This window comes from Eutrigla gurnardus, assembly GCF_963514095.1.
Source record: "Eutrigla gurnardus genome assembly, chromosome: 22".
Classification (NCBI taxonomy): domain Eukaryota; kingdom Metazoa; phylum Chordata; class Actinopteri; order Perciformes; family Triglidae; genus Eutrigla; species Eutrigla gurnardus.
The window spans coordinates 16,271,617-16,340,577 of NC_139933.1; the positions used below are offsets into that span (position 1 = coordinate 16,271,617).

The 68,961-nt window shown below is 42.9% G+C and overlaps 2 protein-coding genes across 2 annotated transcripts; one reads left to right on the plus strand and one right to left on the minus strand.

Annotated features, from left to right (window-relative positions):
* Positions 1 to 1,319: 1,319 nt before the first annotated feature.
* tbkbp1 (TBK1 binding protein 1) lies at positions 1,320 to 48,458 on the minus strand. Its single transcript, XM_084040260.1, has 10 exons — positions 48,114 to 48,458; positions 28,064 to 28,325; positions 22,429 to 22,554; positions 19,195 to 19,299; positions 16,694 to 16,841; positions 13,819 to 14,021; positions 12,099 to 12,160; positions 7,426 to 7,541; positions 4,356 to 5,143; positions 1,320 to 3,188 (listed from the first exon to the last, which is right to left on the minus strand). The coding sequence occupies exons 2-10, from the start codon at positions 28,307 to 28,309 to the stop codon at positions 3,060 to 3,062; spliced, it is 1,923 nt and encodes a 640-aa protein (XP_083896386.1). The 5' UTR covers positions 28,310 to 28,325; positions 48,114 to 48,458; the 3' UTR covers positions 1,320 to 3,059.
* Positions 48,459 to 56,177: 7,719 nt separating this feature from the next.
* Positions 56,178 to 64,320, plus strand: pdk2a (pyruvate dehydrogenase kinase 2a). The gene is made up of 11 exons (XM_084001841.1): positions 56,178 to 56,377; positions 57,141 to 57,282; positions 57,689 to 57,760; positions 58,574 to 58,758; positions 59,605 to 59,694; positions 59,843 to 59,920; positions 60,283 to 60,359; positions 60,455 to 60,553; positions 61,726 to 61,836; positions 62,749 to 62,862; positions 62,999 to 64,320. Exons 1-11 carry the CDS (start codon positions 56,260 to 56,262, stop codon positions 63,140 to 63,142), a joined length of 1,230 nt encoding a protein of 409 aa, XP_083857967.1. The 5' UTR covers positions 56,178 to 56,259; the 3' UTR covers positions 63,143 to 64,320.
* The last annotated feature ends 4,641 nt before the right edge of the window (positions 64,321 to 68,961 follow it).

Consider the following 68,961-nt stretch of genomic DNA (forward strand, 5'->3'; position numbering starts at 1 on the left):
CTTTGGTTGTGAGCCAACGTAGGTCCTCTGACTGGGAGGGGGGGGTTGTTTCTGCAGGCTGTAGTTGGATATTAGTTTACTACCACTACTTCGTGAGTACTTGTGTATAATTCATACGTAGTGTGTGGTGGCGGCTAGGATTATATATATTGATTTACAGACACTCCAATTTGAAGTCGTTGAATAAGAGAGTACACGTTGCATTAGCCTTACACTTGCAAAATACCTGTCTGTACACAACTGTAAATATCCTTTTTTTTTTTTTTTTTTTTTTACACAGAGTGATATAGGAACATACATACAGTATAGAATAATCCAAGCCCTCTTCAATTTAATGGTCAAGTATCTCTGTACCGCTTTTGTAAATGATCTTTTAAAGGACCATTTCAGTTTTATTCTAGTTTGGTTCCATCGATAACAATAAACACCAAGTTAATTGCTCGGATCTCAGAGAGTCAGGTGATCAGACCGTCTGCGACCGAGCCATCGGTTTAATCCGTATGAAGGGGTGACGAAGACGATTAATGGGGCGGGACAAACAGATGATGCTGTGTGAAATGTGTTGTTGTTTTTCAGGCTGCATTTGAACTTCGCCTCATTTCTTGTGAAATAGTTCTCAGGGTTTTCCCCCAGGACGTGGTTTTGTGGAGGTGGTAGCTGCATTTCCTATTTGTAAAAACTCAGGTTTATATTTTTATTTGTTTATTTAATTTGTCAACATTGTGACATTCTGCAACGCTGAGCTGGTTTTTTTTGGAGGGGGGGGGGGGGGGGGGGGGGGATTTTTAAAATGTTTTCAAAATGCTAGTTTCTCAAGATTACCAACTGCCACTTTAATCTCTGCAAAGCAAACATAAGGGATCAATCAATCGACTGCATCCAACAATCCTGACTCACCTCGTCTTGTGGTCAGTTACAAAGATAAACAATACGAAGCTCAATTCTTGAATATGTAATAACTTGTTTAGGGCCTCTAAAATGTAAATTGTCTAAAGGATTTCAAATGGCAACTTTTGTTGCATCAAATTCAACTTGGGTAAACTTTTGTCCTGCAAATTTCCAGCACTGACCAAAAGCAAGCCGTCTTGGCATTTTGAGGGAACTGGAAGCCGAAACCCCCCCAAAATGGAGGAAGCTATCGTAGCCATTCACCCTTCACTTTAATTATTTAAAATAAAATCTGTTGTCCTGTTATTCACCAAGCTAAGCAAATTAGCTAACAAGTTTGCTAACGGGGGGGGGGGGGGAGGGGGGAGGAGTGTAAACGGATGAGCTAGCTATTAGCTCGCTAGTGACAACGATTCAGCAACTCGTCTGGCTTCGTTTTCAGTAATGCTAGCGCTCTCGCAGATCTCAGCAATCAACCAGGTGAGTACGATGTTTCCATTAACTGTCCGAACCCACTGAAATAAACCAGCTAGCCTTTAATCTGAGATTCCTTGACCTCCGTTGAAGAACTCTTTCTTTCAACGTTCAGGGGGAAAGTCGTCTTGATTGCTCAAGAGTACTTCAGTGGGGGGCAGGGCCTTGAAGCCGTGGTCCTACACCATCCTACTGCCACAATCGCTGTCCTGTGTGCTGTAATCTACCACATTATACCTCTCGGCAACCTCCAACCAGTTTAAATGCATGAGTGTGTGCGTAGGGACGCCCCCCCTACGCTACGTTAGAAACTGCACATGGAACTGAAAGCCTCAGATAAGCTGACATCAGTGTAACTTTGTTGTGTTTTTTTTTCCTTTTTTTCTCAAAAAAACAAGAAGTTCAAGTCCCACAAGTAGATTCTCGAGTTAAGATTCCACTTGTGATAAAAACGAAACCCATGTATCAAAAGAAGAGTGTTATCGTTGCTGAAACCCTGCAGAGAGAACTTTTGCTGATATTTTGGAGATAGAAATACAGTCCACGAAAAAAGTCTGCCGCTTTTCATCCTTGAAGCAGGTCCAAAGTCTCGATCTCATGCATCTGTTTGTCTTCTTTGTTTTTTTTTGTTGGGTGGTCTGGGCAGATGTGACATCAAACTGTTGTTTTTGTTCAGATCTTTAGGAAGACCGGGCAGAATCCCAGTTTCAAAATCTTTTTGTACAGAAAAAGTATCCGACACAGTGGGATTTTGACCTTCGACCCCCTGCTATGTACAGCAGAGTGCAAGCGCATGGGAGAAACGCCAACTTGAGACGTATGACGCATTAACATTTGGAAAAATAGATATTTTTTTTTTGCCGTACAGATAGACAATATAAATAGTAAATTATAAGTGAAAAATATACAGTATGTGGGGACTGAGAGCGGATACGCCAACTTAAAGTGCGAAGATACTTTAGATTGTTGAACGAGCCGCAAGCATAAAGATATATTCCTCATGGTTACTTAAACTTTCACATTCATGTTCTCTAGCTTGTTTTGTGAGCAGATTAAATGTGAGACTGGGATGTTTTACACTTTTCTTAAACTGCCACGGAGTGAAATCGAACCTGCATCAAAACCCCGATCAATCAGTCAGAAACGACTAATCCTGAATCTTTCAGATCGTTTTCAATAATCCAGCTTCCACCAGACCACCGTCCTCGACGCAGCTTCCTCTGCAACATAATCTCCAAGCAGGTGTACCTTGTTTTAAAGCTAAGGGGTGAGAAACGAACACCGAAACAAACCGTTGGACATGCAGCCCCCCTGCACCTCACACACCTCGTCTTTGGCTTTACTTACTTTGCTAAATCAAAGTGCACGACACTGTGAAGCTTAAAAAACGGCACGATACCTGAAACTGCCGGAAACCACGCAACAAGACTCAAAAACTAAACGGCGGCAACCAGAGAGAGCCGGGGGGATTATAGGGCAGAGCTGTCTGCAGGGGCGATCTGGAATAGGACTCTGCATGCGGACTCCAGAGTCCAGGAGAGACCCGTGTTTTAAATTCTTCCGAAATATGCATCCCAGATTATCGCGCGTAGCTAAACCGACAAATCGACTTCCCACTTGGCAAACTCCCTGACAATCCTGTTACATAATCTATAAGAGGAGCTGCGCTGATGTGTGCGGGCTTGTTGCCATGGCAATCAGATCTTGCTGTTCTCCAGGTGGGAGTCGATGTGCTTGATGAGGGCATCGTCAGGGTAACCGATGGGGAATATCAGCTGGCAGAGCGGGCAGCTCCGCATGTCGCTCTCCTCGGTCTCCATCCAGAGCTGCAGGGCAACACGCACACACACACACACACACACACACACACACACACACACTGGAGTTAGACGTCAGGATAAATCACACGCACTCATCGACTTAACTGGATTGCATCAGTCGATCTGTGGGAGGCGACAAAGTCCCATTCGTGAGTGATTATCACGTCTGGATTTTTGCTGTGAAATCGAGCAAATCCAGGTGGAAATGCTCACTCGACCTCTGATTCACTGTTGAGTTTAGAGAGAAGACTAAAAGAAAGGTGTCTGTCTCTTTTGGAATGACTGAAATAAACGCTAGGTAATAAATTAAAACTAACAGTGACTGTGTAGAAGAACATTACGATGGAATGGACCCATCCTCTGTTATATCTCAACACTATTTATTACTCAGATTTGGTGCAATTTTTACCACTGTAGAAATGACAGGAGGAACTTCAGGATCACCATAGGAAAAAAAGTCATGCTGTCATTCGGAATCAAACCATTTCACATTTGCAGGAATTGCAAATGTGAAATGCCGCCCAAGCACATCTGTTGGAACTACTACTCAGAAATCCCCTTATTGTCAGTTTACCCAGGGATACCCACACATCCTCTGAAGGCCCTCGGCCTCTAGTTCCTAGATCCTGGGCTTCCTTTTTTTTGTTGTTTTTTGTTGTTTTGCCTTCTCTGGATGTAGCGTGGGTTGCCAGATTTGGTCAGTGAGTGGTTCTGGTGAAACCGTGACACCAAACCTCCCTTTGAGGAAGCTGTGCACAGCATTTTCACCGGCTGCAAGTAGTTCACTAACTCACTCTAAAACCACAATTATTGTTGCTGCAGTTCCTCCTTTTATGAGATGGAATGCGTTAATAAGCCGTCGAGGTGTTGACATTTTTGTTATCTTTGGACAGAGCCAGGCTAAGCATACCGGACTGATATCAACCTTCTCATCTCACTCTCAGAAAGGAAGTATTTCTGTTTAGTAATTACTTTAAAGGAACTAGCGACATGATAAAGGCGGAGGCCTTTAGATGACTGTGACATGCAGTGTTAAAAAGACTGGAAAGAGTCTTAGTGTGAAAAACAAGTCATTTTCGGTGAACCAGCTCAGCACTTCCACAGTAACTACAGTTGTGACACTCAACTCATTTACATAGATGTAATCCAGATTTACACTTTGTCTGAACTCACGTTGATGGAAGGCCAGGACTGTGCGTGCTCCGCCAGCATGTAGCCCGGCTGTGGGTGGCAGCTGAGGGTGTTGGACCTCTGGGGGATGGGGAAGACTGAGCAGGACGCCGGGCCCCTCATGGCGCCACCAGGCGCCGCAGAAGAAAGCACGCCCAGCGTCCGCGGTGGACTGATGGGATGTGGGCAGGTCCACTCCTCCTCGTCTTCGGAGGACTGCGGGGGCTGGGGGGCCGGTGTGGAAGGCGGCGGCGGCTCAAAACGCAGGTGGGCCACTTCAGACAGCGGGAACGGCATCTCCCTTGAGTGGCGCATGGAGCTCTCCCCGAGACCCCCGTCTCCTCCTGCACCACCCTGATGTGGTGACGGTGAGCCTCTGTGCTGCAGTCCGCCACGAGGAGAGCCCCCATGCTGGGGCTGCTGTTTGGCGTAGCTTTCTATGTAGGGCCGAGGCTTGGGCAGGGTGGAGACGGGGTCCAGGGAGAAGCGTGGAGGGCACTGGTAGGCGGAGGGGTCGGTAACCTCGGAGTAGCTGCGGCGGCCCTGGAAGCTGGCCCTCAGGTGCTGGCTCGGCGGCCGACAGGAATAAGAGGCCGGCCCGTCGTTGACGTCCAGCAGGGGGGAGCGGCGGTGCATGTCTGGGGAGAGGCGCTGCAGCACCGGGGAGCGCCTCTGCTGGATCGGGGAGTGGTGCGGCAGGGGGGGGACCGGAGAATGGCGCTGGGAGATGGGCGAGTGGCGTTGAGGTACCGGAGAGTGGCGCTGGTGGTGGATGGGAGAGTGGCGCTGGACTGGAGGGAGAAAAACAAATGCATGAAAAAAGACGGATGGAGGATTTGGGGGATGTATACATCATGTGTCATTCATGGCACAATTCAAACTGGATCAAAGAGACTTGCCTCTCTTTAGTTTGTGTTTTGTCTTTGTCACGAAACGCCCCTAAAACAAGGCCAGCTCCATAAAGAACTGCTGTCCCCAGTTTGGAGTGATCCAAACTCCATCCAAGGCCTTTCAGGTGTCTACATAATTTAGCGTGCCATGTGGTGTAACAGCAGGGGAAACATCTGCAACACTTTTGTACCAAATCACTCAGTTAATATGCATTTTATCTGCAGTATTTTACAAAAATAAACCTTTTTACAGTACAATCTTCACATTTTGACCCTCTGTGCATTCATTTAAAAAAATAGCTCTGCACAGTTTGGTGTAATTAGAAGATGATGATGAGTCAGTCACCTCTGTAGAGCTCCACTACCCATACTAAAGAGGAAACATCATTTATGGCTGTTTAGTAGAGGTGTTAAAGGGGGAGGGGGTGTTTGTGCTTCGAAACACTCACTCTTACAGTAAAACACCCAGGAGAAATTTTTATGGCTCCACATGAATTCCCACTTCTCTGATTATTTCAACAACTCACAAAAAAAAATATTTGTTTTGTGTCGTTGGGGATAGCCGAGAGGCAATCGTGTTACTCTTTGCATCCTGTAACTAATTAGAAGAAGTGCCACTCCAGATGCATTTTTCTATATTAATGTGACCAAACACGACTTTGGGGGGAAGTTAGGTGTGTCGGTTTGGGGTTTTCTGTGTTTTCCCCACTTTTTAAAAAATGAAAAGTTATTCATTTCTGAGTGCAACATCATTTTCCAGTTGTACCATCTACAGGTCGGTGATGCCGTGCCATGTGCTTCTGGTCTGCGGTCATAGATGCACAGTTGAGACGTTGTTTGCGTGCAGGAAGGGAAGAGGCGTTGCTGCTGTTTAGCACTTGTGATTTGGACTCAACAACGTGTCCGTGTTAGTTTCTAGCTTGCACTTAAATCGCATCTAATTTCATCATAAAGTGCCAGCGTCGGCCTAATAAGGAATTTTGTTAAATTTACAAAATATTACGAACACATTTGGTTGTTAACTAATGTTAATCCACATCCAAATATGACTTGGAAATGTCGCGGAGTATTTCCACTCCGCGACATTTTGGTAGGTAATATTGTTTTTTTATTAAGTTTTACATAATGAGGGCTGATAAAATATGTTGCACTTAGGAGCTTGATATTTATTTTTAGATAACATTTTGATTTCATGTTAATAATACATGTATTATTAACTCTGTGTGATTTGTTTGACTTGTACAGCACTTTGGTCAACTTTGTTGTTTTTAAATGTGCTCTATAAATAAAAGTGGATTGGATTGGATTATAATGCTTATGTAAATAATCCAGTATCTCTTAAATCATTTCTCTTTCTTTCTGTGAGAGACAAACCACAGAATAAACCAAGTTTAAGCATTATTCACATTTGTTTATGTAGACATAGCAATATTGTTCTCATGAGTTGTTAATTCTTATTCGATACTGGAATAGTGAACATCTGAGAATGTGACAAACCAAGTTGCAATGTTATTTTTAGAAGAATATAATATAATATGGTCATCCAAAAAAAAATGTTTGAATAGTCTTTAATCTAACATTTAATATCTGCAGTCAAGCCACATGGGGGCGCTCGAGTGTACGTATTCTTCTGATAACTGTAGCTACTTATAACGTCTAATATGAAAGGCTAGCATGCGTTCCGTTCGTTTTGCTAATAAGAGGAAATGCCAAGAATGAACATCTTAAATTAATTTATTTAACATGTGAATGTTTTAAATAATGATGCGGAAAACAAAGTTGCAATGTAAATATATATTATTAATATAGATTAAATATAGCTTCTAAATGGCTGGTTAACCTCTTCAAGATAATTTTAGTTGATGCGTAAATGGCAGTAAAAAAGGAACCTTTCATAAATGCACAAACTCACTCTTGTCATGATTTATAGATTAGGCCAACTGTGAATTAGGTCACTACAGTTTTTTTTGTCTGGTTTCCAGAAAAAGTTTGGGACTATCAACAGTATACAAACCGCTCCTGCAGTACAAAGAAACAAGTACAAACAAACTTGATACCATCAATAATTAAATCATAAAGTCATACTCATCAACTTTTACACGTAGTAATCTTGTGTACTACTCTGTTTTAATCCAGCCAGGATATATTACATATATTAGATATATTTTTCCCACCACGCTAACCTGGACTAGCCTGCTCCTGCGACGCTTTCCTCAGGATCTCCGTTTGCTTGCAGCTCAGCGCCTGGAGGCGTCCCAGCTCCTCCGTCAACTCCGTGTAGGCCAGAGCCAGGTTCACCCTGCAGGCAGAGGACGCAACAATAAACACACAATCACAGACACACGACAATCACAGACACACGACAATCACAGACACACAACGCCGCCCTGGCAGTGGAGCTTACTACGAATATTTAAAATTGGACGTCAATCAGATGTATGAAACTCATTGAGAGGCTCATCAGCTCATATTTTTAGAGCAAGTCACGGTGCATAATGTTTGAAGTGCATAATATCACACGGTTTCGTGCAAGATGTGTCACGACTGTCTCGGGGGCCGCGCCGACGGAGCCACTCTATTTCAAGACGCAGTACACGAGGACGGTGGGCTTTCCGTGCTTCTGTGCCTTTCAGCCATGGCAACGAGCTGACTTTGAGTCAAGTCATTAGCTAGGAAAACTGATCTGAGCATCACGACGCAAAGTACACCTCCATGCAGGCGTTACACAGGCCGACCTAAGGAACCATCAGATATTTACTGTTAGTGGTTGAAAGTACAGACACTTTGAGGATTCTACTCAGATAGAAACCACTAAAGCCGTCACTGCCAGCTGCCCTCAGATCTGATAACGCGCTGCTTATCTCAAATGTCTAACCAGTTATCATCAACTCCCCCAGTCTTGACCTGAAATTCATTCACCCCAGCACTGATGGCAGGAGATTACAACGTTCACTGCAATAGTGGTGAGACGAGAAACCCTGAAATCCAACCCTGAAGTCATTTTCTTCTCTTCTTCTATCAACAGCAGCGTTTCAAAGGTTTCATTCTTTTCATGAATGCAAATAACAAATGTGAAGCTAAAGGGTAACTTTCACAGGATATTAAGACTTTTTGATAACATCCAGGTTACAAACTTCTATGTTCTTCAGAATTAATAGTTTTGCACATCTGCAAAACCTACATGCTCACCACCAACCATCTCATACGTTTTCATTCTTTATTAGGTAAATTAGGATTTTAGCAATTTCATGCTTTTTCTTTAAAATAATTAAAGAATAATCATTAAAATACTGTGGATTGTCTTTTTGTGTATGTACACAAACATCTACCCCTGAAAGTTTTCATCCATATTTAAATGTTTAAATGAAGACTAAAGGAGCAGAAAAGACATGAAACACGGATGTTTTTGTAACCGAGTGCCAGTCTCAGATCTGGTAAAGATGAACCAATTTTAAACCCTTTTTTGTTGATCTTAATTTGACTCAACCTCCGTAGAGATTGTGGCAGATAAAAACACACATCCTGGATGATTTCTGCAGCATGAACAGGAACAAATGTGAATTTCCACTGCAGCAACAAAACAAAGAAGAAGAAACAAGACAAGAAAAGAAAACCACTTGCCTACACAGCAAATAAAAACTTGAATTAAGTGTCTTCCCCGGCGCGCCCACGCACCAGCTTAATCAAGTCTTCCCACTTGTGTGTCAAGCCTGTTGCTTGGTACATCAGAGGAACACGTCTTTTTGTACTAATAAACAGCAGATTATGGAACTACCATCTTATTCTGCACCTCTTCACATTTTATCTGCAAAGCTCTGAAAAACATGCATGTTGCTTCTTCACACCCCCTTTTTGTTTTTTTAAACCCACCTCGCAGCTGCTATGGGTTCATCACCCCAACATCTCAAATAAAAGAGAACACACATTTCAAGGAGGCTAAAAAAAACAACAACTCACAACTTCCACTGGTTAGTTGGCTTTCGCGAGTGGCCCACCTACTTTTCCCTGCTATGACTCACAACCCATCCCCCCACCCTTGTGGTCGGTGGAACCTGTTGCTGACATTGACATGGTTCTGGGGTCTTCTGAACTCTGCAAACATAAAGACCTTGAATGCATCAGTAGGAAAATAACACTGAGTAGGTGACTTACTGGCATGGGGGGTGGAATATAATCTCCTCTCAGGTGACTCTCCACTTTCACGACTTCTTTTCTACTCTGTCGTACAACGATTGTCTCTGTTTACATTGATGCACCTTCCCCCCCCCCTTTTTCACACTCGTATTGTCTCACTTCTCAATTTTGCTGCTTGCTTTTTGGTGTTTTGACAATCAGTGTCAGGCCGTGACGCCTCTCGCTCACGGTAGTAAAGCAGGCGTGTGAACAAATAAAAAACGTCTTTGAAATCAGGCCTTTTGGTTTTGTCCCCACGTGTCTAAAAATACTCGTAGACGTTTTTTCTAGCAAGCGTGTGTTCTTGTGCATTTATTTTGTTTTTCTCTCCTTGTAACCCTGTGAACACACTGTACAGTAGAGTGGGTAGGTGGGGCGTGAAACATGCAGATGCAGCATTGATGAAAGATCTGCACCACTGAATCAATCAGATTCAAAAGTGTGTGTGTGTGTGTGTGTGTGTGTGGGAGATGAAGTGAACTGTGTGGGCAGAAAACTGACCTCTGATCTGATCAGACGTTTCAAAGACAGAGCTGCTGCCTGTGAGATCTGAGTAATAATAAATGTTCTTTTTCAAAACCTGCCGGAGCTCAGTCACTCACACTGAGTGTGTGTGTGTGGGGGGGGGGGCTTACATGCTGATGTGGTGCTAACATATTCTTATACATTTGTAACTGTGGTTGTGTTTTAAGATATTCCTCTGGCCTGGTTAGAGAGTGGCAGCTTTTCAAAATATTTCTTATCGAGGTGAAAACGATACCAATGGAAAGTTTTTTTTTTTTTGTCATGACACACAAATTAAATGAATCCATTCAGAGCTGTTGATGATAGTGTTAAATAATGACAAATACAGCTCATGATGGGCGGGTGGGGTGGTGGATGGGTCCAAACAACACAGGGCGGGTGTTCTGGACCGCCCGACCCAAAGTGAACCTAAAAACTGTCTGTTGCTTAACCCTAACTTTACGTAGTTATTTTAATCCTGACCAAGCGGTTTTCCCTAAACTATGCGGTTTTCTTGCCTTAACGGTTGAATAGGTAATTTGGAAAAAACACAGAGATTTTGACTTTGAATGCACCTCTGAATTGAAAAAGTCCCGCCCCCTTCAACCAGACCTCAGGTCAAAGCCACTCCCAGAACGCCCAACGAATGCTCAAGATCGGCAATCAGGAAGTAAACATTGACAGACAGGCAGGCCGTCCAATTATTTTCTCCGACCTGACGTTTTTGATTGGACGGGGTTTTTACAGTCCTGCTTTTTTATTTTTTTTTATGTCAGAGCTTTTCATTTATTCATTGCTATTGTTATGTTGCGAGGATGTCAAGTAATATAACACAGTGTTTCTGTATAGAATCAGCTACTCTGTCTTTAAGCTAACTTAGGGCAACTTTAGGCTTTTATTGGCCTAAAAACGCTACGTATTTATTTTAATCCTGACCAAGACGTTTTTCCTAAACCTAACTAAGTGGTTTTCTTGCTTTAAGCTAACATTAGTTTTACTGCCGAAACCGAACTAAACATCGATTTCTAAAGTGATTTATAGGAAACAGCTCTTGTTTTCTGAAAGCTGAAGAGGGATTAGTCGGGGGGGTATTTCGACACAAATCTGGTCATGAAAGATGTGACTGGTACAAAACAGACAGAGAAGAGAGGAAAACATTACACAAACTTGCACTAATATAAGATAAAACATCAGTTTATTAATCTTTAGGTGAAGGTTTCATTAGTCCATCGATTCAGTTGATTCCAGCGAACCAGAGTAGCTTTTAAGCTTCACGGTGGAGGCGTGCAAGGAACAAACACGGGCTGAATAATACACCTACAGATCGTCACGTTGTCCCTGAATATTATCATTATTATGGCAAAGGTGGTGCGTTAATATGCTCCACAGCAAACCTTTCTATATCAATCAGTGCAGTTTACACTAAACCAGCCCAATTACGAGAAAAAGGCGCAGGCACTGTAGGTTTTCAGTGGGAGTTAAGTGATATTGTTGAGTAAAACCAGAAGGTGACTGAGGTCTGGAAAAAGCAGTGGGTTTCCACCACACCGAGCATCGAGCTCAGCCTCACCTCGCCGCTTTGCTTTCAGTTTGCTCCCCATCGAAACACCTCTGGGGTTTCACTGTGTGGGAGACATCTGCCCAACCTGCTGTGGTTTTTTTACTTTTTATTTCACCTGTTAGCACCTTCTTAGCAGCCGTGCGATGCTCGGGGGGGATACCTGACGAAGGCATGAGGTCGAGCTGCTTTCTTTCCTCTTTGTTTCTTGTTAGCGACGGAGAAATGAGCAGAAACAGCAGCTTGTTGCTCGCTGCTGGTCTGAGTGGCTTCGGGCGAAAGAGAAGAGACCTAAAGTCTCACAGAGATGAGGACACAGGACAGGGAGGCGTGCTACACTGTGCTTACGCTGCCCCCTACTGCTCACTGGAGCCTCCTGCCAAAACGAGCACATGTTTAACACAGAAACAATGGTGTTGCAGCTGAATGCACACGTCTACAGTAAACAGGAAGAATAACACCCTCACTTATTAGTGATGAAGCCAGTTAGCTGGTCATGTTTCAAATGAGGGTTGTCACAGCAGGACAATATCTCTCTCCAGCCTGACATAACTAGCTTTCCTCCCATCCCGGTTGTATTTCTTCCCCTCCCTCCCCCAGAGATCGGCCGTGGTCACTTACTGCTCATCTCCCACCTTCTTTATCCACTCCACATCACACTGCTTGCACGGAGAAGTCATTTCCTGCCGAAGTAGAGCGTGAAATTAGATTAGCATGCAGGTGCTGGTAGTATATTGGACAAAATCTGACAGCACAAGCCCATCGAGGCGACATGTTTGAAAGGTAACGTCGTCAGAAATAAAGTGGACGCGACTGAAAGTGGGTTCCTGGTCATTATTATTACTCAAGCACTGTGCGTGTTTAAGTGCAACTGTTTTTATGACTATACAGTATGTGTGCAGGTGAAGTCATCCAAGCATTGCTGCCAATTTTGTTATTTTTTAGCAAACAAAAAGTGAAAGAACTTAATTTGGAAAGTTGAGATTTTGTCCTACTTTTAGAGGCTAATGAGAAGCTGTGACGTGGCGTTTAATATATATATTAGCACGAAGACAGCTAGCCTTGCCCTCTGAAGGTAATAAAACCCACCGAACAGAACCAGGCGGCATCCTGCCGTTCTGACAAGTGAAGCAAAAGCTGAAGTGCCTTAAACATGCAATCTCGCTGCTGGCCATCAGGGGGCGACTCCTCTGTCTGCAAAAAGCAGTCTGATTGCATGGGACCTCTGCAGACACCATTACATTAATGGTATACATTTTGTATACAATCTTTTTTTAATGTTGTATATTATACTTTTAACCCTTTTCACAGAGTGCGTTCTGTTCATTTAAGTTAAATGTTAACTTAAAAATGTCTTATACAGCGTTTGGTTCTTCTTAGCTCCGCTCTCTCACGTCTAAGTGAAGCTTCACATTTAATGTACAGCGTGGTATCGATCTTCCCGTCTAACTCGCAAACAATTCCTGTATGGACATTATTGACTGCAGCACTAATGGGGGGAAACTGTAGATGCATATGCAGTCCTCTGTCAGGTCCTGGCTGGAGTCCAGATCCACTGCTGTGTCGGGATCATTAGTCCCTTCACAGCTCAATGCCTACAGCTTGACACTAAACTGGCAAGGTCAGGGTTTGTGTCCCACCGGAGCCAGAAATATATGTCGCCGTCTGGTGCTTTTTAAAGCTCTTTGACTAACGGTGCTCATCATTTTTGGATGTTATTGGATGACCACCGCTGTATATGTATATGTGTTAACCTAATCTGGGGTTTTGCAGTATCACTTCTCTTAACTCTTAAGAGAGTTTTCACAAACACTTTAAATATCTTGCAAAGTTGCTTTTCAGCTTTCTGCACCCTTGACTTTAACTCACAAAGTCCCAAAGTGACACCTACATGCACACTTCACAGACGGAGCTCATTTCTAGCTCACTTGTTTTTGTTTCTAAACGGAGCTTCATATATAAAGCAAGTTATGAAAATACTTTTAATTAAGATGATTAAATTATTTTTGATGTAATAGATGTTCTGTTGAGTTTAATGCACATTTAAACAAACGTAGGAATCTAAATGATGTCAGATTAATCAAATTATTAATAAAATGTGTTTGCCCTTTTGAAGAAAACTGTGAGAGAAAGAAAGGGTCTGTTTGAATAACACTACTCCTCATCTTGTATATAGTTTTGTTATTGGATGACCACCGTTGCATATGTTTTAACCCAGAGTGCAGCAGACAGATTACATAATAACGTAATCTGTTGGGCTTTTTTTGCACAATGGCCCGTTCCTCCTGCTGCAGTGCATCCCACCTCCCCCCGTGTTGCTTGAAAACGAGCGAGCGCTGACCCTGTCCCTCTGGCTGTTCTGCAGCATCCTCATGTCCTCCTTCAGTCTCTCGCACTCCCCCTTCAGCTCGTCCTCCCTCTGACACGCCCCCTGGGCCTCGCGGCGCGCCCCCTCCAGCTCCGCCTCCAGCCGCTGCAGCTTCAGGTCGGACAGGGTGTCCAGGCTGCGGGAGCTCTGCAGGGTCAAAGCCGGGCAGTCCAGCACTGTGGAGGAAGGAGAGACCAACATTTTCACCAGTTCTCATCGTCATGTTGTTGCACAATAGATTAGCGTGAAAGAGTCGACTACTTCCAAGGCCAGGCAGCTTTTCAGCTTGTACCTGGTGATGTGATCTGCGTGGGCATGTTGGTGATTCAGCTCCGCTCACACAGACTCCAGTCCTTGAGCCAGAAGACACTGTGTATATCAGCACATCGGCTTTTATATCCTCCCGCCTCCTTGTGACTGCAGTCGCACACTTATTACACTCATCAGCAGTACTACCTTCCAAACTCTGACTCCTCACGCAAATTAAGGCGAGGAACTACAGGAGAAAGCAGCGTTCATCATTGATTTGTCCATTTTTACGATTTTTTAGAGATTTGGCTCGTCTTATTTTTAGACTAGTGGAATCAAAGCATCCAAAATACACATTCAGGTGTTTGTATTGCTCAAAACTTGGACTGCAAAGGATAGTTGGAAGTTTCATGGTGATGTTGTTGTTGTTGTTGTTTTATTATTATATAACTGTAATGACTTCAAAATGTATAGAATTTTACTAAAGTTTCCTGTTTCATATCATATTCTGAAGGTTTTTTATGTTGTATATCATTCATAGCCTCATTTATACAACATTTTATACCTAAAAACTCTTTAGCGGTTGTTGACAGTATTTTTGGATTTATGGTGTAATACATAGAGATTTCCCTTTTATACGTGTTTTACTTTAATATGTCAACAAAATAAAACAAGAATTTTCGTCCAATGTTGAGATTTCTGTTGTGGAATTGTGTGTAAATTAGCAGATATTTCATAAGATGATTACGTTTTTTGTATATTCAAACTAACAATTTCATGAAACTTTCAATAAAAAAATGAATAATTGGCTTTATGTCAGTTTCAAATGGGGAAGTTTAGAAACAAGCACCTGCACCCCTTTTTTTGACGTTAATATGAGTGTGATTCAGAGTCACACCCCCCTTCCTGGAGGTATACCATCATAAGCCTTCATGGCGATGACACATTCCTTCTCGGTTTCCGTCAGCCGCCCACATCTTCGAAGAGGCCGGAGTTCTGCATGTACTGACTCTAGAACAGCTTAAGTTGAACACAATCTGTTCTCCAGCAGCAGCAGTCTGCATATTTTATCTGCTGTGCTGCAGTCTCAAAGTGAGGGAGTCTGCTGGCTCGCTTTATACGGGTTGAAGGTGTTATTCACACGCTTTATTTTTTTTTTTCCTCTCATAAATGCAGTGAAAGCCGTGTCAGTGACCTGCATTTTTTTAAGCATCCTTGAAACTTCTACAAATTTCCGAACCCACAGGTTTTCGAACATTCAGTGACGCAGACAGACATACAGATGGAAGCAACAGGTGCAGTAACACTGAGAAATCCTCCTCAAATTTGCAGTAGCAGGCATCAACAAATGTTCGGGATTTTGGAGGTTTTGTTTCTGCGACTGTGACTGGGGAGTTGGAACGAAATGTCCAATCTGGTTCTCTGGATTAACTGACCTCAGTGCTTCTCCGGTCAGATTGTTGGATTTGATTAATGATACAAAAAAAAAATGAAAAAAAAGATGTGCCGTTATTAGAAGAGTTTTTAGGCTGGTTAAATGTATTTTCTTTAACTTTATTTATGTATTATTTATATATTTATTTTTAAATGGATTCCTGGATGCGCTCACATAATCACATAATCATCCACCTTTCCTGATATATTACCATCAGTACAAATCCCTTCTTACTGAGATGTTCTTGGATTGAATTAAACCTGAGAAACATTTAACTGTATTCTTGCAGCTTTGTGTGATAAAGTTTATGAACGACTGAAAATTATATTAAAAGGGGAAAATAAAGTTTACAAAAAACATGTATAGCGCTTACGTTTTTAATAATAATAATAATAATAATAATAATAATAATACATTTTATTTGTGGCGCCTTTCATGGCACTCAAGGACACCTTACAACAACAACAAAAATACAATAACAAAACAATAACAATAAAAGAATGCTAAATCACTAAAAACAAATCTGCAATAGACAATAATGAGAGATGCATGGGGGGGGGGGGGGGGGGCATAGAGAGTTAGAGGGACCTCCAAAGTTTTTCTGAATATATGAATATATCTGTAGTCACTCTCCGTCTAAAACGCTGCGTTTCCGCGCCTGTCTCTTTAAGACCTCCTGAAAAAGGCCGGTCTGCTCTGATTGGCTTGTGGGAAAAATTTGGTGCACTTTTGCAAAAGTATTTCTGGAGCCTCACTTAAAAGGTGGTTCTCTGGTCAATTTATTTATTTAGTGGGTAAAGATTGGGCTACGTTTTATAACATTTGGGACATTTTCAGCTCAGAAAAGGAGGCGTTGTGATGCAAAAGCACCGTTTTGAGAAGACTATATTTATTTCTAAACTTTATTTAATCAGAAATCCTGATAAGATTTATATTGTTTTCGAGGGAGCCATGGCCAAGACGAGTGAAGTGTTTGCTTTTGCAAGACCTTTTTGGACTCCATTTTTAGTAAGACGTTGCTCTCTGAATTGGCGATAATCACTGTAATGATGGTAATAGAAGCGGTTGGTTGTTCCCGTCAGAATGTATTTACGGTAAGACCAGTGTACCGGTAGTCCCCGGCTACAGAACTAGATCCTGCGACGGGCAGCGGCGGTCACTCACTGTGTGTGTCCGGGCCGGCGTGCAGCTGCAGGTACTGCATGTCTTTGCTGTGCAGCTGCATGTTGAGTTTCTGCAGGGAGTTGTCCCTCTGCCTCAGGGCCGACTCCAGACCCAGGATCCGCTCCACATGCTTCTCCACCAGGCCAGTCTGGATCACACACATACACACGCACACGGTTCTTTTATTAGTATGTATTTTCAGAAGTAAACATGTAGTTTTAAACCAGTTACACTGCAAGAAAATCGGTTTCTAGACCAGAAAATGATTAGAAACTACCAAACACTTATTAACAGTATTTCTAAATCTGCTGTTTCATTAAAATTAATTCAATACTGTTAACTGCCAACATAAAATACATCTTACATAATATATAATGATATGCATAAATCAGTGAAAAACCAAATATTGGCAAATATTATGTTTTGTTCCTTGTCTAAGGACCCGCATAAATGTAAATCTGGAAGTCTAATATCTTAATATGTAACAAACAGAATGGGCAAGAATGGTAGAATATTGGTTTCTGTGCAGAGAAGAAGACAGAAAATGTAATTTCGTCCACATCAAGTGCAATGTTAATAGAGTGCACATAATTATACGTTTTTGACATATTTGGTTACCCCAGTTATATACTGTACAAAGTCAAAGCTGCAAAACATAATCTCTAATATACTTTCATATCCTGGCCCTGATGTTATAACACTGTTACAATGTGCGCAAGAAGTGTGATTTTATTTCCTCAACTATTCCTGAAAAGTTTGATGTACCGGTTAAAATAATTAGACGCACACAATAATGCACATTGATAAGTTATCTCATGCAGATTAGTTAGCGAGTGCACCGCTGGAAGGTCAACGGTCAACGGGACCCAGTAGGATATTTGGAGGTGCCACAGGGACACAGTGGGCCCTCGGCAGGCGGCGGCTCCAACAGCCATAATCCCTCTGCCCACATGAACGTGCTGAGGCTGCTCGGCAGGAGCTGCTCGATGGACTTCACTCTCATATGAGAGGGTTTATTATCACAGAGGGGATCTGGGGAAGAGCCGCCAGCCAATCTGTGCAGTTGGAAGTGTCTACCTGCTCCGGATCCGCTTTGATTCTGTAACTCGGATACAGTTTTGAAAATGCGCACACATCTCAGCAAAAGCAGCTAACCTCGGCGTGGTAATCATTTCCTGAATGAAAGCATCTTGAGAGATTCACTTTGACTCTCGAACCCGCTGTTCATTTCAAAGCGATCCGATGCATTTCACAAAGCATTGTTTTTTTCCTCTTGGCTGTACACTCAGAGTGACGAATGTAGAAGTAACGTCGAGAGAGAGAACATTACTGTTCCCTTCATTTAGCAGCGACGTGAAGTATTGAGGATAAAATTTCCCCCGATGAGGCAACGGGGAGAAAGTTGGTGTTTTAATTTAGTATGCAGTAGAAATACAGACTCTGCAAGAATGTTATGAAGGATGTCATATGACTGGCCATCCTTTAAAGGACCACAAGTTCATGTAACATACTGTGTATATATACACATAGATATACTGTGTGCGTATATATATATACAGTATACTGTTTGCACAGAGGTGTCCACATGCTGTTCATGATATCAGCCATGCTGCTCAGCAGAATGTGAGACTGATCATGTCAGTATTAGCGGGCAGTGTTGGGCAAGTTACTTCAAAAGCGTAATGCATTATTTATTACTTGTTACTGTCATTTCAAAGTAATTAGTTACATTACAATATTACTGTCTTTGAATTTGAATTTTGAAACGGAACGACTCGTTAACTGGTATTAGATATCATGTTCATGAATGGGATTCGGGGATGAAATAACAGTGACATTTTTCATTCCAGATTTGCCGTTCGTCTTTTTTAATGACCCTGAAGGCGCTGTGTTATGCTGCGAAATTACCCGAAAGCCTGACATTTAGGGGGGGCTCTAAAACACTGTAAATTAACGCTCTGACAGCGTCTGACGCTCGCGTTTTGAAGTAAACCTACTGTTTTAAACTCGCACCAAAAGCGTTACGACGCGGACATAAAAGCGGTTCAAAACCGACGGGGAGAATCGGAGCCTCCGCCTCTTCGCTGCCGCCCCTCAGCTGTTGATCCTCGGTGTGCCGGGTCAGCTGCGCTCTGACCCGCTCCGTGAGTCGGTGTCCAGCTCATGGAGCCTGCTAACAACAGCGCTTAATTAACATAGTGTAGCGTTACACTTTCACACTTTTCCAAAAGTGGAGCGTATGCCCATCTTGCGATCGCGAATGTAGAGTCAATTGATTTCGGGTTTAAAATGCATTGTAACGCGCGTTACTGAGATTTGTACAGAGTAAAATATTACCAGTTTTTTTTTTGTAATGCCTTACATTACCGCGTTACAGCAAAACGTAATGCATCACAGTAATGCATTACTTTTGTAACGCGTTACTCCCAACACTGTTAGTGGGCCATGTGGCGGCTGTGTGGAGTTTATACGGTAAAAGTGGTCTGAATGATCCCTCTGACCATCTTGTCCAGATCCCTCTGGAGGTTGCTCTTCTCCATGTGAATCTTCTCGTAGGCCTGGATCACATCCTCCAGCTGCTCCTCTCTCTCCTTTCTCTTCTGGAGCTGCAGCGAGATACAAAAAGAAGAAAAAGAATAAAGCTTGACATACATTTGCTTTTTTTTGTCAGTTTTCAAACTTCCTCCCAAAGAGAGGGAGGGAAACTTCAACTGTGAGACTCATCAAATGTGTCTCTTATGAAATTGTTGTGTAACCAAAAAAATTTAGGACACCATAATCCTGACGCCTCAGCATGTCTCCCCCCCTCCTCCTCGACAAACGGATAACTGATTTGTGATGATTTCACCGACTCAACGCTGTTAATGAATTCCTTGATGCCTTGCTGATCTGTCACACTGTGGCATAATAAGGTTTGGGGGGGGAGCAGCGGACGCGACGCAGCGGAGAGACTTTTGAAAGCGGAGCGAGGAAGTGTGATCTTCCTGTTGAAGAATATGGTGCCTTTAGACAAACACGGAGGGATGAGAGTGGGAGCCGACAAAGGGAGTGAGATAAACAAAGAGGACAACGAGGTATGTCGCCGCTGCGGCCTGCTCGCGTGTCTATGGCAACATATGCTCGCAGAGCAGCGTCGTGACTCCCGAGGATGGAGACCCTCACAGTTTACGAGAATTAAACAACAAATCTCATTAGCACTTTTTTTTTTTTACCTTTTCACTTGTTTGTTGTTTTGAATGGCCTCTTGGGTTCTTCGCTTCATTTAGTTGCTATTAGCCAGTGGATGTGGGTTCATGTCTGATTAAGTCAAGCAGCCTGTTTTTGAAGGCTTGAAGCCTAATTTAAAGAATAAATCTCCTATTTTACATCCATCCATCCATTGTCTACTGCTTATCCTGTATTCAGGGTTGCGGGGGGGCTGGAGGCGATCCCAGCTGTCATTTTCTCTCAGAAAACAGTGACATACATGGGGATAAGAGTATATATATACATGGAAACGTGATGAAAAATACCAATAAAAAGAAGTCTGAAAAAGGAGCTTGGATTTGCAACAGCCCCTTTAAATATACAACACAATCAAATAAACTACTGTTTTCTAGACTAGAACGAGTGTATTTGATCCTAAAATATACATGTACATATATGTAAGTATGACAATATGAAATGTCTAGTTTATGAGGAAATGTTTTTACATTGCAGGTGGTCAGCGAGGTCATCCGGTTAAGTAAACTGGCTATTGGAGGGTTTCATAGTCCACTTCCACTTCCTGCTAATTGCCGTTGGATGGCACTTCATGCAGTTCACCCACGTGAACCAGCAAACAGGAAGTGGGCCTATTATCTCCTCGTTTCTTCCCCTCTGCTCAGTGTGGACAGTTCTTCGCTGGAATCGTACCCAGCTTTGCAGTAATCGGATTAAAACACATTCATTTAATAAGGATAATAATAATAACCCAAAAAATATTTTGATCCATGCAAAACATGCAAGACCTCAGGACTGTGAAAGGGGAAGCCAGTGCACGTGTTTTAAACTTGCATTGTTTCTAACGGCCACCAGGGGGTGACTCCTCTGGTTGCTAAAAGATGATCTGATTACATAGACGTCTGTGAAAAACTGATTAACTTGAACTCTTTCACAGTGGTTGCAAAAAAACAAATGGCAAAGGCTAAAACCCCAAACTGGAGGCTTGATAACGGTAACTGCATTCCATAAACGTTCTGTATACGTCCGTTTCTTACATACAGCCCATGCCTCATTAAGCAATACATCAGACTTGATATTGTGCTTAAGTTGCTTATATTCTCTAAACTCAAGTAATACACAACATGCTCTATTGCCAGCCGTCTGTTTAATCTGCATTTAATTGCAAAAAAAAAAGTTTTTGCTTTTTTGCTTTGTGACCTTTTAAATTCTCTGACAGCATTTCCCTGCTTCTCCTTGAGAACTGCAAGTCTCCACTTTGCCAACAGGATCAGGTGTGTGTGTGTGGGTGGGTGTTTTAGGTGTCATGTGGGGACATCAATCTGAAAACACACTCACCTTTTTTAAGGAGGCCAAATGGGACAAGTGCACGACCCCGTAATGTAAGCCGTTACATTTTACGGTGAAGTCTCCCGGAAACAAATGTAAGTGTCCCCAGAAGTCATGAAAGCTAGTGTGAGTGTGTGTGTGTGTGTGTGTGTCGGGGTCCCAACTGAGCATGCTCAGTGAGCCGTGGCACCTTTCATCACTCTGAACGCCCGGTGTTGGAGCCATGTGACCTTGTGTGGCCCGCGCTAATCGCTTCTGCTGCTCCCAGAAACTAGTTCCTTCCTCTTTTCTTGCCCTCAAGATTTATTTTTCTAAACCCCTGCCAGTTTTACCTCTGCCTTCCTGCGTCCGTCATCTCTCATTTCTATTCCCCCCACGCTCTCGTTCAGGCAGTCATAGAAAATAGTGGAGTTGTGCTCAAGTATCTCATAGAAAAGTAGTAAAGCTGAATGTTCGTTCTTCTACGATTGTATTGAATAAAAACCGGTTACCCTACTTCTACGTTTCTTTGCTGAGGCGTGCACATTCAGCAAAAAAAAGAATCTTGGCAATAGTTTGTTCCCAATTATAGAGCGTCTCAAAAAATAGATCCCACAGTCAGAGTTTTTCTCCAAAAAACACCCGATTCTCCCACTCAGTCGGCTTTAGTGCTTAATTAGTTCTGGACATCTTTCAGCATTTACGTCCACCAGGGTTGGCTTCTTATTTTTAATTCAATTAATGCAGACGCAGGGATTGAATCCCTATGGGGTGATTGGCTGAAAACGAGGGAGGCATCTGATTGGCTACAGAGAGTTCCTTGTTGAAAAAAATGCATTTGTGAATCCAGCCACGTCAGGAGAGTCTCAAAAATCCACAAATAAATACAGACCAGTTCACGAACAAACGCAAACAAGTTAACAAATGAAAAGCGTCTTTTAAATTCAAGTTTGTATATACATGTAACAACAAACAAATACATTTTTGATGAAAATTTCAAATATTTTTTTAATTCATATATTTATGGATTTATATTACATTTATTTAAAACGAAATGTATTTGTGAGAAGAGAGTCATTTATATATAAATCACAAATACATTTGTGAATCCTTCTCTGTGCATTCATTATTAATGAGATTGAACTGACCCCATAAATCCCGCTGAATTCAAAGCAATGCTGGAGAAAAGAGGACTCTTGCCTGATTTCCTAAGTACCCCCCCTCACCTCGTGGGTCAGGACGTTGACTCTCTGCTGCAGGTTTCCGTTCTCCGAGTGCAGCAGCGCCGTCTCCTTGCTCTCGAAGGAACAGTAAGAGTTGGTGTCCTCGCCGAACTCGTTGATCATCGGGAACTGCAGAAGCGTTACATCATAGAAATTAGACGTGTTAGAATAAGACTGTGTGCAGAGAATGAAAAAAAAAAATGCTTATTTATTTCTCTTTTTTTGGGTTTCCTGCTGTTTTTTGACGATTTCACACCGGGATCATAAAAGATTCATCTTGTATCAACTGCAGCTTCTGTTTGGCCCAGATATCACTCAGGGGATCGTCGTGTTGTAACTCATTTCTTCTTCGTGAACTAGATTTTATTTTCCTCCTAAACTAATCTGAGAATTTACACAGTGAGTCGCTTTAATTTCATCCCACACAAATTAAATCTGGTGTGTGTGACTCAGCTGCTGTTTGTTCCACCCGTCACTTACTTTGGTTGTCCACCTGTTTGGATTTCTTGACTAAACTTGGGAGAATGATTTGAGAGTGGGTGCTACAATTTTTCATTTTAGCGTTTTCATGTCAATCATGGCGTTTCAGACATTGTTTATCCGATTGTCTCAAACCGTGGAGGAGTGCCGCCTTCGCTTGTCGCTTCCACGGTGGCATCTTCAACCGATATTTGTCAAGAAATCCAATAAAAACACTAAAACCAACAACATGTTAGTCAGACTCGATGCGTTCTGACTTCCTGTCTGTAAAACGGACATTTCCAAAAACAGCTGATCATTGTGGAGCATCGTACTCTCAAATCGTTAGATTCAATTAAAATAATAAATTTGATTTAGTAATTTACAAAGCTAGTTTATATACAATATGTGCATCACAGAAACATGCAGAAACCACACGACAGTTTGAGACTAGAAATGCATACATGACACACACACACACACACACACACACACACACACACACACTTAATTTAGCATCGATGTGTAAATACAAATAAAACCAAATATTACTCTATTATTTACGATTTTGGGTAAAGCTTACAATTTATTTATTTAGAAGAAACATTTACATTTACATCAAAGACAAACAACTAAACAAGGGTACTAAGGAAAAATACATAAAAAAGCTGTAAAGCTTACAATTTGCAAAGCTAATTATTTTTTTTATCTAAATAGTGCTAAAAAATTCAAAAAAATCTAAAAGCATAGTAATGTAGTGGCACAAAAGGAGTATTTGAAACTAAAAAGTGATGTGGGAGGAGACGACCCTGAATATGTTAAATTTGCTGACACATTTACAGGCCGGTTTTTATTTTATTTGTTTTATTTTATTTATTTTTTAGAGTGTGTGTGTTCATGGTGATGAAGGAACATCGAGGCTCACTGATGTGTTTTTAATTGCTGTTGGACAACAATGGAGGAAGAAAATATATCAGTTTCAATGCACACACAAATAAATGATCTCATAAATATGTATTAGATATGAGCTGGAACTGTGATGCAACCGCATTATACAAACTCACATCATGCAGAAATAACTGCATCATATGTGGCTCCGATTACGCAGATATGACTATGATTATGTAACCATAACTGTAGCAGATGCATTCGTGTGCAACATTTACTGTTTGTTTGACTTGGTGTGAGCCATTTGTCCAGTTGAGGTGCTAAACTGGTGTCTGGTAGCAGAAACACGCGAGGCCAGGTTACATAACGGCATGTTGGTTCGACCCAAATGAACACATTTACATTTAGAGTGCCGAGTGTAAGCAGGGAGGGCGTTTGAGTCGTTGCTGCTGATGCAACGTCTATTTGAGGAGCTAAACAACCCTTTTCCATTTAGAAGAACATCACTCTCTGCTCAGTTTAACTGTAAATGTTCACAACGAGGGCAAAAAATCCCCAGGAGTCCCAGGAATCCTCACGCTGCCTCACAAAGTAGCAGGAAAACACTTCCATCTGCATCATTACAGCTGCTGTGCTCATCTTGTATGTAGAGAAAGCCTGCAACACCCACCTCCCCTTTTACAAAAAGGCTTGAAGTAACAAGAGAATCCAGAATGTTCTACTCTTCTTTGCCTTTTGTTTTGTTTTTTATTTGTGTCCTTCATTTGAGGATCCAGCAGTCAATATTGTGATCATCTTCTTTTTGTTTTAAAGGCACATTGTGTATTGACAGAGTTACAGGTGTGACAAACACTCCAAACAGCCAACATCTGCACCTGCTCGCTCCAAAATCAACACCTGTCTCTCCGGGAATGCTTGGGCCCCGAACAAACCGACGCCCGAGAGTTAAGTCAACAGCAGTGTGGCAGCCTGCGGTCCTCCGAGCAGCTGCTCGCTAAAAGGATGCAGGATTTCTGCGGTGACACATATGTCAGGAGAGGAAAGACAAAGTCAAACTGCATTTCCATCCATCGTCTACCGCTTTATCCAGTAAAACTGCATTTCCTTCAGTTTCACAACTAGAAATATTGCGGTTGAGGGCGTGTGCCTCCACCGAACAGTCGTGTGGCAGTTTTACATCCACCAGACTTGGATTGTGCAGCATTATTCCTGAGATGTTGCGTTCAAGAAAAAGGGGCTGGATGAATGTGGACGACCCCAAAAACATCAGACCTCCTGTCACGGCTGTCGCTGAAGCGTCAAGCTGCAGTTTACGTCCACGTCTGTCCAAACTGTCATCTTCATCATTTTATTTTAGACATTCATGAGAAATTGTCATAATTGTCGGTTTAATTCTTCAGTCAGGACAAAAACATGTTTTGTGAGGTCACAGCCACCGTTGACCCCCAAATGTGAGGGGACAGGAACGGCGGTCTCCTGATTTAATGTCCTGTGTTTGTGTTTGCTTCACCAAACCTCAACCTCTCTGAGCGGACGTTCTGGTGTTGTTACACCACGTATCTTTCAGGAACGCTTGATCGTTGCAGAAGTCACTCTGACAGGATGCAAAACAAGGTTTGAAGAAATGAACGACGCCAACATGTTGTCCTGGCGACCAGGCCGCTCTTCAGTCTCCCAGAAGCAACGGTCTCCGGAGCTGCAGTTTGCACGGATTCAGAGGTTCGATTTCCCCGTAAACCTCCATGCAGCAACAGCTGGAGTCTTCTGGGACACTTCCAGCCTCTTTGATAACTTTCTGTCATTTGTCTGTTTTCTCAGACAAGAAACAAATGCCACTGATGCCTCTCTGTCTCTCTGTCTCTCTCTCTCTCTCTCTCTCTCTCTCTCTCTCTCTCTCCAGCATCGTAAACAGCACGGCGAGTTGAAAGTCCTCGTGCACCTGAAGCAAAGACTCGCCGAGGGGGTAAATTTGGAGCGTTACATCATAGAATTCCTGGAATAAGTAAAACGCCACACAGTCGTGACTCGTGATGATAATAAGAATATCCAGGGTTCTTTCCCTTTAATCCGCCTTTGTTCTTAAATGCAGCAGTTAATCTCTCCCTTGCTCTTTGCATCATTATCTCCCTTTACTCTCCTCATTTCTTCCCCTTTTAACTCCATATCCTCATCCTTCCCCCGTCCTTTACGCTCCCCAGGGGCGGGGTTAGGGGATGGCTACTTGGGCTCAAGCCCCGGATGTTTTTGCCAAAGCCCCGAATGTTTACAGTAGGGGGGGGGGGGGAAGCTCAACGCGGTTTATGTCAGTCTCCCTCCCCTGACCGCACCAGAGTCTGGTGTAGCCTTCCTGCAGTACCGGAGTCCGACAGAGAGGCAGCAGCAGCGGGAAAGTAACCTGCGTTCATAGCTTGCTCTGCCAAGAAGAAGTGTGTCCTCTCTCTCTTTCCTGTGTTGATTCCGCCCGCGGGTTCAAATCGACATGTCAGATGGACGTAGCTACATGATGGACAGAAGAACGTTTTTCTCAGCGGTGGCGCAACGACCAACAATTAACGACCAACGTCGGAACAGATGTTTTAGGTCTGTGAATGTTAACATTAATACTCGGTGTGTGAGAAGTTATTGACTGACAAAGTAGTATCTTTCAAGTGTGCAGGTGGCCGAGTGGTTAGAGCGCATGCCATGAATACCCGTATACGCAACCGACCCCGGTTCAAATCCAGGCTGGTGGTCTTTTGCTGCATGTCACACACCCTCTCTCTGCTGTGTTTCCTATCTGTCCACTGCTAATGAAAGGCATCTATGCCAGAAAAAAATCTTTAAAAAAAAAGATTTAAAAATAGAGTTTTTGCTAGATGGTTTTCATTACCGTCGGTTGTAATAACAGTTAGCATACGCAGAATATATGCCAGAACTTTGCGCATACATCTTTCGTCCCTCTGGGCTAAGGCTCGGATCTCCCATAATCCTAGATCCACCCCTGACGCTCCCCATCACTGTATTTGCTCTCTTCCATCACCGAGCAAACAGCAGGAGGTGTTTCCCTGCCGATCGCCAAGCCATTTCCCCAAAAATCCTTAGTTTGTATTGACCAAATTAATCAAACGGATATTGTCGGCGATAAAATAAATGAAGAAGAAACAAAGTGAGTACTAAACATACGTCGTGCTTTGGTTGGGACAGACTGTAACTTTGCATCATCTCCATTAATTAAAAGATTTATAACGTTTAGTTCAGCTGTGTGAGGCCGAACTGACCCCATTAGATCAGGAACATTTGGACATTTATGCTTTTTTCATGTTTTTTTATGAACATAAATAACGCTAATATTGTAAAAGTTATGGGATAATATAAGGAAATGTTAATGATCAGATACTTTCGTTCAATACTCCTCAGGTTAAATACTTGAAAAATGATGGAAGTATTCTGATTAAATTGTTCAGTCTGCAACTTATTTTAATTACGGATTAATTTTAATGATCATTTTTCAAGCAAAGAAAAGCCAAAGCATTCATTACTGTTAATAATGGTTTAATGATTATCTTGGGCTTTTAAGAGTATTGGTTTTAAAAAAGGAGCCAATTTCATACATCACTTTGGGCTGTGGGAAATTAAAAATGACATTTGTCATAATTTTTCGACATTTTATAGACTGAATTAATGGATTAATCAAAAGGAAATAATGCAAAATATATTTGATAATTAAAATAGTTGGCTGCCTGCCTCTTCCTGCTCCCAATAAAAATCTACACACGTCCACTTCTTCTTATTATACTGTTGTCAATTCACCTTTATTTATCTATATGTATTTCATTACATTCCTATATTTTACCTTTTACATTTATTTTTTGTCTCTTTATTGCCAGCCCTTCACAGCTTCTGTGTAATTGTTGATGACGATAAATCACTTTTTTAATTAAGGGAAACAGATAGCGTGGCCTCCCATGACTGCTTACACAGAGATCCAGATACATTACAGGTCAAATCAGGCAACAGATAAGTGAGTGACCTCACCTCACCATCCAGATAAACACATGCACACATGGGATTATAGCTCCGCTGCTCCGGTGCGCCTTATGATTTTATTTTTTTACTTAAACATGAGTTATTTCTCCTGTTTATTCCCCCGCTGGTCCAGGATCAAAGCCCAAAGCTTTTTATCTTTGTGTATGATCTCAGCGCCTCGATGATGCTCAAAAACAAACTGGCCTCATCCTTGTTTAGTCCTGGACATCATTCTGTCTGCCAACGATCATTTCATATTTGACCTTGTGATAAGAAAACGGTTCACCTTGATCTCATAGATCTTCAGCTTCCTCTTGATGCTGGTGTTCTCGCGCTCCAGGCAGCTCAGCCTGGTCTTGATGTCCTGGTAGGCAGTGATGAGGGCGAAGTGGGAGGCCGAGTAGACATCGTCCTGGGGCAGCGGCGAGGAGTGCCACGCCACGCTGACGCAGCCATCCTCCTTGAGGCCCCCGGCGTCGCCGCCGCCTCCTCCCAGCAGCCCCAGCTCCCCTCCGCCGAACAGAGACTGCATCGCTCAGAGCCTCAACCTGAGGGACAGACGGTTATTTGCTTGTTAGTTATTAAATCACCAGATCGTTTTCCGTTCAATTAAATGCACCTGCCAAGAAAGTGAGGGAGAGAAAAAATGCATAATCCTGGCAGGGGTCAACTATCAACGCTCCTGCGGCGGCGCTAAAAAACATCAAGCAGGCAAACAAAAAAAAAGAACAAAGCTGCAGTCGAGTGAGAGCGGTCGGATTTCTGGCATCCACGATGTAAAATATTCAAAAGCAGAGAGTGTACAGAGAGACAGGAGCCAGACGGCGTTAGTCCATGGGACATTTTAAAGATGACTCAGCAGATAATTGTACAACTCATCAGACGAGTCGCACACTGAGTGTGTTTACATGAGCAGGTTGGGATCATTTACTGATTTAGTCACCATTCAGAGGGAAGTGCAGGTGAACTTTTAGAGGTGAGTCGGTGGGAAGACAAATACAGATTAGTCCAAAAGAGAGAACATTTAAAAATGTGTCTAGAATTCACCCCTTGATTCTAATGGAGGAATGGTCAGGTCTGAGATTAGCGATTATGTCCTGCACTGATCTCACATAGCAGCCATAAACACAGCAGTCACACAAGTGTGTGCTTCCCAAATATTTCTAAACCACAGCAGCCCTCCATACGGATTCTTTTTTTAATGGCACTTAGCTTTCAGTGTTGGCTTTTGAGTCTCTTGAGGGCTCAGATACATCGGCGGTTCTTTGAGTCTATTTACGATCGCTGTGTCTTTGGTGTGTCTGGAAAAACCCAAAGTGAAGTGAACGGCCGATGAACCAAAAACAAGGCGTCGTTAGCGTGTTTGGACTAAATACAAGCTTTTAAACCTTTTTCATTTCTTGATTCATGGGAAAAATGGTCATTAACACATATGAACACGCAAAACAATCTATAGCAGGATAAACACAACACAACAATCGTTTAAAAAGTAATACAAAAATAAAGTGTGGGTCCATAAGAAAACACATAATATAGTGTATATATTTTTTGGGGGTTTGGACTCCGCCCATCTCTTCTTGTGGAATTGTCCCTCCAAAATTAAAATGATTACCTTCGAACTACATCCAAATCTTGACAATTTCCTAGTTTTCTCATTCTGATGTGTACAATGATAAAACAATCCATTCCAAATCATGTTGTTGCTGAATATATTCAATGCAAAATGTGAAAGGAAATGTCTTTAACTATTATTTCAGTTCGAAGAACGACGTAAAGTTTAACTAACGTCAGTACTGGCAGGCTGCGTACTTCAGCAACGTAGCACATGTACTTATTTTAATCCGAATCACAATCTTTTATTGATCAAGTCATTTTGCTGCCTGAATCTAAATGACGGCGAGTTGTCGAGTGTGACGAGTCGGGAAACGAGAACGAGTCGGCCAAACCGAGAGGAGCCACGGATTCAGGATTTCCACTACAAGCGACAATTTTCAAATTAACTTCAGATCGTCATTTTCAATGATGACAACTTCACACTAATGTTTCACAGGATAAACTGATGCAACATAAACTGCTACCTGACTATTAAGTGGAGGCAGACAACCACGAGGCAGTACTTTTCTTTATGTTTTTATTTATTACAGTGGAAATGCTGGTAACTGTAACTATTAAGGCAGTTTTTTTCTCTTTTTTTCTAACGTTTGCCCCTTGGTGATGTTGGGACTTTGAAATTGTATTGACTCTGAAAATCATGAGTGTATTCTTGTCCTGCTCAATGTGTTAAGTGTCCTGAGATGACTTCTGTTGTGATATGACTCTATAAATAACATTGAATTGAATTGAAACTGGCTTAGACAAAAACTATGCAGGTCAATATTTCTGGGCCGCAGCTCCACGTTATTTCATCATTACATCAGCTATCATGATGTAATGAAGAAAATCTGGAAACAATGTGTTTTTACATGACGGCTTTCTGAAATCCAGGTTCCTGGATGTCAGCAGCATTATCCTTCTTTTTCATCTCTCTTCATTCTTATTTGATTTGTTTTGATGGCGGAGCCGTCCTCCAGGTGAATGTTCTCATAGCTGATATGTTAATCAGACTCTGATTCACATTCAAGTCTGTTCGTGCTCCTGTTCCATTTCACAGTACTTGGAAAAAACAAAAAAAACACGAGCTGTGACAGCCTACGCTGCTGGAGTGGCGTGATGAAAGAGCTAGGTAGTTAGCTGACCATGCCCTCCCCACATCCCCATACCTCCGCCCTAAAGACTGCTGTCAAAAAGTGATGAATGGCAACCTGTGATGTCACCACCCCAGCCAACAAGGGGACAAAGTCATACTGGACGGAGTAGCTCGGCACACACACACACACACACAAGGCGATAACGGTTTGATTTACGGGTGCTGAGGGAGTTACACAACAGCTAGTTGATTTGATGCATACCGGAATGGATGCCGTCCTGACTCCCAGCATCGCCGCGTGAGTCAGCGATTGCCTACTGAGCTATTTTCATCTGCTCCCTTCCTCCACGGTTGCTATTTTCCTTGTGTTTTTAAGGGAGAGAGAGAGAGAGAGAGAGAGAGAGAGGGGAGATAAAGCCTCAGCCAAATCTACGGGATGATCCAAAAGCCCTCCCACGTGCACACAAACACACGTCTGTGCACAAGCTGCCAAAAAAACGAAACAAAACAGTTGCTTAAAGACGAGCAGAAACGCCCGAGGAGCTGGCGCCCGTTCACCGGCCGCCACCTGCCTGAGACTGTTTACACCGGGAAGACGTTACGCTCCTGGGATGACGTCACTACTTCTGTGTCACCAAAAACAAAAGGGCCGGAGCTGCTTCCCGGCGGCGCCACAGAACTCGCAGCATATTAAAAGCTTCCACCTCACCGTTGTGTAGTGAGCAGGTTCCCGTGAACGCCGTGCACCGCCCGCCTACGTGCAGGCTCGAGGACGTAATTATCAGCGGACCTAAAAAAACATATTGGATGAAATTGCCAAGTGGAAGTGATGATTCAATTTTGTGTGTGTGTGTGTAGCACCTGTTCACAGGCGACTGTTTTGGGTAAAGATATCTGCTAGCCTGACGACCGGCTCACGCTCGCTGGAGGACCGGAGGATCAGCCTTGAACCGGATGAAATAAAGGACATGGACATCCATTTTGTGTGTGTGCTCCCTCACAGAAACCAGGCATTTATCACACTCGCTCCCCTTCCCTGATCCCTCCCTTGCTCTCTGCTCCCTCCTCCAGCTTCTCCTCCTCCTTTCCCCCCAATCACACACCATCCACTCCATCTCCTGGACCTCTGGGCTTAATTGCCGAGGCTCCCGGGTCCCCCGTCCCCCCAACTGGCTCCCTGCTTGATTACGCCAGTTTTACCGCGAGAAGTCATAAATTACCCCGCGGCCCACGTGGCATACGTTGTTCCACAGAGACTCTCCCATCCTCTGGTCCTCCCTTTTCTTTCCTTTAGTGTCCAGATTAGATTAAAGCACCGCTTCCTCTTTGTCCCAACGTTTGTGGAAATACATGACCATGCTCACATTGTGCACAGTTTTTGTCTGAATATACCTGTATTCACCCTCTGACTGAAATGCTCCATTTGTGCGCCTGTCTCTTTAAGACTCCGCCCCCCTGAAACATCCAAAAACCACTCATGTTTAGTGAATCTCCCTATTGCAGTGCTGTCTAAAAGTTTAGTATGATTCCTGTTTTGAGTACAATTACAGTTCGGCTTGAATCCCAGCTCCTCCAGTCTGTATGCCGAAGTGTCCTTGGGCAAGATACTGAACGTCATCGGCGTGTGAATGAGTTCGATAATATTAGATCTTGATGTGCAGGCGCCGTGGCTGCTCTGCCGTCAGTGTATGAACGTGTGTGAACGGGTAAAAGTGACTGAATGTAGTGTGAAGCACCTTGAGTAGCTAGTTAGCTAGAAAAGCGCTATGAATGTTCATTTACCGTTTACAGACTGAGCTCCCTTTTTTCAAGCATCAACCAGTCACATGTTTTCGTTTCACCATTTCTGCCCACCATTCCTGTTCCTTTATGTAAGAACGCTGGAAGTAAAAACATGTTGTTGCGCTTACATACATATCACCCTCCCTCCCTCCTTTTATCTCGCCACGGCAACGCCAGACAGTCCAGCCCTCCTCGTTGCCCTGCGATGCCCACAGGCTGAACGTTTGCCACCTCTGACTCAGTCAGTATGTGTGTGAATAGAGAGTCGGAGGCCCGAGAGCTGGTGTGCCTTTCTGCCCGGCATCCCCCCCCAACCGCTCCCACAATGCCGAGCTCCGCTCCGCTGCCCCCGGTTCCTCTGCTACAGTCTCTCTTTCACAGAGCTGGCTGGTCCGGCACACGCAAGTGTGAGTCAATGCAAAGAGTGTGTGTTTCATGTTTGTCGGTGCACAAGGACATAGGGGTGGCAGTGTGTGTGTGTGTGTGTGTGTGTGTATGTCAAAGAGAGACAGGTAGTAGGTATTGAAGCACTAATCCAATGTACTGGATGTGTATCGACCGTGTGCACTGACCTTATTAAATGGATCAGTTATTAGCCAGACGAGTTTCATCTGGATCAAATACTGTTTCTTAGCCGCACACACTCGTTAAAAAATCAACCAACAACCGATATATCATCTTCTAGACAACTAAAACCCACTGGTATCACTCAGGAGGCCGCGCTGCTCAACAACAGTTGAATCCCCGTAGTGACTTCTCCATGCTGTAGTTCTGTCTGAATTCATAGCTTAATTATTAAACCCCATAAAGTGAAAATTAGTGCAAAACAGTTGGTCACTGACCGAGAATGATATACCATCATGCATTGTGCTACATAGTCCTCTACATAATCCTCTACACAGTCCTCTAGATAGTCCTCTATATGGTCCTCTACACATTCCTCTACATAGTCCTCTACATAGTCCTCTACACAGTCCTCTAGATAGTCCTCTAAATGGTCCTCTACACATTCCTCTACATAGTCCTCTACACAGTCCTCTACATAGTCCTCTACACATTCCTCTACATAGTCCTCTACACATTCCTCTACATAGTCCTCTACATAGTCCTCTACACATTCCTCTACATAGTCCTCTACATAGTCCTCTACACATTCCTCTACATAGTCCTCTACACATTCCTCTACATAGTCCTCTACATAGTCCTCTACACATTCCTCTACATAGTCCTCCACATAGTCCTCTACATAGTCTTCTACATAGTCCTCTACATAGTCCTCTACATAGTCCTCTACACAGTCCTCTAGATAGTCCTCTATATGGTCCTCTACACATTCCTCTACATAGTCCTCTACATAGTCCTCTACACAGTCCTCTAGATAGTCCTCTAAATGGTCCTCTACACATTCCTCTACATAGTCCTCTACACAGTCCTCTACATAGTCCTCTACACATTCCTCTACATAGTCCTCTACACATTCCTCTACATAGTCCTCTACATAGTCCTCTACACATTCCTCTACATAGTCCTCCACATAGTCCTCTACATAGTCTTCTACATAGTCCTCTACATAGTCCTCCACATAGTCCTCTACATAGTCCTCGACATGGTCCTCCACATAGTCCTCTACATAGTCCTCTACATGGTCCTCCACATAGTCCTCTACATAGTCCTCTAGATAGTCCTCTACATGGTCCTCCACATAGTCCTCTACATAGTCTTCTACATGGTCCTCCACATAGTCCTCTACACAGTCCTCTAGATAGTCCTCTATATGGTCCTCTACACATTCCTCCACATAGTCCTCTACATAGTCCTCTACATGGTCCTCCACATAGTCCTCTACATAGTCTTCTACATAGTCCTCTACATAGTCCTCCACATAGTCATCTACATAGTCCTCTACATGGTCCTCCACATAGTCCTCTACATAGTCCTCTAAATAGTCCTCTACATAGTCCTCTATAATGGACTCCCTGGTAGTGAGTAGATCGTGAGCAACTGAGTGATTTGGGACAGAACCAATGAAGTCACTGCAGACGTCGGGTCGTCCTTTAATCACACAGTTGGCGCTGGGCCGTAAAATAAATGACAACTACAACTACGGGAATAATAAAACACGATGATCCTGGCACAAAGAGAAAAACTCAGTTCAAGCCGCAATTAAGTCAAGGGAAAAATGTTACTGAATCTATTTATTTTTACAGAAAGCAAAACAACGACCACAGTCAGTTCTAATCACATCATCACATCAGCAATTAATGTTGTATTACAACAATAGGGATTATAACTATAAATTAAATATGATGATACTTATGATATAATACTATGTTATGATTAATATTATGAAGCTCTATTCAAGTGTGTTTATAGACATGTGTGTCTTCGAGTCCACTACCAAAACACACACACACACATATATAAAACACACACACAAACACACATACAGTACATAACACAAAGCCTGCCAGTACAGGAGAAAAACACCGTGTGACATGCCATACCGCTCCATGATTCATCACTTGGGGAATCAGCCATGTAGGCAGGCGGAGTGTGTGTGTGTGTGTGTGGGGGGGGGATTGATAGCAGTGGTAGGACGGAGACAATGAGCTATGTTGTATTTTCCTTTTGTCGGCCCTCTCTACGTTTTCAGCCCGCTCCATCGCTCTTCTCTCTCCACTCGGTCATCCTTCTTTCCACCGGATTGGTATCGAACCGCCCGTCCTTCCCCCCGTTCCCTTCCTCCTTCCTCTCTGTCATTCATCCATCTTGGTATTCAGCAGCAAGGTTCATCACAGTGGAGGGAGGGGAAACTCAATCTTGACTTTAAATGAGAACTTCCCTCACAAAAGTCATTAATCACCTCATTATTTGCTACAACCGCTCCGGTACTCGCCCCCCTCGAGTCTGGCGAGTCCGAGTCGAGCTGAGAGGGAGCAGCAAGGACGAGATAAGAGCCCACCCTCCTAATTAACCACGGCCGCACACACACACACGCGTGCGTCCTGACAGATGACTCAGGAGGTCTGTGTGTGTGTGTGTGTGTGTGTAGCACATTTCCCAGTGAAACAAAAGCCTGCAATTTCAGGTCTCAGCTGTTAAAAAGCGCACTGAGCCGGCAGCAGCACGGAGTGAGAGATGGCTGCTGCTCTGACAAGATGCCAGACTAGTGAAGAGAGAAGGTCCAGCAAGCCAAACATGCGGACGGGCGTGATCGCCGGCGAGTTGCGGACGTCAGCCATTGGTTCGTGGGCTCAGGTTTGAAAGCCTTAAGTTCCAACACTTTGGAGCTCAACGTATTCAGTTCCACCTCCAACGTTAGTTTCCAATGCGACCAATGAGTCACATCGCTGGCGAGCAACAAACGACCCGCATGACCAACGACAATGTTCTTGTTTTGGATTGGGACTCGAACGCCGGCCTCCTGAATGAAAGTCCTCTGTGTGTGTTTCACCACCAAACCGTTGGAGCTGCTGATAGGCTGATGGGAGTTGGGATGGGAGTTAGGGTGTCTTATTATTGCCGTGTTCCAGCGTCTTAAATATGAAGATTTTTCCAGCTTCGCTTTTATATTTTTTAAATTTTGAAAACTGAATTTTCAATCCAACCAAACCAGTTTGATGATGTTGCTTTGGGCTCTGGGAACTTGTGGTCATTTTTATTTTATTTTTTATTTTTACATTTGATTGGCCTACAAAAATAATTAATGAGTGTGGAAAAATAACCAACACGACAATAATAATGGAAGAATCCCACACACAATGTAGAGCAGAAGCTTTCTGATCGCGTATGCAGCGTGCAAAGGCAAGGTCGGATCCTCTGTGGGATCGGATGAGTCTTACGGTTTATTTATCAACCCTTATTATTCTTATGTGTGGTTATGAGTTTTTTTTGTGTGTTTTTTCGTTTTCATTACCTGACGCAAGGAGGTGCTTTGACGTCACAGCCTTAACGTGGAAAGCAGCATCAGTCAGACCCCATTACACACACACACACACACACACACATGCATCTGTGAACCTGCTCCTCACTGTAAATTCATACATTAATACCAGCCAGAGAGCATGACAGCTGAAGCGGCTCGAATCATTCCAGCGCCGATGGCCCCGACTCGTACTCGGCTCTCACTCTTGTCTTGTTCCCCCGGCATCTAAAGGCTCGTGTGCTTCACAGAACATCACATCCTCCTCCGATGTGTCTGTTCTGCTGTCATGCACCGACTACATCACACACACACACACACGCACACACACGCACGCACGCAGCTATAAATGACTAAATTTGCAAAAATGACGCTTTGCCAGAGAAGCATGAAATGAGAAATAATGCACACACGATTGTTACACAATCAAACATTTAAGAAGACACACATTATGCATTCATTTTTAGCTTTCTGTTTCATTGCTATCCAAAGATATTTAATTGCTCTCGAGTGGAACTTTCTGGAGACATCTGATGCAAAATACACAAAAGAAGAGCAACAGATGAGTCATTAAATGCAAATCATAGTTTTATGTAGACAAGAGCTCATCCAAAAAAAGAGCTGGCGATCATTATATAAAATAAATCTTTTTTTTTTAAATTATATAACAAAATATCCAATAATAAAATAATCCAAACTAGTGTGCATGGAGCTGCAAAAAAAACAACAAACCGAGGTTGATCCCGGCTCTGGCCTCTGTTATAATAGGAAATAAAGATCTATGAGAAGCTGCTAAAGAGAGAAGTGTTTAATTGGCTCCCAGTGCTGAAATGACAATCTGTGTCTCGCTGATTAATTAATGGTGCATGCTGCTGCTGCTGCTGCTGCTGCTGGGGGAGTCCAGACACGAGGTGATGTGTGAGGGGGGGAAGCGTAGCCTATATGATAAACATGAGCAGTGCATTGTGGGAGCAGTGTGTGACATCATCTATACGCAATGGATGTACGTCTGCTCAGCCTGGTGTCACTAAGAACAACGCGTGTCCTCCGAACGAGTGCGAGTGCTCCGGTTTGTCGAGGCGTTAGCACATCACTTCTAATGCAAGTCGGTGTCCTTGGCAAAGGACACAACCGCTCAGCCACGAAGGGCCTCGCTCCTTTACACACACACACACACACACGCTGCTGTAGTCTGAGACAAAGAGGGGGGAGGAGGGAGGGGGAGTCCTGGGAAAAGAGACTGGCGTAAATCTGAATGTCACACAGGCAGAAACAAAAACACACATAATAACTGACATGTAGACACATTCACATGCAAATACACACAGCGACGTTGTGCTGCTGATACATATCATTTGTGCTGGCAACTGACATTTAAAATGTTCTTGGGATTTACCTGAGCACAAATCTGAAGAAACGGGGTGAAACGCTTCGCCTGAGTTTATATATTTACACTATATTTATACTCTTCAGGCACATGAGGCTAAACGGTAGAACATGAACGGGAACAAGCAGGTAAAATGTTGTTTTTATTATTATTTTTAGTGCACATATGTAGAAGCTCCTATAGTGTATATAAAAGTCTAACACAGCTATTATAAATATATATAAATGACAAAGCAGGGAAAGGTTTGGCTTGAGGAGCCGTTCTTCATTGTTTCAGTGGATTTTAATGCACCTTCAGGATGACATACTCTCACCGTGGCCTCACATGATATTAATCAGGTCCGACCAATAATGAGAATGAAATTATAGTTGATAAATAATCTTGCTGTTGGCTTTCATTGACAGTAAGAGGCGGTATGCACCTTTAAAGTTTGTGATCAGCTAATATAAGAGTACAAACTCTTTTGTTCTTTTAAAAATACAACAATGTGAATTTAGCGATAATGTTATTGGCCAGGAGAAGGAGGTAATCATCACGAGTACGGAAGCCGAAGTGATACTGTTTTTTTTATTAGTATTATACGTTACTTTGAGAATCAGCGTGTGAAGTAACAAAATATATTTACTCAAATATTGTACGTACTGAGATTCATTTTTTCAGTCACTCGGTACATTGCAGATTCAGATTATTAAAACAAAATATAACAAACAAATAAATCAGGCATATTGTAGTATTATTGCGAATGATTTATGAGATTTACAATCTGCAACATTATAGTCATGTTTTCATTGTTAATGACAATGTGCCGGCTACGGTCCGTGTTAGCTTGTATGTGTGTGCTGACCACTTCACATCGGACTGCTTCAGTAACGAGGGTCAGTACAAAGCTGGCTTTGCCTCGACACTGACCCTTGTAAAAGGATCTGTCCCAACCATACGGGACCAGCAACTTCACCTGAGCCACATTTCTCTCCAAGTAGGCGATGACAGACGGAGCTAATTAGCATTTAAAGGTACAGGCACAGAAACAGCCTGTTCTCAGCAGAGCTCATTTGAGCAACTTTTAGACAGCTGAAAATCAGGACCACGGATGGGTTTGGGGCAATGCATAATGAATCCAGTGTTGTTGGACCTCTGACAGCTGAGTGAAATTGATGAAAAACAGTATAACATGGGACCTTTAAAATGAACAGCAACGTGCAACATCCACGTGAATGCAGTCATATTAATCCAGAAGCATCATACTGGATAGTAAAGTAGCCATACTTTGAGCTGATAATACTTTACCTAAGTGAGGTTTTTGAATGCAGTAGTGGAGGATTTTCACAGTACTTGTGGAGGATCTGAATATGTCATCAACACTATCTGACTGCTGAGGTGATTCGTAAGCAGGAAGAGAAGAACGGACCGACAGAAGAGCAACACTTGTGGAATATGAAGCAAACAAGTACAGTAGATAACAGCACAGCCGATGGGACGATCAAAGAGAGGAGAGGCGGAGAGGGAGAAGGATGAGGGGATGAAAGAGAAGGAGGGATGAACGAGAGGCTTTCCATTTATAGGAACACGAGGTAGGGCCAATTACTGCACACCGACAACAGCCACAACAACGGGCTCGTTAGGGTATCGAACCCACATGTTCCAGTTCATCGCTCTCTGCACACGCAGACCTGCCTACACACAGAGGGGGACGCCCCCCGGCTTCTACTTTGTCGGTACAAAATGAGCTCCTGCACACGTGCACGCTCCTTTGCTATGTTCTATCGCCTGGCGTGAAATAACAGACGCACAGGGAGGTTTGCTGAAAAGGTGCTGTGACATCAAGAACACCGTGAAAGAAGGTTGTTAACTCTATTCCCTGTTTCTAAGCTGGCGTGTCTCTATAGTGGCGACTGTGAGTGTGTGAGACCTGGAGAGGAAACGTTCTGGAGGAGCGTTACATAAGTACAAAGTGATGAGGAGAGGATGCAGATGGATCCTCCTGAATCATCGATATCGTCGTATTGATTTTTTTTCCGCTGGCAACCGTTGGCTTCATTGTCTCCCTGCCGTTTGTGTGCCGTTGGTTGTGGTTATTGGCTGGAAGCATCGCGAGCAGCAGCTTTGCTGCGGGACACACACTGTGCTCGGACACACTCTTGGACCGGGAAGAGATGTGATATTGTTTCTTTTGTCTGGACTCAACACATTTTATCAGGCCTTCACTTTCGTATCATGGTGGATGTTCCAAACATTCATATAAGCCGATGCTTGCTGAATCATTTATTCTCTACAGGGACAATGTGTATTGATAAACTGTAATTGTGCCACTGTTAGCTAAGACGCTATTTCCTGAACGTAGCCATTGAAATGGCTATGACAACACTAATTAATTAATGTTTTAACTAAAGGGGGAACTGTGCCCATTTTTCAAAATTCATACATGTTGTTCCCGACGTCTAGGAAAATCCCAAAACGTGAAAAACTCGAAATCAAAAAGTGCTGAATCTCAAATCTGTCCACACGCTTGGAGTGTTTTGGAACACATTTAAAATTAATAAGCTTTGAATAAATGAGTGATAACTGTCATGTCTGGAGCTTCTGTGCCGGGGGTGGAGCTTCAGGGACAGGGGCGGAGTTTCAGGGCTCTGCGGACTTGAGCACGTCATCGTCTGTTTGGAGGTCCTTTTTGGAGTCGGAGCCCTGCCATCGGGCCCCTCCCTAGGGGCCAAGCAATGTCTCAACACAATCCCACCAGGGCCCGTTTAAGAACATTAAACATAAAACCGATATGTTGACCTGCACTAGAAAGCTAACAAGCTCACTAAACACACCATCAAAGACCACGAGGTGGTACATACAAAGCAGCCGGTCCTCTTTAGGCTGAAGTAAAGTCCTCCATAAGTCCTCTCCTCCACACACAGAATACAAACAGAAACTCTCTATGACGCTAGCTGCTTCTCAGCTGCATGCTTATTGGAAATCTATGCACCGTGCCCGGCCCTGCTGCAAACACAAAGATTATCTTGCACATGCAATTATTCCTTGTATCCTTTTGAGTCAATGTGATGGCGGTTTAATAGTGAAGTCTGATTCCAGACAGGAGAGGCGTCAATATCCTCCTTTCCCCCACTTATTTCTTTAACGGGGAGGCAAAACATTTTTCATGCAGTAGTCGTTTTTTTTTTGCTTCCTCAATATATCCAGAAAACATCCAAAATACATATCTGGGATATCATTTCAATCTGCGGGTTTGCACATGATAATGCCTCATTTGTACACATAAACGATGTGTATGAGTTAGGAGTGAACCTGGGGTGAACACACTCAAAATAGCAAAACATTTTCTCACAAAAACGCTGTCAGACAGAATGTGAGTCGATATTTTTAGGTGCACCGGAGGGAGTTTAAGGAGTCCACAAACGAGTGACGAGCAAGTGGGTAACCTGGTTTCTCTGAGACACAAAAAGAACCGTGTGAATCCCCAGTGAGCCCGAAGACTCCTGGCCCCCAAAATGGACTTTCTTCTTCTTCTTTCCCTTCTCCTGGAACCAGGATGTCTCCAGAGTCACTGACACGAGGTCCTTGTCTAGAGTCTACTTGCCTCTCTTTTTACTACAACTCTCTGTGGGTCCTTCAGAGCCCCTCTGTCACACACACATGCGGACTGTTCCGCTGTGCCTCCGCGGTCGGCACGGTGCCTCGCGTGGGCGGCGAGAGTGAGTGGTCACATTACACTGCGCTTACATCACATTCCTTCAGTCTCCTTAGCAACCAGGTGTCCGCCAACAACAAAGGCAAAACGCGACTGTATCCGCCCAGTTATGTCACCCTCCACGGTGTTCATCAAAAACAAAGAACCCTCCACACGTCATCACAATCCTGCTGTGTGAAAGACGCGGTGGCGTTCGGTCGCTCTGGAACAGTGAAGCGAGCCGGGACGGGGGCAGTGGGAGGTGTGAGTTTGTTGCCTGTGAGAGTTTTTGGAAAGAGGTGAGGCTTTCTTCCCTCAAAGGGTACGTCAAAGTGACTCATCTGAAGCCAAAACTCTGATAGGAGACGAGGGCCTTGATGCAGGTGAGCCGCCCATGACTTTTTCAGAGGCAAGAGAAAAGAGAATCAGCGGTCACTGCCTTGGCCCACAGATATTACACCACAGTTATGTAAAAAAAAAATGGAGAGAAAAGAAGGTAGAGAGAGACGAGGAGAGCATAACAGAAACATATTCTTCTCCTGTGTTCAGACGAATAGTAGAGTGATATAAGAGCTGGCGTGATTACATGCAAAGTCAGCAGAAAGACGTGATTAGAACGGGACGGGAAAAGTGCACACAATTTAAGGACAATGTTTTCTTCCAAGCCTAGCAACACCAGTAGCAACATGGCTGACACTAGCAGCCTGGCTACTGTCCAAAGAGAGAAACCCCTGCAAGAATCCCAACTTGAGCATTTGTTTGTGTGCTCCTGCCTTCAGGGTTGTCGACCTTGGTATCTCAAGGAGGTGACCTGGAGGATCCCTCAGAGGCGTCCCTTCCTGGAAGTATCAAAGCTCTGATCTGGCACAGAAGCATCCTGCAGGTGAGCCCGGTCTGGCAGCGTTTTGCACCGTGCCATAAACCTGATTAGTGAAATCTGGCACAGATGGACTTTTAGCTCCAAGCTGCTTGTCTTTCTCTGTCTAGACTTTGGCTGCTGCTTGCTTCTCTTTTTGGGGGGAATTAAAAATGAAACGGGATCAATGCCGTGTGCTCTAGCTCAAAGACTTTTCATGCCTGCAAGATTCAGATTTCGGTAGTTACTGTATTCAAAATAATTAACATGAACACAAGCAGCAGAGTGGCACCCCGAGCAGCAACCTTACTGGAACTGGATCCATGTGGATTCTGGTGCGAATCTGTTTAAAAAGTAATCTAAGAAGCTAATTGCACTGGTAGCAACTGTAGCGAGGCAGCCGTAGCGACCTGTCAATCAGCAGGTAACCCCGCCCCTAAAGCATCCCCTGCTTTTTGGTCTGTTGGACTCTAAATGGACCATAATGTACTAAATGAACATCATGCTGGATTGAAGAAGACTTGAAACTAGAGATTGAGACCATAAACTCAGGTTTACAATGTTTACTGAGATATTAAATCATGAGAGATGTAGAGTGATTTTCTCATAGATTCCTATACAACCAGAGAGGAGTCGCCCCCTAGTGGCCAGCAGAGAGAATGTCAGTTTAAGGCACTTAAGCCTTATTAGCATCTTTTGGAAATGCTAATAATGCTAATGTTTCCACCAATGACGATTGCAAAAGTTGAATTAAGTCAAACACAGAAATATTCTGCATTGATTTATGAACAAAACAGTTGACAAATTGAAATCTTTTGATTTATTGAAGAGCGGGGACCTAAATTGAAACAATAAAATCTTGATTTACAACGAGGACGGGAGCTCAGCTCTTTGTTCTCGCTGTCCCTCCCTCCCGTTACCCCTGGTGACCCTTGAAAGGCGCCCATGAATATTCCATCAGCCAGCAGGGTCTCTGCTCTCCCTCTTCATTTAGTGATTCAGTCCGTAAGTAGCTTACATAAAAGTCCATATTTATGGATATGAAGATAATCATAGCGTAAGTGTGTGCATTGGCAGAGAGAGAGAAGGAGCAGGAAACGTTGGAAATGAGTATGAAAACGTGGCAAAGACATTGGAGGGAAATGGAATAGGTTTTGCATAAATTAGCGCTGATTCAAAGCAGGACACTTCCTCAGTGTATGTGTATGTGTGTGTGTGTGTGTGTGTTTGGTCTAATATATGCTGCCCACCGGTGATGAGCCTGCAGAGTGAGATAAATGACCTCATATTCTCATGTCTGAGCCCGGCTCGCACATGCTCAGTGGGAACGACAGCATCATGTAGCTGAGTTATCAATGCAACTTCAGAGCGCAACATTTACTGTACAACTCATTGTGAATGCTTTTCAACTTGGTTGCGATGCTGCAATCAAACTTTTATCCCCGGAAAACGTAATGGCTAATATAGAATAGCATTTCGTCTAAGGAAGCAGTCCGATGCTAACTTCCTACAAAAATGCGTACTCTCTGCAGCGCTGTATAATCACGGGGGAAACTTTAATGTTTGTCCAAACTTTCAACGGTTGTTGAGATATTTGTTGTTTTGCTTTGTTGTTCCCGTTCCCGTCTACTCCTACATGTTCTTTGCACCGACAACAAAAACACATAAATGTCAACCTCATGATGAGGCTAGAGGAAAAATCAGGCGATTATCAAAGTCAGCGGGATTCATCCTCATGAATGTGTGCATTAAATTGCAAAGCAACATATCTAACAGTTATCGAGATAGAGGAACAACTGTCCCACCGGTTGCACAAGACATTTGTTATCCCGATTTTCTATAAAATCCTTTATCGTCCGTTCACTCATTAACACACTTGAAACACCCAATCTGAGCGACCATCAGCAGCATGTAAACAACCTGCACACTGCCTCCTGCTGCAGCACAGGAAGGAAACCCAGAACACTTTCCCTGCTATTACAAATCCAATCCTGCTTTGAAGGCCAGTTTGAAAAAAAGAGAAAAGCAACCCTTAACTAAAGCAGCTCTTCACTCACGGAGCAGAGAAGCCAAGGCCAAGATTTCACAAGATAGAAATGACAACAAAAAACTGCATATTTGCTTTGGCAGAATTCTTTTTCACCCTTTCATGAAGGAAAGCGACAAATCCTTGAGAGAATGTTCCAGTTTTCTGTCAGAGCTGCTTCTAAAAGGAACTTTTGTATATCATTTTTTAATTAGCAAATTTTATTTCAATATTGTGATGATATTGCCGTGAATTATTTTGGCCAGAGGGTAATTATCTGACTCACTTGACTCTCCACACTATGAAAAGATGTTTTATTAGCGTGTATTAGTGTGTTTTGGGCATTTCAGCCAGACTTCTGCTCATCTCTACTTTAATATCAAGTTGCGTTGTGGTTAATATAGGCGCTGGAATAAACAAGGCAACATTTCTGGTTGTGCTGGTCGTGTGTGAGTGTGAGTGTCTACGTCCGTCCACGGACAATCTCTCGTTCTGCTGCAGCAAATTGTGTAATATATAAATATGTGCCGGGTAAAGGCTGCATGCTCAAGGACCTCGAGTATTTCTAGAGATGTGCACATTTTCAAAACACCTTTTATTTCCTTTAGACAGACAGCTTGGTGATTTTGATTTTGTTTTTTTGGAAGATTTATTGAAATCTCTTCTACGTGACTGTCTGCCAACTGTTTGCCTGCATTCATTGTCTAAACCTCTAAGTATCAACAGATCCTAAAAAGAAAAACGTCAAATCAGTTATCATTTTGGAAGGCAGTGACAAAAAAAGTCTGAAATACTTTTTAGAACTCTTTAGGAGATTAAGTTACAGAAAGTAACAAAAAAATGCACCATATGTAAATGTAAAGAATGTCATCATCCGTGTGTTTGGGAGGAAAACACTGCTGATGATGATGATGACTGAAAAACAGAATCATATTTACAGGCTTGTCAGAATTGAATGTGCAATTTGCAGAAAGAAATGCAAAATGTGCCACTTTAAAAAAAAAAGACTTAATAATATGCTGCTTGTCTTTACTTTTCGATGCTGAGGCAACACATTGCAAAATGCTTCCTTTTTGTCTCGGGGTTAAAAGGTTTTTGATTGGATTATTTTGTTTTGATGGAGGCCTCAGAACATGTCACTTTGAGTGTCAACAGTGCGTTTTTTGTTCTTTTTGAATCAGATCTGCCAGAATAAATGAGGATAAATGAGGATAAATGCACGGATGGGATTTTCCAGATTCAGCAGCATTATCTGAAGGGGCCAATGTTCCCGGTCTGATTGTGTAGATACACAACTCCTCCCGCCCCCGAATGCAAACACACACACACACACACACACACACACACACAAACGCACCCGCTTTTGACACTCTGCAGGAGTCACTCCAGAACAAAACACTGCTCCAGGTTGGCTGGAACAATGCAGCTGCAAAGAACACGCTAATTAAATGAACAATACTCGGCAGGTGTGTCTCTGATTATGAATCAACCTGTTGACACTGCAACACTTCCTCCTATGAAGAATCTAGATACCATTGAGCAAAAACACAAATGCAGAGTGTGTTGTATTGGACTGGGCATCTTTGGTCGTGATTTTAATCATTTGGACTAAAATAACCTCACGTCATGTTTCAGGGGGTAAAAAGCATCTCATCAGCAGATAACAAAGTACATTATATAGCAGCTTCAAGCATGGAGGAGCTCGCTGGGAATCCAATTTAAAAGTGCAAAAAATAAAAACCATGATTAACGAGGGTGAAAATGCAGGAAAAACAAGCCCGGACCCACGAGAGCCTTTCCAGCAGTACAGTGGCCGTGTGATTGGTGATTAGCAGGTAGGCTAAAGCCGTGATTCACCACTTTAAATAAGCTCCTTCTGGACGTGACGCCCTGGGACCTTCCTAAAAAAAAAGGAAAGCGGTGGGAATCAAGTCTGTAGTCTCAAGCTCTGAGTTCTTCTTGTAACCTATGACCCCTCTTACAGGCCCGCTGCAGAGACGTGGTGACTGACGGGCTTCGGTATGGAGCTAATTATCACCGTCCAGCATGTGGAGCGATGATTCGAAGGAGAGATCTGAAAGTCGACGTCGTCAGAGAGGCGACTAGAAGGCAGCAGCGGAGGATAAACCCAGGCTGCATTTCGGCACAACCCGTCTTAATCCACTCCAGGCCTTCCTCCGAGGACAAAAATGGGCTCCCATCATGCCTCACTTCATATTATAAAGGCAAGAAATCTGAAAGGTCCTTTATCGTGATATTCAGTCCCATGCTCTTCCATTGAAAGGGAAAATCAGTCTGATAGCGATGTTCACCTTCATCGTGGTTTGCAAACATGCTGGTGACGCAATGCCATAATGCTACGGACTGAACTATTGCAACAACTTGGATGAAATTCTGCATTGTGGTCCCCAAAGGATTCATTGTAGCTACTTTATTCAGGCACTGTTTGTAGCGATCCCTAAGAAAAGTAACGCGCTGCTATTTGTATCTGTATCCCACGAAATTAGTTCGTATATCCAAGTAGCTACTAACCAGAGAGGATAAAGAGTGATAAACTTTCACCCAGGAGACCACAATTCATGTCCTTGTGTGTAACGCCACTTCTCTAGCTGTTTCAACACACACCACAATCTTTTCCTAAACCTAACCAGGTAGGTGTGTGGTCTCAACCTAACTACATTGTTTCCTGTGAAGACCGATGTTTATTTTGAAAGGATCATTTGCAGGAAACGGACGCGTGCTGCTGGACGACGCGTGAAAAGTTAGGAATAAACCAGATCCGATGCACTGTTTTATGAGGATACGTTGCTTCACTTTCACTTAACCACAATCACAAAGACATCTGACAGCTTTCCGTTGTTGGACGTGAGGTTGCAGGTTCATCAGACTCATGCTATTCTTCTGGTATTATTATTATTTCACTGAAATGATATTTGAATGGGGATGACATGCAGGGTGAGATTTACTTTTACATTAACAATCATTCAACACAGTAGTAATATCCACATGCATGCTTTTCTATTATTTAAAAAAAGGGGGCAAGCCTCATCTTCTATCATTCTCTCCTCTTGCATTTATCTCTACTCTGGTGTGCAGACAGTCGTTGTATTTCCAAGCCGGATCCACGAGCACCTTAAAACCTGCTGCTTTGCTTTTGTGTGTTTTTAGATAGACGTTCCTGAATATTCAAAGAAGCTGTTTTTATCGTGTTTATATTATCAGGCAGTCAGCCTTCCTGTCAATGACATTTATAATCCGAGGGAGGGATGGGTTCTACTCTGCAAGTTCAGCTCTGATGTCTTTACAAAAGCCTGCGTCCTGAGATCTTTTACCTCCCGATAATCGAGTCATCATCATTTCAGATACCCAGCTATACGTCGGCGTGCAAGATGCTCTAACAGCAGAGGATGAGCAACGTGTGCATCTATATTTAGTCTGACGAACACTGTTTGTATTTCCAAGACAAAATGTTCCACGAAGCAGCCGCCTTTCCTTCCACTGTTAACCTCTTGTTCTACGGGAGAAGTTTGACTGCATATGTTCATTGTTCTAGTTGGACCTGGCGTACGGGGACATGAGACTGACTAACGCGCAGTGATGAAACCAGGCCAGAGAGCAACTGGCCGGCGGACCGAGGCTACTTTTTTTGCTGACCGCTTTCCTCCGGCAGCTGAAGTTGAAGGTTGCCTGCAGCCGCGGCATCAGCTCTGTGATGCTGCTGATGCTGCTGATGCTGCTGATGCTGCCAAAGCGCCCGCGCGTCTCCTTTAAGGAGATGTGCGCATCAGCTGTGGCCGCTGCAAAAAAAATGCGCGTACGATGAATATAAACACATCATGATTTCTGTTTCTCTAATCTCGCATCCCCGCGCGGGTTTTTTGGGGTGGAGGGTGGAGGGTCGTTTAAAAAACGAGGCTGGACCCAGAAAGGCGGCTGTTCTCTCCACACGTTGCTCTGTTATTATCACATGAAAGACATCGCTGTATTTAAAGAGGGTAACTCACGCGCTCCCGCTGATCGATCCATGAATGCCATCGGAGTATAGGGAGACGGAGGGAGGGAGGGAGAAGGGAGGAAGAGCACCCACACACACACGCACACACACCCGCGCACACACACCCCAAAAAAGCGCTCCGTTTCCCGGTTTGCTCGGTAATAGCCTGCTGCTGCTCCGCTGCTGCTCCGGTGGCGCGCGCCTCCTGTGTAGCTGCTCCCGTGCAGGACTGAGCATCACATCGCACACCGGTTGGAGCTCCGCTCGTGTGGGATGATGATGTCGCGGGAACAGCAGCGTCAGTCTCTCCTTTTTAACGAGAACATCTCAGCTGCTCGTCTCCCGCTTGAGTCATCTAACAGCGGACCTGCACACAAAAGACGCGTGGATGTGAGGTTCACATTTAGATATCTGCCCCCCCCCCCCCCCCCCCCCCCCCCCATAACCCCCCACCCCCCCCCCCCTCCAAGGAAGTCAAATGAGAGAGAGAGAGAGAGAGAGAGAGAGAGAGAGAGAGAGAGAGAGAGAGAGAGAGAGAGGATTGATGGCCCAAGCTAAATGCAAACAGCTTCCATATCCTCTATACGTGAACACTCCTCACACCTTCTGTTTCCACCAGACTGTGAACAAAATGTGTCTGAGTTGGCAAACTACTCTACGTGAAGTCAAGTGTGTGAGGGAGACACAATGTAAACTCCATGTTCACATTCATAATGAATAAGATAATAACATAAGAGCCATGTTGTGTCTCCGTTACTGTTTAATACACTCTATCAAGAATGTGCTTTTGATTGTATTTCATCACTTTTTATTTTTTGCATGACTATCTTTCTGTTTCTTTGTCTTTTTTTTTTATATATTTCAAATCTTTTTTCCCATCACGCAGCAGCAGTCGTATTTCCACTTGACACCTTCCCACACGGTAGCGCTTCTTTACGACGCCCACGTCCATAATGAATCCTTAACATACTTATAATCTGTTCATAGCGCCGTGTAATTATATTATGTTTTATAATTATCCAAGTGCCCACACATAAACCTAAACCAGGTTTTAATTACGCTTTAGTCGGCTACGAGTCAGCCATGGTTACGGAACAACTGCCGGCGAAAACCCTCGTCATGAATGTGTTTCGAGGGGAATGGGTTGGGTCGTATGTTTTATTCTTGTTTTATTCAACTCAAATCAAGATTCAACCTCCTCTAGCCGGTTTGGGATGGTGGATACGTCAAAAACAACAGGACTTTCACCCAGGAGACCACTGTTAGTGTCCCGTGTGAACCGAGTACTTTTCTTTAATGTTTAATTCACTCTTTAGTTAATGTGGTTTCCATGTTCACACGTCGTTGTCTTTCACCTTTACTTTGTTACTTTGTACTTTGGGTTTTGTTGCACAATTTTCATTTTTTTAACATTCAAATCATTTTATTTCCATCATGTCATTTTTTCTACCAAGCTTAAATAAATGATTTGGTAGCACTTTCTATGACATCAATGTTTTTAATGTATTATAAACATATGTATAATTTGTTACAATTTCCTTATAGCACTGTATAATTATGGATGTAAGCACTAAATAGTCATTTACCATTGTAAAGCATTTTATAATAACTTACTTCATAATTGCTGGTCACTCACCGTGTATTTTAATTCCTGTAGTTGTACTTCATTATTAACTGTTTATAGTGCATTATAATGTGTGGCCATTGTTTGCTTTACTTGTAGTAAAAATCAATGTTATTTGTGTTGCTCTTACATAGATTTGATAAGTTTTCACTTTAAAAGTACACGTGTGCAGAAGTGTCTACGTACTTAGTTTCATTAACTTTTTGTCCCCCACAGAGTACTACATAGAGCATACAAGTACACACACTGCAGTGGAGACAAATCAGTCTTTATTGCACATATTGCGTGACCTCATTTGACCTGTATTCTCACTGCTTAGACAGCATAAAAAGATTATTTCAACCAACACGGACTAAACCAATAGAGGATATTGTGTGCGTGTGTGTGTTTGTGTATGTATGATAAAACAGAAAAAATAATCAACATTAATAAGAACACCAAAGAAACAATCCAACATTCACAGTTACAGCGTTGAGTTCGGAAAACCACCGAGCTAACCAACTCTGTTGGTGCTGGGCCGTTTGCTCCACTTTCTGTAGCAGCGCTCTCATCCGGGGGCTGGGATGGTGCAGGAGGTCCTCGGTTCCGCTGTCATTGATCTGCACCTCTGGACCTTTTTATTGACATCCTGAAGTTCTTGTTGCAAGTCGTCACATTTTGTCTCATGGTCTCTTTTGCATCACGCAACTTCTTCTTGACCTCTGGTCTTGATCCTGAAAAAAGGTGAGGTAGAAATACCACATTTTATGAACTATATGACTTTTTGTTTGATTGTGTTTTTAAACCGTTCAGTAGCTATGCATTAAGAGCTGACCTGAGGTCTGCTCCAACTCTCAGTTCTTTTAAATCAAGTCTTAACGCCTTTCATCAAATAACTGCAGTAATGGGGTCTTTGTTCTGGTGGGCACCAGGGCAGTGCAGCTTAGTTACCGTGTGTGTGTGGGTGTGTGTGTGAGTGTGTGAGTGGTTCTGCAAACTCAATCAAACTGTCTTCGGGTTCATCCAATCCAACCATCCAGGCGAGCAGCATTACACCACCGTCGTGTTCATCAACCCGTCAGACTTTGTGTTACATCACAAAATAACATTTGCCTTTGAGAGACACAGGAGGGCTTTTTTGTGCGGGGCACAATTTAACAAACTGACATAAAATGGTTGTTGTTACAATTTTATAGTAGTAGAAGAAAATACAAATGTCAATAAAGTAGACATTTTCTTCCATAAATATGGACCTAGGGGACCCTAGGAGAGCTGGGCGGGACCCTAGGAGAGCTGGACGGAACCCTCGGAGAGCTGGACGGGACCTAGGAGAGCTGGACGGGACCCTAGGAGAGCTGGACAGGACCCTAGGAGAGCTACGGAACCCTAGGAGAGCTAGACGGAACCCTAGGAGAGCTAGACGGAACCCTAGGAGAGCTGGACGGAACCCACGAGAGCTGGACGGAACCCTAGGAGAGCTGGACGGGACCCTAGGAGAGCTGGACGGGACCCTAGGAGAGCTAGACGGAACCCTAGGAGAGCTAGACGGAACCCTAGGAGAGCTGGACGGAACCCTAGGAGAGCTGGACGGGACCCTAGGAGAGCTGGACGGGACCCTAGGAGAGCTGGACGGGACCCTAGGAGAGCTGCAGGTGTGGAGGTAGACTTTCATTCACGTCGATGGCAGCACAGGGAGAGATTGGCCCAATCCTTTATTGACTTGATTTAATTACCCCGGCAACTTAAAATGATGTCAACCAGTAAATGGTTAAGGACGCGAGGGCTTCAATCATTTTTTTACACGTTTTATGTGTTTTTGTTTTACATTCTTCTTCATGTGTTTTTACATATTCCATATTAAATCCTTTAATGCTAATGTTTCTAACCGAATATGCCAGGCTGAACACAAGTGCACACATTTGTTTGGGTTTTTTTCACTTATATTTTGGAACATTTTGGGGTAAACTAAAAAACTGCATCAAAAACTCTCAAAAAATGTCTGTAATATATATTTATACAACATCTACTTCCATGAGATGTGAAAATGTGTGGTTTGTGTATCATGTGATGGTTTACATAGCAAAGCTGCAATCGTCATCCTAACATAGATGAAAATACCCTAAAGCTGTCGTGTCGTGACAATGTTAGTTTTGTGAAGAAAATAACAATTACAAAATTAGCAGAAAATGTAGCCTTTTTATGGGGTATGAAATTCAAGTTCAATCTTGGGTTATCTTACGACCCTCCAGGAGAATAAACTAATATGAATATTCTTTATTTCTTTTTTTTTTAACCTTACACCGCCTTTGACATTTCACCCCCAAAAATGGTGTGTTGACAAAAAAACGATACTTCCTGGCTGTCTGCTTTTGAACAGCTGAAATACTGAATCTTGCTCCCTCAACCTGCCAGTGTGACAAATGCATCTCTGTTGAAATCAGGATGATTTCCTGAGACGCGAGTGAAGGATTCATACCTTTTGGGAGATGGTTCTTATCACACCATTTCACAACTCTGCCTTTATACTGATTCAGTGCTATTCTTGTGCGTTAAGCCCAAAATAGATGCGTCATCTGAGAATATGATGACACAATTATCAGGGTTCATGTTTCTGCAGGTGTGTATGTAACTTGAGAGCAGGATAGCAAACACTGACAAAAAAAAACTAAATATATACTTATATGTGTGCAAGAATGTATAAGTATAGACACTATATTGCCAAAAGTATTCACTCACCCATCCAAATAATATAAATCAGTTGTTCCAATCACTTCCATGGCCACAGGAGTATAAAAGCAGCATCTAGGCATGCAGACTGTTTCTACAAACGTGTGAAAGAATGGGTCGCTCTCAGGAGCTCAGTGAATTCCAGCGTGGTACTGTGATAGGATGCCACCTGTGCAACAAGTCCAGTCTTGAAATGTCCTCACTCCTAAATATTCCACAGTCAACTGTCAGTGGGATTAGAAGTGGAAGTGATTGGGAACGACCAAGAAGTGGTAGACCACATAAAATGACGGAGCGGGGTCAGCGGATGCTGAGGTACATAGTGCACAGAGGTCACCAACTTTCTACAGTCAATCACTACAGACCTCCAAACTTCATGTGGCCTTCAGATTAGATCAAGAACAGCATAGAGAGCTTCATGGAATGGGTTTCCATGGCGATCAGCTGCATCCAAGCCATACATAAGCATATACATATATATACGTGTTAGAGCATAGGTTGCCACTACAATACGAATGCTCACAGTTTTAAATTATTTGTGATTTATGTGATTTTTTTATTTATATTATGCACTCAAACATCAATCAAAGACTTTTCTCTCCTCATTGTGTGTCTCCTCATGTTAAATGTCAGTAGCACAGCTGTTGCCATTAACTTGCATTTATGTTTATTTTATTAGACCTAATCTAGTGATTTAACTGAAATGACTGTTCGCCATAATCAAACCACTTTTTTATGTTTGTTCAGTTTCCTGATGGGAGAAACTGAAAAATGACGATGGAAGCGACTACATGGTGAATTTGGCTTCCCTGAAACCAGGACCAGGAGGAGACAGAAGGTTTAGGAGAGGTTTAAACAGCTGAGACTCGGTCCAGTGAACCAGACGCTCTCTCCAGCTGCTGGCCAGATGTTGGCTGGGATGCACTATTCTGTCTTCTTCCCTCCGACGGAGGATGAATGGCAGATTTAGACGTTATTTCGTATTGCTCCTCAGCGTGATCCGTCGTCTCTTTCAGACGGCTCGGCGGTGAGTAAACCAGAAACAAAACACTCGTTAGCGCTCGGCTGCGTAACCTCTGACAGGTTGTTCACTCATACATTTACATGAACGATTGAACGATGTTGCAAAGAGAATGGTTTCTAACTGAAACTGACCCCAGCACTGCCTTGTGGGCCGTGAACCTGCGACCCACTCCCGGCCTGCAGCCAGAGGAAATTTCCACTGAGTTGTTGTTCCTCACTCTTCAACCAACATGACACATGACCGAACGCCCAAACATTTACGCCTGATATGCCCGGCTGTTTGTTGACAGTAGGGAATAGAAGCTGACTACTGGCAGGAATGTGGGCTGATGGACAGCGGAAAAGTACTGGGGGGTAGCCAACCACTAGACCCCCCCCCCCCCCCCCCCCCCACACACACACACAAACCCCCCCACACGCCAGTCAGGCACTCCCCACTAGATGTGCCTCCAGGGCCAAATTTAAACAAGGGCAGCCTGCACTTTCAGGCTTCAACAGGATCAAATCAAACTTATGGACTGGAAACAGGTCTGATCTGTCATGGATGTGCTGCACCTCCTTATTGGCAACTGATTCACTATAATGATGTAGTAGTCTATTCACCAAAATGGGTTTCAACATATCAAAAGTGAAAGTATTAATTATGCAACCCTGAATGTTGTATGAAGGGATGTATGAAGTTAAGCTTCAACTCACTACTCTCTAAAAAGTGAGTTCACAATGTTGTGCTGCTCTCCCAATGTATAGTGAGAATTATTCTTCCCTATATACAAAGTTAGCTTCATAAGTCAAGGTCAACTTTACAGCTAACTGTGAAAGTCATCTTAGTAGCTAACTGCATTGGTAGCGACCTGTCAATCAGCAGGTAGCCCCGCCCCTAAAGCATCCCCTGCTTCCTGGTCTGGTGGACTCTTAATGGACCATAATGTACTAAATGAACATCATGCTGGATTGAAGAAGACTTGAAACTAGAGATTGAGACCATAAACTCAAGAGAGAAGTGGGCTCATTTTCTCAAAGACTTCTATACAATCAGAGAGGAGTCACCCCCTGATGGTCAGTAGACAGAATGACAATTTAAGGCACATCAGCTTTGGCTTCACTCTTTAGAACCTGAGATTGCTGCCTCATTGATACTAGGGAGGGAGTTTGTATCTAAATCAGATACCAAAACTCAGAGGGCCCACTAAGCAAATATGAAATGATAACCTGATAAGCCTTCATAACTTGTAGAAAAGCCATGTCTCTTTTTTACTTTTCTGCCCTCAGTTTCCATTGGTCGAACCAAAATAAATCTCTGCAGGCTGTACATCTATAACGACTGACTCCGGGCCTTTTTCTTTCCCAGCAGGAGCTCCTCCGCTTGACTGACACATCTCGGCCTCCTGCGGAGTCATTCAGCGGAGACGCATCTGCCTGAAGGAGGACATATTTTGCTGTGTCCGGCAGATTGGAAAAATAATTATGACTAGCAACACGTTCCTACAGGATATTACCAAAACAAACACCTGGATATAAAAGAGCCTGATATTTTGCATCACAGGTGTCCTGCTCAAGATACACAAGCCATGTATGTTTTTTGATGGAGAGATGGGACAGACGGGGCTTTAGAGGGACAAATCCCAGATACAGACGCAGCCGCCACTTATGTAATGGGAGATTTGATCAGGACACTGTGTTCCCTGACAAAGGCATTTCTATTCAAACCACACGGGTGGCGAGCTTCCAGCGAATCGTTCACGGAGTGCGAACTCCTGCCCATCAGGAGGAGGAGGACGTAAACAAGAAGCTGAGGCCACGTGGCTGTGTTATGATCAGAGTGAGGATGGAGGTAGAAAGGAATTCCCCCGTGCCTGCATCACCTCCTTAGCTGCAAATCTGTTAGCGAAATAACTCCTGAATGAGCCACAAAACCACCTGCATCGGTAAATCTGTTAAAGTTTAGTGAAGAAGATTTTCTTGAGCTATTCAGCAGCTATTGTTGACTGATGGCAAACTGGCTTCGTTTGTGTGTGCTTTCCTAAACTAGATAATGTAATGACAATATAACAGCTTAGTAAAATAGTATTTCAAAATTATAGTTTCAGCAAAACTAAGCATATGGTCAGAAGTATGTGGACACCCTTGTCACATCCTTCCAGTTCCAGTTTCTGGAACTGTTCTTACATTTCCCCACTTAGGTCCAATCAAAATAAATCTGAATGCTGCAGATTTTTTTTAATAAAGTTCTTCCAAATTTGCTCTGTGAAAGGTATGTAAATCTGAACTTTTACTCGCAATAAGTCACACAAAAAGTATTCAGTCCTACACTGTCAATAACCCTCCAACGCCATTAAATGTATTTTTTTTTAATTAATTAATTATTTTCTATTCGTTATTTATTTCATTTCATTTTTTTCTCAAACTTGGTTTTGTTCTGGACAGGAACTTGCCTATCCAGAGGCTTGACTATCTTGACCTTGTGAGCCACATTTAGTTCGTTTCGATGGTTGTTTTATTCGATGACCGATTAGTTAATCACCTATTTATATAATCAAAAAGAGAAGGTGCCTCTCTGGGATTTTGGACCGTAATCACCCAAACGTCGCTAATCCCTCCCCCACTGCTTCCTATTGGCCAGCCTTCGACCTAAACTTAAAAACCCCGCCCTCCTATTGGCTCGCGCTCGCTGCTCCGCGGGGTTTCCTCCCCCTTTGTTTTTGACAACAAGCTCCGGCCGGCCGGTCAGACCAGCAGCGGCTAGCATTGCATCGGTGGTCAGACCAGCAGCAGCTAGCATAGCATCGCTGCAGCAGCAGCAACAATGAAGTTCGTTCGCTTTATCATGAAAAACGCCGCCATGGCCAGCGTCCCCAAACACATCGAACACTTCTCCAAATTCTCTCCGTCGCCGCTCTCCATGAAGCAATTTCTCGATTTCGGTGAGTATCGATCCGCGGTCGGACGACTCGTTTTTGAAAGGCGTAGGGAGGAATGTGCAAATGGGCAGCTGGAGCAGTAAACATGAGCAGAAGCGGGCCGGAATACACAGAAATACGTGTTATGTGCGGTGTGGTGGGTTGGGCTGCAGCTCAGTGCTCATAGTGATTATAGTGTTGCATCATATTCATCGCAGGCTCGGGCTGCTGCTGTTTACCAAGGGTGAACGACACTAAGCTCCTTCTATTCATTCATACTAACAATTCATCTTTTTTAAAAAAGTATTTCAATAACTTGCAAATGAAGATCATGCAAATTGTGCAGAGTTATTTGCAGAGCAAAATGCTTATAGACACTTTTTAATAATAGTAATTATTGTTATTATCATTTGGGCTGAAGCAAATGGTTGTTTTCATTAATTGTTTTAAATCATTCAATAAGTTGTTTGGTGGGAATGTCAGGTAATGGCTGATAATTCAGAGGCCAAATTGTGTTTTTGTCCAGTTGACAGCCCAAAAATCTACTAATAATCACATTCGCTATTGATTAATGTCAGATTTGTCTTATGTAGTCAAATAATTGTGAAAATAGCCCATCAGAATTAACACCCAATTGTCCCAATAACCTAAATATGTTCAATTTACTACCAACCGAGTTGAAGAATAGAATATCTTCACATTTTAGATGCTGCAAAACAGCGATTCTTTCCTCTTCTCATCAACTAATCAATAAATAATTATTATTTTTCCCCTCGTGTCTAATCAGGGTCCATCAACGCCTGTGAGAAGACCTCCTTTGTCTTCCTGAGACAGGAGCTCCCTGTGAGACTCTCCAACATTATGAAGGAAATCAACCTGTTGCCGGACAGACTGCTCACCACCTCGTCGGTGCAAATAGTGCAGAGCTGGTAAGTGAAGGGGGTCGGGGGCAGATCGGAGGTTTCTGGTCTCCCTCCCTCTCACGACCTCTGCTCTAATTTCATTACAACCGTGTTCGGTAGCAGATTTCACCTGCTGACTAGTGAGGCGTTTCCGGTCACGGCGGCTGACTTTGATTATGTAGAACTTGCAGTTCAGACGGTTTGCCAAGTCCAACTTCTGTTGGCTCTGAACTTTGCCCCAGTTTCTAGTCACAAGTCACGTGACCTTTTTCGGGGGTTGTGTTTCTTTCCCCTGAGAGGAATGAGCTGTTGCCAAAATACCCTTGGGGTGGGGCTTTTTACGATTCCTGTGCGCTCATTCAACTGTTTTGTGTTGCGTTTTACAACAATGTGTTTGCTGCGTGAACGTCTTTAATTGTCTTTTTTTTATCAGGTACATCCAGAGTTTAATGGAGATCCTTGAATTCCTCGACAAGAACCCCGATGACTTCAAAGTCCTGGGAGAGTAAGTTCCTAATTTTCCTAATTTTTTTAATGATCTCACATTTGGGAGAGCTTCTCCTTCTGAACTGCAGCTTTAAACACTCCCTCGCCCTTATGTTTAAAGTGATGTGTCCTCAATTTAATACTGACGCCTCTGTGTGATCTGCATAAGTAAACAAAACCATCCGCTAGAAGTTTGGCAGTTGATGATTCCTGCAGAGCAAGATGAGAACGGCCTTTGTTTTGATTGGCTAATGGGGGTAGGGGAACGCCACTTTTTGATCTGCAGCTGGTTCTGGCTGTTAGTTTGTGACCATACGTACTTCCACCGTAAAGACACATGAAAGATGACGGCAGACGAAAGTAAACAAGCTCTGTTCACATGTTATGACACAGTCAGTAACAGGTGGATGTTCATGTCGGCGGTTCAAGCACACTTAGTTGGATATTGTGTATTTGTTCATAGCCAAATCGCCAGTGGTTAAAATAAAGAGGAAGCCATAATTGAGATTTGTCTCAGGTATCCCAGGCGGCTCCTTCCTTTTCAAAATCGTGCCATGTTGCTAGAAAAGAGGGAATTCATCCGACACCTGTGGAAACACTACCACTTTTGTCCACAGGGACCGCCAAAATCAACGCACAAAAAGAAAGTTCCTTGTAGTAGCTTTTAATAAAAACCTGAGGTTGTTGAATTTGCTTTGGGCCTCGGGTTTATGCCACATTCTTGGGAAAAGGAAGGGGTAACTGTTTTTCTTGTTTCCCTCTCTGTCCCTTTTGAATGTGAACCAATGGAATGAAATTTCAGCTGGATATCTTTATATTCATTCCTCCCCAGGTTTGTTGACGCCTTGGTCACCATCAGAAACAGGCACAACGACGTGGTGCCGACTATGGCCCAGGGTATCATAGAATACAAGGAGGCCTTCCCCCAGGACCTATTAACCAACCAGAACATCCAATACTTCCTGGACCGCTTCTACTTGAGCCGCATCTCCATCCGCATGCTCATCAACCAGCACAGTGAGTCACATGTTCATTCATAGATGTATGAGCACAGTATGAAACACATAGAGGCTTAATCTGGTTTCTTCAAAAGTTTGTTTTCATTCTTCTTGACTTCTTGTCTGAAATGAATATTTTCATACCAGGCTGCATCACATTATTATTATATTTCTCACTCTACTCGCTGTCACTTACTTGACACCCACAGGGGGGGAAACTCTCTCTACCATGAAATAATAATCTTTCAAAAATAATCTTTTTGTTTTTATTGTCACATCCGTTATGTTTTCATGCATTTTTGTTTGCCATCGAAGCAGTTTGAGTCGAGTGTTTATAAAGATGTCTCCATGTCATAGTATCCTTGTCCGGATCACAGTCCCACATTTATTTTTGTATCACTTGTTTGTTTTTATTCGTACCATATCGTCATAGTAGTTTGCCTGTGATAACAAGCTGTTCAGAGCTGTTTGTCATGTGGAACAGTGATTGCCGAGTCATGTCAAGGTGTGACCACGTAATCTTTCAACGGTACCATGAACGAAGGGGAAACTATTACCAGCAGCAGCTCTCGGCATGTTTTGGCATATCGGTTTTCTTTGCCCGCAATTATTTTATTTCTGAACTATTTCTTGTGTTATTAGCTTTGCTGTCAGCACTTGTATCAGCTGAATCGAAATCTAAAACTACACAGAGTTTGGTTTTCGAAAAAATGGTTTTAATAGAACATAAGTTATATTCTTCAATGTGACAAAGTTAATAATAATCCTTGCATCCGAACCAAAACTTTTACTGAAGCTGATTCATGATTACAGATAACACAGTTTGTGCTTTCTGTTCCTAACTGGGTTCTTTTGTCCTCTGCAGCTCTTATCTTTGATGGGACCCAAAAGCCGGTCCATCCAAGCACCATCGGCAGCATTGACCCCCAATGTGACGTGGGAGATGTAGTTCAGGGTAAATATGAATCCTGTTTGGTGTCAAATAGGCAAACTATGTCAAATCCAATTAGACTTCTAAAGGAGGCAAATAACAAACGTGTTAAAATGATGCCATGCTTTGTTTTTGTATTCTAATCGTAATTTCTGTCTTTTGTTTTGATCAGATGCCTTCCACAGTGCCAAGATGCTGTGTGACCAGTACTACCTCCGCTCCCCCGATCTGGTGCTACAAGAGATGTGCAGTAAGCTTACGTTTATTTAATCTGGCAGCTTAAGTACAAACCCGACTTCCCCTTGTAATGCCGACACCCCAAAGGGCAAAAGGTCCTCGTTGTTTGTTCAAGAGATTAGAAAATGAAAGACAAGCGGAGACAAGTGTTTGTGAATCACCATCCAGCCAGATGGACCTGAGAGGCCTCTAAATATAGTACTGGAGCTCCAGGGAAGTCTGAAGGAGTCCGCCTGACTGCATCGGACAATATTGACACACGGACCGTTTTCTTCTCCATCTTCTCAAACCGTATAAACCAGAGCTTAATCTGTGAGTGGTGAGGATAACGAGTTTTAAATGAAGTGCAATTCATTATTTTATTTTGTTTCGCAGTCAAGACAAAGAACCTTCCGATGAGCATCGTGTACGTGCCCTCTCACCTTTATCACATGCTGTTTGAGCTCTTTAAGGTGCGACGCGTCCTCTCGATGAACATTACAATGAAGCACAGCCTCAAAAACAACCTTTTAAGGTGACTTTTCTTCTATTTTCCCTTTTTTTGTAGAATGCTATGAGGGCCACCATCGAGACCCATGACGACAGCAACACCCTTCCACCCATTCAAGTCAAGGTGTCCCTGGGAGACGAGGACATGTCAATCAAGGTGGGTTGCACTGCATCGATCAGTCAAACAAAATATTTGTAATGATATTCGGGGTCATTTGCTGGCAGGTCAGTTAAAATAATATGTAAGCACATTACCTAAAGGTTCATTAATAAATATTTAAGTGGTAATTCTTTTTGCGGCTTCCAGTCGCTCGTGAAAGGCATCACATAACAGCACAGCGTCATGAGATGGACAAATAATCACGTTGTTGTGGTTATTATGCTGAATGCTCACATACATATTAATAGCAGGGGGATTAGAGTCCTGAAATTGCCCGTGGGCGTAATGTGAGTGTGTTTTTGTGTTTTCTAAGCTCAGTGTGAATCGGCACGTGTTTTATTTTTTATTTTTTTAATGAAGCCTGGAAAGATTCAATGCTAATTTTTTACACTTGTTATATCATAAGTTCACGTCAGTTGAGTATTGAATGAATTAATCAAACAGTCCCCTGGTGAACACAAAACGTGATGCCGCCGCCCCCCGGATCCTTTTTAAACCTGTTATATAACGACTTCACCTCCAATTAAACACAGCGTCTATCTGAAAGCAAAGCTAATAAGCTCTGATGAGATTAACTACATGGGCCCTCATAAACCTCATCTTAATGGCCAAGTTGTTACCGACCTCATGTGACTCATACACTCGAGGGTGTGGCACATAATAATAATAATAATAATAAATACAACTGCAGGACTTCAAGCTGCAGGAAACAATATTTTCTATCAACCATGGATCTCATTTCTGCACCTTAATGTGAAAGGTGAAGCGTCCACCAGACTCTGCATTCCCCTTAGCTTAGCATGTTTTAGTGTGTCTCAGCTCATTGTTTTGGTTCAGCAGGTTTTCAGTGGGAGAAAGCTCATATAAAGCTAGCTAAGCTAAAGAGCCAGATATTTAGATGGTGGAGCCCAAAGCAAAGCTAATAGCAGAGGGAATAATGGGCCTCCAAATATTAAAGAATCAAATCCATCAATCATGTTTCTTTTGACTTAAAAATACCTGCAATGACTGTATAACTCTATACTGTAAGGAAGGAGATATATGAGCAGCGTTTTAAATTGAATTTAGAAAACTGTCATAGTTCATAGAACACACCACCATATGCCTAAAATCTGAGTTAAAAAAGTCTGCACCATCTCCTGTCCTCACCTCTCTGTTGTCGTCTGCAGGTGAGCGACAAGGGTGGTGGCGTCCCCTTCAGGAGGATGGAGAACCTCTTCAGCTACATGTACTCCACTGCTCCAGCTCCGCAGATAGGAGAGCACAACCGGCCTCCGCTGGTGAGTAGAGGCAGCCGGAATTTAGTTTATTGAATCAATTTTACTTCTTCATATATTGAAAATTAAATGTAGCTATAAATGGATGTAGATATAAATATATTTGCAGGTGTAAAATCACAGTTAATTCTACCATATGGCATTTTGTGTCATTTCTATACAACCCACATGCATCAAAATGATCATTTAGCCCAGGCGGCAAAGTGAAGCCAGTACTGAAGTGCCTTCAACTGTCATTCTCTCTGCTGGCCACCAGGGGGCGACTCCTCTCTGATTGTATGGAAGTCTATGAGAAAATGGTCCTACTTCTCTCTTGATGTATTATCTCAGTAAATATTGTAAACATGAGTTTATGGTCTCAATCTCTAGTTTCAAGTCTTCTTCAATCCAGCATGATGTTCATTTAGTACATGATGGTCCATTTAGAGTCCAACAGACCAGAAAGCAGGGGATGCTTTAGGGGCGGGGCTACCTGCTGATTGACAGGTCACTACCACGCTAACAAAGCAGTTAGCTACTAAGACAACTTTAACACTTAGCTGTAAAGTTGACATTGAATCATGACGCTAACTTTGTTAGCAGCTTCACACCAGAATCCACATGGATCCAGATCCAGTAAGGTTGCTGCTCTCCCACTCATTTGACTGGTTGCAAAAATCCAAACTCCAAGGCTTCAAAACCGTCGTCCACAAACCAATGGGTGACGTCACCATGACTACGTCAACTTCTTATATCCACTCTCTGGTTCATCCTTTTATTTGGACTCTCTGTCTGTTTAAAGATTGAAATGCCGGCATAATTTTCTCAAAAAATCATTGCCCTACAATCCACAAAGCAGGAAGAGAGCTGCTGCTTGCAGAGCGTCACAGAACAAAGCCTTCCTAAACCTCCTGATCCCCTTCTCTCTCCGTACAGGCTGGCTTCGGCTACGGTCTGCCCATCTCACGCCTCTACGCCAAGTACTTCCAGGGGGACCTGCAGCTCTACTCCATGGAGGGCCACGGCACAGACGCCGTCATCTACCTGAAGGTGAGCCAGACCGCCGCGGTAATGAGACGCCAACAGCTTGAAAGTCGGCGGCACAAGAGAAATCAGAATATAAACCCCGCAGACCGGTGGAGCCAGGTATGACGGCGTGTTTTATAATGTGTTGGTGTCCCTCCAGGCGCTGTCCACAGACTCCATCGAGAGGCTGCCGGTCTACAACAAAACGGCCCTGAAGAACTACAAAGTGAGCCAAGAGGCCGATGACTGGTGCATACCCAGTAAAGAGCCCCTGGATCTGAGCATCTACAAGGTCCCCAAGTGAAGATGTCCTCCGGTCCTGGTGCTTCAAGCCAACATACCATGGAGCCTTCAGACTTCTGTCACCTTTTCTCCTGCGCCATCATCATCTATCTAGGCAGAAGTGGGCACCGAACAGTTTTTCTCCTGAGAGGTTCACCTCCAGACTGAAGCAGACAGATGGGTCCTCTCATCTCTGGAGTCAGGTTTTAGCAGTAGCATGTTCACGATGCTTTTAGTCCCCGTCAACATTTTGGGTTCTTCATAGGAAAACAGAAAACAGCTACTAACAGAGAAGACCTCTTAATGCTATTTTGTGATGCGTTTGCTTCGTGTGCGGGTCGAGACAGTTCGCCACCCAGCTCGTGGTGGGTGCAGGAATATGAGTGGTTTAAATATTCCGGGTTAAGATGCCACACACGCAGTTTGAGGAGCTTCACGCAGAGATATTTAGTTGAACAGGTGGGGAACCTGTTGAGAAAACATCACCTAAGCCTTACAGTAGCATCTTCACCCAAAGGCTCATTTCACCGAAATACTTGAAGCATCTCAAGTACGACTCATTATTTGCACCTTGTTTAATATTAAAAGTACTGTTAACGCTGTTGGATTTGTAGATTTGAACAAAACGTGCGACTTTTAAATCGAGTGTTGTGCTTTTCTGCATGGGTATTTGTTCGGGGCTCTCGGCCTTCAAAGGTTTGATCCCAGCGTTCGCTTCGTCGACTGAAAACACGTTGCGTTATCTCGACATCGGCTTTTACAGACCAGCCTGAATGTAATCCGCTCTTCTTCTTCTGTGCATTAATTTGCATTAATTACAGAGACATGAAAGAGCAGCTATAAGGCCAGTTCTCTCTGACACCAGACGGGCCGGGCTTTTGTTTGGAGGTTTTAGTGCTTTTTAGCTCAATACGGGCTCATGTTATTAATCCCCCAGAAGGCAGTGCATGTCATGATGGAGGTCTCGACCAGTCTGTGATCCAATAAAACAAGGCCAGTCTCAGATGGCTTTGTTACACTGTGCCATATGAGGAAGAAAAAAAGATGTCCTGGGTCCATATGTTTTGAAAAATGCAGTTTTATTTTGTATTGAATTCATCTTAATCACACAGTTAAGGGTTATTTTTATAGCTACACCTTTCGTGACTGAAATGATTGTACAAAGTGTGAATACAGTCTGAATATTAAAGAACAACTTAAGTACAAAATGCTCATCTTGAGTTATTTTACCACTGAAATCTCTCACATCTGTGTGTTGAAGTTTACATAAATGAATGTCCCTCTGCCCAATAATCCTCATCATTTTGTAGTTTGAGATTATTTCTAGTTATAGATTATAAACTTCTGTTGGCTTTTTGTGCATCTTTGTACTGTCTGGCAATTTCTGTGTCTGACAATTTAGTGTTTTGCTTTAATGCTTGTTAAAGTCCCAGTTGGCAAGTCTGGCGGATCGAGGGCACTTTTGAATGTTTACAACTCTCAGGCTCCTCCCCCACGACCACCGAGCTCCTCCCCCTCGACTTCGTGCCCTTTTGAAATCCCTTAGATCATGCCACCTTTGATGTCCGATGTTGACTCTGGTTTTATCACGGGCACCGTCGCCATCTTTCTTTTTTTCCTTCTTTTCCACCGGTGTTTTCTTTTCCTTGGTTGTTTTGGACCTCCTCGTTTTTAACCGAGAAATTGGAAGCTTGTTGCTACTTCCCTCCGCCTCGAGGGGCTCTGTGTGTGCACGAACACAGTCCTGTGTGCTGATTGGACAGGATGATCCTGGCGCTGTTGATTTTTTGCAAAACAAAATTATTTTGAAAACCAGATGATTTATGTTGTTCTATCGGAGCATAGTGTCGGCTTCAGTGAATATGATAAAAAAAAAAGTGAATTGTGAAAAACATCCCCTCAGTATATAGTTGAAATGAGCAACACCAAAACTTAAATGCTGCTTAATTAATTGATTATTCATAATAAAATAATATATATCTCAATAAATATTTGGAGAACATGACATTCTGAATGGGGGAGTACTTTTATGTAAACTTGAGCGTGCTTTTTGCGAACTTTAAATACTTCTTCCACCCCTGAACAATGGCATTGTGTGTACTGTAAACAGAAACTTGCACTTAATTGTATTTATTTTACGTCATAAAGCCAGCTGCCCTTTCCTCTCTATATTGAAATAGAATAGAAATAGAAATAGAATATATATATATATACAGTAGTGTGAAAAAGTATTTGCCCCCTTCCTGCTTTTTTCTTTTTTTGCATGTTTGTCACACTTAAATGTTTCAGATCACCAAACAAATTTTAATATAAGGCGAGGATAACTCAAGTAAACACAAAAAGCAGTTTTTAAATGAAGGTTTGTATTATAAAGGGAGAAAAAAATCCAAACCTACATGGCCCTGTGTGAAAAAGTATTTGCCCCTCCAGTTAAAACATAACTTAACTAAGGTTTATCGCACCTGAGTTCAATTTCTCTAGCCACCCCCAGGCCTGATCACTGCCACAGCAGTTCCCAATCAAGAATTCACTTAAATAGGACCTGCCTGACAAAGTGAAGCTCCTCAAAAGCAAGACATCATGGTGAAAACCAAACAAATGAGAAAGAAAGCAATTGAGATCTATCAGTCTGGAAAAGGTTATAAAGCCATTTCTAAAGCTTTGAGACTCAAAAGAATCACAGTGAGAGCCATAATCCACAAATGGCGAATACATGACACTGTGATGAGCCTTCCCAGGAGTGGCCGGCCAATCAAAATGACGCCAAGAGTGCAGCGACGACTCATCCAAGAGGTGACAAAAGACCCCAGAACAACATCAAAAGAACTGCAGGCCTCGCTTGCATCAATTAAGGTCAATGTTCATGACTCTACCATAAGAAAGACACTGGGCAAAAATGGCCTACATGGCAGAGTTCCAAGACGAAAACCACTGCTGAACCAAAAAAATATTAAAGCTCGTCTAATGTTTGCCAGGAAACATCTTGATGATCCCCAACACTTTTGGGAGAATACTTTGTGGACTGACGAGACAAAAGTTGAACTTTATGGAAGGTGTGTGTCCCAATACATCTGGCGTAAAAGTAACACCGCTTTTCAGAAAAAGGACATCATACCAACAGTAGAATATGGTGGTGGTAGTGTGCTGGTCTGGGGCTGTTTTGCTGCTTCAGGGCCTGGAAGACTTGCTGTGATAAATGGAGCCATGAATTCTGCTGTCTACCAACAAATCCTGAAGGAGAATGTCCGTCCATCTGTTCGAGACCTCAAGCTGAAGCGAACTTGGGTTCTGCAGCAGGATACTGATCCAAAACACACCAGCAAGTCCACCTCTGAATGGCTAAAGAAGAACAAAATTAAGACTTTGGAGTGGCCTAGTCAAAGTCCTGACCTGAATCCTATTGAGATGCTGTGGCATGACCTCAAAAAGGCGGTTCATGCTCGAAAACCCTCCAATAAGGTTGAATTACAACGACTGTGCAAAGAGGAGTGGGCCAAAATTCCTCCACAGCGCTGTCAAAGACTCATTGCAAGTTATCGCAAACGCTTGATGGCTGTTGCTGCTGTTAAGGGTGGCCCAACCAGTTATTAGGTTTAGGGGGCAAATACTTCACATAGGGCAATGTACATTTGGATTTTCTTTTCCCCTTAATAAAAGAAAACTTCATTTAAAAACTGCATTTTGTGTTTACTTGAGTTATCCTTGCCTTATATTAAATTTTGTTTGATGATCTGAAACATTTAAGTGTGACAAACATGCAAAAAAAGAAGAAAGCAGGAAGGGGGCAAATACTTATTCACACCACTGTATATATATATCTGAGTGTGAATATCATTTTCACGAAGCATACTGGCACATTATCTGCGGGGATGCCGGTCTGTTTTTGTTCATGAAAGGTGACAGATGTTAAACGAGGCTCAGCTGATCTAAATGTGGCCGGTGAGCCAGGATGTTTACCTCCAGACCGGCTACACCAAGGAGTGGAAAGAATCCAACAGTGCCCTTCTCCTTATCTCATACAAACAAACGGCTGATAAACTCTCCATAGCAACGGGGTTGCTACAGTACAGCGACGGGAACATCATGTCCAATATCTGCATTGTTATTGTGGAACTATTGGGATCCTGCAAATCTTTGTATCTATGTCAGAGCGCTTCACTGTTTTTCAGGCCGAGGACCCCGAGTCCTCACACGGTGGAGGAAAACTGTGTTGCTTAATAAACCGACCAATAATGTGTATTGCAACTCATAGTGCCATGTATAAAAGTAATTTGTAATGATGTATGTTTACAATGCTAAGCCGTTAAAATAATAATTGTTGACAGATTAATATATTTACAGAACATATATTAATTCTATATTGCCATTTCTACATCACAGTTTCACCTCCTAACATTGAATAAATAGGAACATTTCTATTTGCTAATTATAGGTTGTATTCGTGTTATTGTGTATTTTTGGAAATATTTTTATTTTTGGAAGAAATAAAGCTTATCATTTCGGGGACCCCCTGCAGTAACTCTGCAGACCCCCTAGGGGTCACGGACCCCCTGTTGAAGATCTCTGATCTAAGTAGCTCAAAGCAATGGGTATGTATTTTAAATAGTAATGAGTTATTGAATGGTCACACTTTTAATTAGTAATAGTAGTAATACAAATAAAAATATCTGACCTCAACACTGATAATGAATCTGTAAAACTAGAACTCTGGAAACAGTTAAACACAGCACACATGTTCACTGATATATGAATAAACATCCTGGCTCAGCTCAGGCCCTCTGTGACCTTTGGTCTCGTGCCCTCTGTGACCTTTGGTCTCGTACCCTCGTGCCCTCGTGCCCTTGTGACTGATACGGACCATACCAACGTGCCAGCGCAGTACAACTGCCAACAGAAACCGAGCTGCCATGCCAAGTATTTTCATGACGTGTTGGTAATGATCTCACAAAAACATGGTAGTTATAGCTCTGTTTTCATGAAGGCCTTCATGTGCTGCCAAGTGTCTGAATTTAAAATTCTGTCAGTCTCTCTGTCATGAAATCCATGCCGAAGCGCTGAAGAACTGTCATTCTACTGGATCACTACTGGATCATTATAATGCCGGGTAATCACATGTCAGTTAGCTTCCTTTAATACATACATACAGTGATAATGCAGCGTGGTTGTAATGGTGAGCTCCAAGTCTGCGAGCATGTCAAGCTTTTTAGCTCTCAGATGTTTTACGAGGGCTACGAGGCAGATGGAACTTAAAACTCGTATACTATGCAACAAAAGTTTTCTCTTTTTAACCCAGACAGAACCACACTGAGCTTTTGTCACGCTGAACATGTAAAGAGAATAGAACATTAGTTCGCATTAAAGGCGATCGCTGACAAAGTCGTGTTACAGAAGTTTTGGTTTCTTTTTTTTCTCTTTAAAAAAAAAAAAGAAAGAAACAGACTGAGCTGAATATTTGGTGCACTGACAATCATGATGTGACTGTGCAACTACTAGGTTATCTTAATAATTAATAATATTTCATATTTAATCAATAGACAGAAAATTAAGAAGCTATTTCAATAAACAGCTAATCATTTTGAATCAATCAATCAATCAATCAATCAATCAATCAATCTATCTATCTATCTATCTATCTATCTATCTATCTATCTATCTATCTATCTATCTATCTATCTATCTATCTATCTATCTATCTATCTATTGCACTTGCATGTGTTCACCACGAGGTAGCGCACTAACACTGTGGTCCGTTCTTGGTGTTCAGCATCTTATTTTTAGAGGTCTCATTCAGATCAAATAAACGACCAAAGGAAAAAGTCAATGTGTTTGGTTCAGAAGGCT

What these genes read in the sequence shown, in the direction of transcription:
- tbkbp1 (XM_084040260.1), bottom strand. Translation starts at nt 28,309, where the DNA reads ATGCAGTCTCTGTTCGGCGGAGGGGAGCTGGGGCTGCTGGGAGGAGGC. An exon ending in CGCCGGCCCGGACACACACA is followed by an intron (nt 14,022 to 16,693) that starts GTGAGTGACCGC and finishes CTTCCTCCACAG; the next exon opens with TGCTGGACTGCCCGGCTTTG. An exon ending in AAGAAGGTGGGAGATGAGCA is followed by an intron (nt 7,542 to 12,098) that starts GTAAGTGACCAC and finishes CTCTGCCTGCAG; the next exon opens with GGTGAACCTGGCTCTGGCCT.
- pdk2a (XM_084001841.1), top strand. Translation starts at nt 56,260, where the DNA reads ATGAAGTTCGTTCGCTTTATCATGAAAAACGCCGCCATGGCCAGCGTC. An exon ending in CGTGGGAGATGTAGTTCAGG is followed by an intron (nt 59,695 to 59,842) that starts GTAAATATGAAT and finishes TGTTTTGATCAG; the next exon opens with ATGCCTTCCACAGTGCCAAG. An exon ending in TGCTGTTTGAGCTCTTTAAG is followed by an intron (nt 60,360 to 60,454) that starts GTGCGACGCGTC and finishes CTTTTTTTGTAG; the next exon opens with AATGCTATGAGGGCCACCAT.